At 41.8% G+C, this 72,089-nt stretch overlaps 1 protein-coding gene and 1 long non-coding RNA gene across 15 annotated transcripts; both read right to left on the reverse strand.

The window, feature by feature from the left end:
• Window positions 1-22,489: 22,489 nt before the first annotated feature.
• LOC143412893 (uncharacterized) lies at window positions 22,490-31,518 on the reverse strand. 4 transcript variants are annotated; one of them, XR_013093420.1, is made up of 3 exons: window positions 30,806-31,518; window positions 28,500-28,611; window positions 22,490-26,503 (listed from the first exon to the last, which is right to left on the reverse strand). It is a non-coding gene; the product is annotated as an uncharacterized LOC143412893 (long non-coding RNA). The 4 variants fall into 4 exon arrangements; XR_013093419.1 differs by having other exon boundaries at window positions 28,500-28,614; XR_013093418.1 differs by lacking the exon at window positions 30,806-31,518 and having other exon boundaries at window positions 28,551-30,799.
• A 6,709-nt stretch (window positions 31,519-38,227) lies between these two features.
• LOC112431249 (uncharacterized) lies at window positions 38,228-54,068 on the reverse strand. 11 transcript variants are annotated; one of them, XR_013093414.1, is made up of 11 exons: window positions 53,873-54,064; window positions 52,692-53,327; window positions 52,131-52,262; window positions 51,604-51,672; window positions 51,149-51,229; window positions 48,402-48,505; window positions 40,418-48,244; window positions 39,902-39,970; window positions 39,465-39,684; window positions 39,256-39,346; window positions 38,228-38,883 (listed from the first exon to the last, which is right to left on the reverse strand). XR_013093414.1 is itself a non-coding variant. In XM_076874683.1 (6 exons), exons 2-6 carry the CDS (start codon window positions 52,260-52,262, stop codon window positions 48,217-48,219), a joined length of 414 nt encoding a protein of 137 aa, XP_076730798.1. In that variant the 5' UTR covers window positions 52,263-53,327; window positions 53,873-54,068; the 3' UTR covers window positions 44,735-48,216. The 11 variants fall into 11 exon arrangements, 1 of the variants encoding a protein (XP_076730798.1); XR_013093412.1 differs by having other exon boundaries at window positions 52,615-53,327; XR_013093416.1 differs by having other exon boundaries at window positions 40,418-41,845; window positions 41,948-48,244; window positions 52,131-53,327.
• Window positions 54,069-72,089: the final 18,021 nt, after the last annotated feature.

A 72,089-nucleotide genomic window follows, 5' to 3' on the forward strand; every position in this document is an offset into this window, starting at 1 on the left:
TAGAATGAGATTTTAACCACTACGGTGAAAAGTTTTCAGATACTGCGTTGATAAAGTACAAGAGATACAATCAGTGCTTTGTCAGTGTTTACTCAGCATTCAAGGACAGCAATATTTGCATAGTATTTTTACTGACATATAGTGCACATATGTTTTGGGCAAAAACATTTTTTAATATTAAAATACAAACATTTGTAACAAACAATTGACAAATTAGCCAATTCCAATGTAAAACTTTATCTGCCTATTAAAAAAAAGAAGATAATCTTCTCACAAACTGGTGTTTGATTTTGAAACAGGAAAAAAGTGGGGAAACAACTGAAAAGACTAACATTTGAATAAAACCTGAAAGCAAGTAAATACTTTCTATGCTGCCTTATGGTAAACTTTGGTAATATTGATAAAGAACAACACTGGCTGATGATGAAATACAGTCAGCTGGCATGGTGACACTGCCAGTATTAACCTGCAGGGCTGGACTGGGACAGAAAATCTGGCATTTTGACTAGAGACCGGCCCACCAGGTATTAAAGCCATAAAGACTTTGAATGAAAACAAATGCTGTTGTGATAGTGATGTACACAGTCTTGTTGGTATATGTATGATTTCTATACATTTTACGTCAGATAAAAACTTTGGTTGTAAGATTCAGATAATTATTTAATAAAAGCTAGATATTTTAAATGAGAATAAGAAAGAAAAGTATTTCTTTGTGCCCCACCTTTCCCTGTTAATGCCCTACCTGGCCCCCTGGCAGAACTTTCCTAGATCCACCCCTGCACAGTTACCAGCTGTCAGCTACATAAAAAAGGATCCTGGTGTTATTTGTCTCTCAGAAACAGTTCATAACTTCCTTTCAACTAATTCATGTCACCTAAAAGGTAAACCTGTTTCTCCATCACCTGTTCAGCTCTGATGATTCAGTAAGGACATCTCCTGGTTTCATCTTCATGTTTCCCTCTCACCACATATCCAAACCGACATCATGACCAGCAGCTTTACAGCTGTGGCTCCAGCAAACATCAGCTGATACTAGAAATTAATATTAAATAAATTCTAACAACAGCTGATCAAGCTTAAACGTGCTGCTGTTGTTTAGCGCAACATCTGCTGGTTTCCTCTTTCTGGTGCAAAGTGGGTGATAAACAAACAAGAGAGAAAAGCCGATCAGCTGATCATTGATCAGTTTCATGATTGAAGTAGCAACAGGAGAGGCAGGGGGAGAGAATGAGAGAATAGTTTAATTATTTATATAGCACATTTAATTACAACAGGAGCGTTGACCAAAGTGCTGTACAAGAATACAACATACATAATAAAACAACTTTATTATTACTATTAAAACTATTAAAACAAGAGAAGAAGAGGCAGCTGTGCAGCGTAACGACAGAATAACTCCAGCTTTGTGTCTTTTTTTCATTATAGCGAAAGTCCGGGACAAACTGCATCTCTTCTCAGCTCAATACAAAACGTGTAATATTTTCTCTGAATGACGGACCATTCCATTTTTTTAAGGAGCCGTTGGCAACTCTACTAACTAACCTTATGAGTAAAATTGTCATGATCCTGGGTCCTTTTGATCCAGTGTTTTGTGTTTTCTCTTCGTGATTGTGGTTCTGTTCCTTCTCTGGTTAGTGTTTACTCTGTTCTGCCCGTGTGTTCCTGTATCTAGTCCGCGTTTCTTAGTTTGTCTTTTCTTGTGTAAGTTCCTGTTTTATTGTGAAGGTCTGTGTCTTATGTGAGTGTTTTCAGTTGCCTCCCTAGTCTCGTCATGTTAATCACTCCCAGCTGTGTTCCCACCTGTATGTAATCTCCCTGTGTTCTCTGAGTGTATTTAAGTTGTGTCTTCTGTCATAGTAATTGCTGGTTCGTCTGTGTTGTTTCCCCTTGGTCTCCCTGCGTCTCTCCGTATGTATTTCCCCGGACCTCCCTGCATCTTCGTTTCTGGTTTGTCTTATTAGTTTACCCAGTTTAGGTTTCTAGTTTCATGTTTTGCCACCCTTGCTGTTTGTATTGACCCACTATTATAAATAAACACTCACCTGCACCAGAACTGCCGCCCTTTTGGTCCTTACTACAAATCCACACGGCTTGCCCCGCAAACCGTGACAGAACGAACCAGCCACCATGGACCCAGCGGCAGTAAATCCGTCCGAGGAGCTCCAGGACGACATTGCGTACAATGTGGAGATTCTCCTCGGGCTATGGCTAGAGAACCCTCCAGAGGAGCTTCGTCGTGCCGTGGAAAGTCGGCTACAACGGCTCTTTTCTGGCCTGCCATGGCTTCTGCTGTCGCTTCCTCCGACCATGCAGGCTTTTCTCCGGCTCACACCGCACCTTCTCTCAGCCACTCCTGCCTCGCTGCCCGACTCGCCGGATGTGATCTTGCCCGGCCCGTCGGAGCCGTCTGCGGGGAGGAAACGCCGATCGCGCCGCAAGCGCGCCACCCCACAGCCGGACGTTCGGGCTTCTAAATTGCCGGCTGTGGTGAGTGAGGACTCTTTTTCATTTTCGGACTGTATGACTGTTCATTCAGGGGCGATGTTCTGTGCAGCATATGATATTGTGAACAGCATATCACCTGCTCAGTTAGCTCCCCCGCAGCTACTCCCAGCTCAGTTAGCTCCCCCGCAGCTACTCCCAGCTCAGTTAGCTCCCCCGCAGCCACCCTCAGTTCAGGCCCCCGTAGCTCCAGAGTCACCCTCAGTTCAGCCCCCAGAGTCACCCTCAGTTCAGCCCCGAGAGTCACCCTCAGTTCAGCCCCGAGAGTCACCCTCAGTTCAGCCCCCAGAGTCACCCTCGTCCCTTTCAGTTCAGCCTCCAGTGCCACCCTCGTCCCTTTCAGTTCAGCCTCCAGTGCCACCCTCGTCCCTTTCAGTTCAGCCTCCAGTGCCGCCTGTAGCGCAGGCCCCAGTAGCTCCAGTGCCGCCTGTAGCGCAGGCCCCAGTAGCCCCAGTGCCGCCTGTAGCGCAGGCCCCAGTAGCTCCAGTGCCGCCTGTAGCGCAGGCCCCAGTAGCTCCAGTGCCGCCTGTAGCGCAGGCCCCAGTAGCTCCAGTGCCCCCGCTACCCGTAGCTCTGGCTCCAGTATCACCGGTTTCACTCATTCACTCCATGCAGGGAGAAAGTCTAATTTCACCTCAAGGTGCTTTTCATGGTTCAGCCGCCATTGGCACAGTTTGCCGCTCCAGGGCTTCCCCAGAGGCTAGGTCTCAGTCCCCGGCTGATTCTGGACCCTTGAAGTCTAAGCAGCTACCTGAAAACTGCGCCATGTCAGCATTGCCTGTGCAGAGCCCGTGCTCAGTGCATTGCCAGTTGCCTTCGTGTTTGCCAGAGGACTCCATGACTGCTGGCTTAGTGATGACTTCTGCTGGAGGGTCCGAGGGACCGCTCCGGCCTTCGTCTCCTGTCTCCGCTGGAGGGTCCGAGGGACCGCTCCGGCCTTCGTCTCATGTCTCCGCTGGAGGGTCCGAGGGACCGCTCCGGCCCTTGCTTCCTGCCTCGTCAGCTGGAGGGCCCGAGGAGCCCGTCCAGCTTCCTGCCTCATCAGCTGGGGGGCCCGAGGAGCCCGTCCATCCGCCGGCTGCAGCTTCATCATCATCCTCGCCTGGCCCAGCCTCCGAGTCTTCCGCCTCGCCTGGCCCAGCCTCCGAGTCTTCCGCCTAGCCTGGCCCAGCCTCCGAGTCTTCCGCCTCGCCTGGCCCAGCCTCCGAGTCTTCCGCCTCGTCTGGTCCAGCCTCAGAGCCTGCATCCTCGTCTGGTCCAGCCTCAGAGCCTGCATCCTCGTCTGGTCCAGCCTCCGCCTGTGCTTCGCCTGGTCCAGCTTCATCCGAGTCTTCGTCCTCGTCTGGTCCAGCCTTCGCCTGTGCTTCGCCTGGTCCAGCCACGCCTGGTCCGGCTCCGGCCTGTGCTTCGCCTGGTCCGGCTCCGGCCTGTGCTTAGCCTGGTCCGGCTCCGGCCTGTGCTTCGCCTGGTCCGGCCTCTGCAGCCCCGCCTGGTCTGGCCTCGGCCTCTGCAGCCCCGCCTGGTCCGGCCCCGTCATCGCCTGCCTCGTCTGGTCCTGTGCCCACTGGGCCTCGGCCAGTACGCTTGACACTGGAGCGCCGCCGCTGCCTTCCGCGCGGTCGGCCCCCTGAACTGCTCCGTCGTCTCCTTCGCCTGAGTGGCCGCCGCTGCCTTCCGCACGGCCGGCCCCCGGACCGCCATCGCCTGAGTGGCCACCACTGCCTTCCGCACGGCCGGCCTCCGGACCGCCTTCGCCTGAGTGGCCGCCGCTGCCTTCCGCACGGCCGGTCCCCGGACCGCCTTCGCCTGAGTGGCCGCCGTTGCCTTCCGCACGGCCGGCCCCCGGACCAGCGCTGTCGTCGCCGCCGTTGCCGTCCGCACGGCCGGCCTCCTGAACTGTATCCTTGTCGCTGCCGTTGCCGTCCGCATGATCGGCCCCCTGAACTCTTTTGTCTTGGACTCCTGTGCTGTCGACCCCCTGGCCGGCCCCCTGGACCTTTCTGTTTTAGACTCCATTGTCCTTGGGCTATGGTGTGTTTTGTTTTATTGGTCTTTTTTTTTTTTTTGGTTTTGGTCTCTGTTTTCCTGTGCTTTGGTGTGCTTTTCTTTTGGTCTTTGGCCTCGTGTTTTGTTTTTCTTTTTGTCTTTTGTCCTTCTGGTGCTCCGGTTTTGTTTTGCCCACTATTATAAATAAACACTCACCTGCACCAGAACTGCTGCCCTTTTGGTCCTTACTACAAATCCACACGGCTTGCCCCGCAAACCGTGACAAAAAGAAAGTTCACTATCAGTAACATCAGTAACACCCACCCAGCTGTATAAAAACTCCGTCAAACTGGCTACAACGCAGTGCGAGTTATTGCAACTGACGGTAAAAAGTCAGCACAACAAAAATAAACTCCACCTAAACTTGGTTTATATCTGATCCAGATAGACTGCAGGTCATAACTTCTTACCTGAAGTTCAGTTCACCTGACACTCGGACCGGCGGCTGCCTCGGGGCTCTCCTCCTGCCTTCCCTTCCCTCATCCACCTGCTGGCCTCTGTGGAAGCCCCGCCATAGCCACCACCAAACGAGTTATTTTTACACATCGACCTGCATCTGGCCAATCCACCACCTCTCATTGCTCATGCCATTACAAAAAAAAAAAAAAAAATAAGTCACTGGGCATATGCCCGGTATGCCCGATGGCCAGTCCAGCTATGTTAACCTGCAACCAAATCTGCAGCTCCATACAGCAATGTTACGACTTAGATTATATCTTATAACTCATAACTCTTATGTTAGCTCCCCTCAGTAGCATACTGTCTGAAATATTCGACGGCTGCAATAATTCTTTAAGTGTTATTTTTTCTTTGGTATTCTAATTTCACCGAAGTTTACTAAACTCAACAAACTTAATATTACTTACCGGGACATTTATTCTGTCCTCATTTTCTTTCACCGAAAAATTGTTTCCTGCAGTGCCGTCTTTCGTGCTTGGCTCTCCTACCTTTGCTAACGTGATGCACATAGCGCAGAAGCGATGCTGCATTCACTTACACTCGGATATCTGAGCTTCACCGTGAAAACATAATCGTACATTTGATATTTGATTGAATTTTATTGTTTTGCCTTTGGAGTGGCACCTGGGGTGGCCAGTCTGGTTGGGGGGGTGGCCTGTGCCCCCCAGGCCACCCCGCTGGACACGCCACTGACAAGCAGGGGTGGATCTAAAGAAATTTTCTTAGGGTGGCATGAGGGTGGCAAAGAATTTAAATGGGGTGGCAAAATCAAAGCCTTTTTTTCCCCCGAACACATATGCAGGTGGTTACATATGGTTAAATGATTCAAATGCAGTAAGCATACACGTTTTTCATATAAATATAGTCTAAAACTTAATTATTGTCTGTAGCCCACATAATTACACACTTTAGTTACATAAGACATGTGAGTTTTGATCTTATGTACTGTATAGCCTGTATAATAAATAAATATGTAGCCCAATGAGTATAAAATCCAGAAAGCTACACAACATGGGGCGGTTCATTTACAAACACCAGTCTAACTTAAGTTTCACTGTTTTTTGTTAGAAAACAGTCACATTTTTACAGCTTAAATTACACAAAATGTCAGAAATCTGCACTGTCACGAACAAAAATTTAAACCTAATTTTTCATGATTTGTTGGATTAACCCACTGAGGTCTGAAATACAACCGGCCATTTTTGTCTCCTTTTGAGTTTACGTTTGTATTTCACCCTCAAATTGTTTCATTTTATTTTTCCCCCCTTGCCTTGTTTGGTATCTTTTCAGCTCAACAGCATGTAGTTGTTTTTTCACTGACATACTGCATTAGTATTACTGATCTGAAATCACACAAAGAACTTAAAATCCTAGTAGTATTTTTTACTGTAAAAAAAAACCCCACACACGTTGAGTAAATGTTTAAGATAAGATAAGATAAGATAACCTTTATTAGTCCCACACGTGGGAAATTTGTTTTGTCACAGCAGACTTAGAACTTGAAATGCAAATATAAAATGTACATTTTGTAAACATATACAACTATTCATCTAAAAATGCAGCCAATAAAACCTGCCGGGTTTTTTTTTTTCATTTTGTACAACCATTTAAAAATATTACTAAAACTAAAATGAGAGAACAATCAGGTTTCGCAATAAGATGCCCCACAAATGATGTGTGCCAGTAAAAATAATGTTTGTCCGCCAAAAGACAGAACAGCACAGGGAGAAACCTGCAGGCCTGACAACAGGAGGTGTATCACTTAGTGACAGTGTTTACATTGCAAATGTGCCTTTGTGACATTCATTAGTGCCCTCACTGACACACAAAACAAAACGACGACTACACAACAGAACAACTGCACAAGACAACACAACACACTAAGTATACACTCCACACTAAACGTCACAAATCTCCCACATCTAAAATCTCTCTCTCTCTCACTCGCTCGCTCTCCCAAAACTTTTCCCTCTTCCTAAACAACCAAATCCCACATGCTGACTTTTTTTTTAATTGGTCGACATGGTACATTTTTTCACCGATAGGAAAGAGGTGGATTTTTTTCCCTTTCTTTACTGTTTTCGCGCTTTCCTTAGAAAATGCTAAAAGCACACACACACAAAAACGTGAGGACAGTATTTAGAAAAAAGCATGGCTTATATATATTACAAGGGCGTAGATTTGGCATGGACGGAAGGGACATGTCCCCGCCAATATCCAGCGATTATTGAATTGTCCCCACCAATAATTTGATCTCTTCGAGTAAAGAAAAAAAAAAACGATAGAAATAAAAAAAAACGATCTGTCGACGTCTCATTCACCCAGCGGTGCAGAAAGAGTTAAATTACGTTCTCTACTGGAGTCCTACGTCATGTGACAAATATGGCCAATGTGATTGGCTGTGCCTTTCAGGGAGCTCTGTTTAGTTTTAGCAGCGGCAAACCTGCACTGTGAGGAGGAGAGGAGGATGGCAGCAAAAAGAACCTGGATATAAGAAAGTATTTTTCAAAGAAACCTGTAAGTCACTTAAAGTCAAGTTCACTCATAAAATCTGTCCATCATAATAACGTTACAGGCTATGCAAGGCAATACATGCCAACCCGTTTTTCTCGGACAATCCCGAATTTCAGTGCCCCTCTTATTACTCTTTCTGGGTTGCAAAATAAACTTTTAAAAAATTTTCAGGCGAGAATGTAGCTGTGCAAACTTCAAATATCTGAACCGGGGAGAACAGCACATCGTTTTAGGCTTTGGCCCACATCAGTCTAAAATTGTATGTAACCATGAATAACGGGTTGCCATGTCCACCAGGAGAGACTGGACAGTATAGATGTAAAACAAATATGCCAGCAGTTCGTCTCAGTTAATGAGAGGAGAAGGCATGTGTTTGGCTCCTTCACATAGTGGACATTGAGTTGTTGTGTGGGACACCAGTAGTCCGTGTCTGTTGCTGTAACAGTAGTTCAGGTTTAGAGTAAAACATCCCAGCTGACTGATTTGATCGGGGCAATTGTGCCTAAAATGTTGCATAATTTTGCTGAGAGGTCTTTTACTTTGTGGTAACCCATATAGAAAAGATATACATAAATCTTAAAAAGTTTTTATCTGTCTTGTATGAAACTTGTATGAAAAGCATACAAGAGTGAAAACACATATAAGATCCCTTGAAAAATTATATAATGAAACTTGTATGTTTTGTATACTTACTAAAAAAATATATGAAAGTAATGAGAAAGTGGCCACTTTCATGAGTAAATCATATATGTTTTTACTATTTCTTTTCCATATGGGAATCTTAGATGAGTAGTTTTATGGACAAAAACCACCAGGTCATTCAGTGTTCCATTGGTGCCAAAGTATAACAGATGTTGGTGTAGTATAACTGAAGTAATGTTGTCCTTAAAGTCATATTCTTTTATTGTCATGACTGTATTTTAAGCTATTTTTTATTTTTGTATGGAATATGGTTGAAGTAAACTAAAGTATAAAATACTTAGTCAGTCATTTGTTTAATAGTAACTTAACATTATATAATTCACATATAAAACTATGAATTGTAATTTTAAATGGTTTAAAAGCATGTAGAATAGCATATGTAGGCAAGTATATTTCTCCTTTTTTTTTTTTTATCAAGAAGCAAAGACGAAAAGGGAAAAAAAAGAAACAGGGCAGGGTTCGGTGGTTGAATCATCCGTCCCCACCAATGCCAAAACCAAATCTACGCCCTTGATATATTATCATAACTCTGGATTTACTGGCCTGTAATTAAAATGTAAAAACTTTGAACTTTCAATGTGGGCTCAAACAGAGACTCAGCGTGGCTGCAGCTATGTGTAAGCTGTAAGCTTGTGTAAGCTGCGATGTAAGCTGACACGTGTTGCTATGTCAGCTTACATCAGTCATGTGATTTGGAGGTGCAGCATGTCCGTGGACCACGGAGGGTTAATAACACTCACCTTCCTTCCATTTCCAGAGTGCAACATCCAACCACCTGTGTAAAATCCGAAATTCCCATGGTGTTGTTCAGAATGTGCTCTGGCACAATTATAAGCATCGCTTGCTACTGAAAACAAGAAAAAAGCTGGTCCTGCTATGGGCTGAACCATTTGTTAATGGTGGAGGGGGACACTATGTATTCAGTTTTAGCATTTATATTCACTGTTAACTGTAACTACGCTCAAACTGTTAATGCTATCTTATTTTAATAAACAACACTGTCATATGCAAAACTGGGGTGGCACTTGGGGTGGCAAGAGATCATTTTAGGGTGGCACTTGCCACCCCATGCCACCCTTCTAGATCCGCCCCTGCTCAGTAGGCCATTCTGCAGTAGCCAAAGTATGTAATGGATTGCTTCTCCACACCCATGGCATGTCTGCAGCTGAAACTGTCAGATAAGGAAAGTGTGTTGTCACTGTATGAGACAAAGAAGGCCACAGGCAAAAGAATAGTGCAGGTGGCAAGTGCCATGATGGTCTCTCATAGATGCATGTACAAGTTTACAGCCTGATATGGGCCTGTTGCTGGAGGCTATAGCACAGTTCATATACATCTGGATCACATAGTTTGGTCAGTCGAAAAACACACTCATTTTTACACCGTTCAACATGTTCTTCAGTGAGGCAAAGGAAGTCTCTTGTCCATAGAGCTCAGGTAATGCATTAGATTAGGCCGACCACTGGGGATATTGATATTTTTCGATGGCATGATGGAGTGTGTATTCCAAACCCGTGCAGTGTCATCCAGCTGATCCTGTTAAAAAGAATACAAATTTAACAAATGTGCATACATTCCTGCCTGACAAAATAGTAGCCTAAATTATAGTATTTACACAATTACACAATCATTTCATTTACTCCCTGCTCCTCTCCCTCTCTCGTCTTTCTTCCTGCAAGCCTCTCCATTCCCTCAACCTGGCCCTGCTCTCATCTCTCACTATACTTCATCTACTCCCCCTCTATCACTTCCTACGTTCCCTTTATCTCTCACTCACACATGCATGCATCCACACACACAAGAAAAAATAATTTATTAACATACCTGAATACATCCCATGCAACAAAACTTAAGGAGGTTTTTGTCCAGAAACCCACCCTCAAAGTACTCGTTGTCTCTGATGTCTGCAAATAAGAACAACCAGAACTCCAGACACTGGCTGCGAAGAAAATGCCGCCAGTATTCAATTCTCTGATTGGCAGTACTTGCTTCCTCCAAGTAACTCTCAAGGGTGTCGTTTGGAGCCACGGGCACAAGGAAACGCTGAAAGCCTCTAACGTGGCCATTTTCAGTTTCAAGATCACCCCTCATAACTCTAGGGCAGCCCTTTAAACACTGCACCGCTTCTATGTAATACCCCTCAATCACTTTCGGATTACTATTTGTTGTGTAGACATTAAACCAGATTATTTTTCTTGAGAAACCATCAATACCCCCATTGATAGAGATGCCATATGGCTTCAGTTTATCACACGAGTCCAGGTGCCAGATGAAGTTCGGCCCTTTTGAAAAAAAGTTCCTTCACCTGAGACGTCTTGCTTGTCTCAGTGCCACCCCTCAGGAATCCAGCTCCTTCAACACCAAGCCCACATCCTTTTTCGTCACATGTAGTCCATGTTCCCTGCATCTAGTGTACATTCATTGGTACCTGTGAAGCTGCGCAGAGTACTGCAATTATTTGCCAATGAGTTCAACCAAGACTGCCAGGTCAGAGTACGCTTTGTGACAAGTGTGTCCCCTTGCACAAAGAACTCTCTTCAGATGTCTCTCACTTATACGGTGGGGCAAAAAAGTATTTAGTCAGCCACCGATTGTGCAAGTTCCCCCACTTAAAATGATGACAGAGGTCAGAAATTTGCACCAGAGGTACACTTCAACTGTGAGAGACAGAATGTGAAAAAAAAATCCATGAATTCACATGGTAGGATTTGTAAAGAATTTATTCGTAAATTAGGGTGGAAAATAAGTATTTGGTCACCTCAAACAAGGAAAATCTCTGGCTCTCACAGACCTGTAACGTCTTCTGTAAGAAGCTTTTCTGTCCCCCACTCGTTACCTGTATGAATGGCACCTGTTTGAACTCATCATCTGTATAAAAGACACCTGTCCACAGCCTCAAACAGTCAGACTCCAAACGCCGCCATGGCCAAGACCAAAGAGCTTTTGAAGGACACCAGGAAAAGTATTGTAGACCTGCACCAGACTGGGAGGAGTGAATCTACAATAGGCAAGCAGCTTGGTGTGAAAAAATCAACTGTGGGAGCAATCATCAGAAAATGGAAGACATACAAGACCACTGATAATCTCCCTCGATCTGGGGCTCCACGCAAGATCTCATCCCGTGGGGTCAAAATGATCATGAGAACGGTGAGCAAAGATCCCAGAACCACACGGGGGGACCTGGTGAATGACCTGCAGAGAGCTGGGACCAAAGTAACAAAGGTCACCATCAGTAACACACTACAACGGCAGGGAATCAAATCCCGCAGTGTCAGACGTGTTCCGCTGCTGAAGCCAGTGCATGTCCAGGCCCGTCTGAAGTTTGCCAGAGAGCACATGGATGATACAACAGAGGATTGGGAGAATGTCATGTGGTCAGATGAAACCAAAGTAGAACTTTTTGGTATAAACTCAACTCGTCGTGTTTGGAGGAAGACGGATACTGAGTTGCATCCCAAGAACACCATACCTACTGTGAAGCATGGGGGTGGAAACATCATGCTATGGGGCTGTTTTTCTGCCAAGGGGACAGGACGACTGATCTGTGTTAAGGACAGAATGAATGGGGCCATGTATCGTGAGATTTTGAGCCAAAACCTCCTTCCATCAGTGAGAACTTGATGAAACGAGGCTGGGTCTTCCAAAACACACCGCCCGGGCAACAAAGGAGTGGCTCCGTAAGAAGCACTTGAATGTCCTGGAGTGGCCTAGCCAGTCTCCAGACCTCAACCCCATAGAAAATCTGTGGCGGGAGTTGAAAGTCCATGTTGCTCGGCGACAGCCCCAAAACATCACTGCTCTCGAGAAGATCTGCATGGAGGAATGGGCCAAAATACCAGCTACTGTGTGTGCAAACCTGGTAAAGACCTATAGTAAACGTTTGACCTCTGTTATTGCCAACAAAGGTTATGTTACAAAGTATTGAGTTGTATTTTTGTTATTGACCAAATACTTATTTTCCACCCTGATTTACGAATAAATTCTTTACAAATCCTACCATGTGGATTCATGGATTTTTTTTTTCACATTCTGTCTCTCACAGTTGAAGTGTACCTCTGGTGCAAATTACTGACCTCTGTCATCATTTTAGGTGGGGGAACTTGTACAATCGGTGGCTGACTAAATACTTTTTTGCCCCACCGTATTATAACTGTGTCTACTGCCAAGCACCATGTTAATGTTTTTATAATTTAGTCCAAGCTCAAAATAAAAACCTATGAATCTCTCACATGGGTGTGTGGCCTCCATCGCTGTGGTTGTTTCTAAGTTTTCAATTCTGACCTGGAGGTGCATGAACTCAAAACTTTTGCGGGATCTCGCAAAGTACATCTTCATATTTTTTTCTCCAATGTGCCTTGCAGGGCTCTGTATCTTTGTGGAAATAAAGAATTGTCTCCTTCAAAACTGAACAGAAAAAAGTTTGACTTCTGTTCTGGACTCGTGTGTTCTGGACATGTGCAACAATGCCCGTTGCACAAGTCTTGTGAACCAGTTTACAGTGGTAAGACCACAGCAGTAATACTTCCTTATTCTTCTGAATTTTTAGTTTTACATTGCAGAACTATTACATTGCAGAACATTTTGCACACGGTAGTCAGTGCTGGCTTTATTGTGTAAGAAAGTCAACTAAGAGTGGAGAAAGACACTACAGTTTTTGGCTGCCATTTGTCAGACCTAGGAATAAATTCATTTAAAATCCTTCTTATCCAATCCAGGAGCTTTAGCTTATCCTAGTTGTCATAGTTCAAGAGGCAGGGTACAAAATACTAAATACATTGCAGGCCAAAATCATTTATTATTTTATGTAAATTGTTTTTTATGTTCAACTTGGTTTCTACAGGCCCTATAGAAATGTGGAAATTACTAACTTAAAACCACATACACATAAAAAATGACATAAAACATTTGTTTGTGTGTGTGTGTGTGTGGCACTGGCACTGCAGTATTATAATAGTAATAATAATAAATATTAATATTATTGTCATTCAGTGAGAGGGAAAGAACATATTACTAACAAAAAATGGTCATAGAAATTATGCTATGCAAATACTTCACAGCTACACATGTCACACAAATATATAGCACAGTAGTTTCTTAAATTACAACTTTCTTTTTTTAACCATATTATAAGAGTAAAAGCTGATTTTCACCTTTTTCACTGAGGGTCATGCTCAGTTATGTGTGTGTGTGCGCGAGTCTGTCTGTGGTGCTTGTTGAATTAACCTACTCTTACTTTATTTGCTATAGTCTTTTTAAATTAATTTTCTGAGTTTGCTAATTCAGTTTGTGACACTGTCACTGGTGCTCTAGTGAGGAACTTCTTATTTTGCCCTTTTAGTTTTGGTCTGCAGTAATTTATTGATTTTTATAATCTAAAAGCCATGACCTGCTTGGTGTTATTTGTTGTTCTGGTGTTATTCCTCAGGACTGTGTATCATCTGACCTTTACAAATCTGTTTAATGGAGACGATTTGTCCATTTCTGATGATGAATGAACTGGTACTTGTATTGAAACTTTCTACTCAATTTAAGCATTCACAGTGCTTTCTAGTACTAATCTCTACAAATAAATTAATCACACACATTTTCATACATTGTTTTACTTACACTTCAGCAAAATTATATTTTTATACAAACATGAAAAGCAGTTTGATTTTGTATGACTATCACATGTATATACGGCTTAATTAAGAACATATCAAGTTTGAGTGGTTGCATAGATGCACAAACCACTGAAATATGCAACTTCCTCTGAATTTAAAAGGAGAATAAACTGAAACCAGTGAGACTTTCACACTTCAATCATCCTGTGCTGCAGAGCTGAGCTCTTCAAAACAACCCAAATCCATGTATGCAATGGAGGCAATATATGCAAATGATGAATGCGTTAAACCTGACAACCCAACACCTTCAACAAATTACACAGGTAAAAGGGAAGTGATAGAGCAAGGAGGTTATAACATCTCTTATTACTACTGAACATTTGTTTGGGTAACTTGTTTGTTTGTTTGTTTTTCTTTTTGTCTTCTTTTCAGGTCAGAGGAGCTCTAGGAGAAGTTTCTATTTGGGTGTTATTTTCTCCCTGAGCCTGCTCACTGTTTTATTGCTGGTTGGACTTATCACACTTAGTTTCTTCTGTGAGTTGGATTTTTCATGGATAGTTGTCCTACTGATCATCAGTCACCATGTGAATAAAATTTGGAATTCAATGTGGAATTTTTGATTCTTCCATTTCAAGATCCTCTTGAAATTATCTTGAAGACGACAAGATCACAGCAACAATAACTTGTACAAGCATAAAACTGGTTTACATAATTAATATGTTTCACAAATTACAGTCAGAATTTTAAAAAAAATTTTATTTAGATCTTTTGTGCCTCAGTCAATGAAAGCATCAATGTTATTTCTTTTTATTTCAGACCACAATTCAGCTGAACATGTGTCGGCACAGGCTGAGGAGCGAGACCTTCTGAATAAAAACATCTCTGTGGTCAGTAACCAACTTTCTTCCATGACTGAGGAGCGAGATCTGCTGACTAAAAAGACTGAAGAGCTTAAAAAGCAGAGTGAGTCCTTGTGTGAGCTGTTGTGTCTCTAAAAGGTTTTTCTCAGAAATGTAGTGATTCATTTTCCAAACAAATGATGTAATCATTTTCTTCTGACTTAACACATTTTTAAAATCAAATTTCAGTCATTAGGAAAATATCATATGAACCATTATCCGCATCACTGCTTGTCACTATAAAGCTGCAGTGCAGCAGTGTACCTTATGCTTGTCACAAATTTACATTTACAAATCTGAATGGTACTAAAATAATTTAAGGGCTATATTTCATCGACACATATGTGAAATGTATTTAATGGTGTTTAGTGACTTATAAAATGATTGAATCCACAACAAGTATCCTTAATGTATTTTCATTAAGGAAGTTGAAAAGGAAGCTGATAGCCCTTACACTGACACTACATATTCTTATTTTTATCTCAATATCCTTTAAATCTTTTTTTAACTGTTATTTTACTTGTTTCATCTGTGGTCATGTTTGATTCAGTTGTGATGCATCTTTTCACCGAGACATCACTTTCTGATCTACAGGTTTGTTTAGAGATTCACAAATCACTGAGTCTCTAAACACAACCTTCTATCAGTTTCACCCAGTTATTAGAAGTTAGGAGCAGTTACTGTAGCTGCATTTTGCATATTGCGTAAAACTTAAGTAGATTGCAGTTTTGTGGTTACTTTAATTTTTTTACTTTTACTCTGGAAAAGACAGCAAAAATAGTGAGATGTTAACCTGCAGAAGACTGATAATAACAGACCTTCTTCACAGCCATTCAACAAAACAAAACTTTAAAAGATTTAATTTAATGATATGAATAATAATAATAATAATAATTATTATTATTATTATTATTATTATTATTATTATTATTATTATTATTATTATTATTATAAAATAATAATAATAATAATAATTATTATTATTATTATTATTATTATTATTTTATAATAATAATAATAATAATCTTTTTTCTTTCAAGATATTTGTCTGACATGGAAAACTGTTTTCTTCTGCACACATCAAATTCAATATTTCACCTTCTAATTCTCAGAGAGGCATTTAAAGCACTTTTGGATTGGCCTCACTTTTCAGAGACGTCCCTTCTTTATTTACAGTTTATGGTTGTGCCAAAGTTCTAATTTGGATTTGGAATGATTGATATTGATTGATATTGATATTGACACAGTATAACATTTAACTTTTCAAAATGTGTTTTTTGTGAAACTGTATTTATTGTATTGAGTCATGGGTTGTTGTTGTTTTTGTTTGGTTGCTGTAATACACTGATCACCCAACAAGAGAAATATAATGTAGTGATAGTAAATATAAAGATATATAATAGATCAATGTAATATATAATCAATATAGAAGAAAAGGAAAAAAGTATTTTTTTTATATATTAATACAACTGAATTAATATCTAATTTATTTATATTTGATATTAATCTAAATATGCAAGATAATGCTTGGAAAAAGTTGAAATAAATATTTTCTAGTACACCCCATGTCCCCCCCCCCCCCCTCCCACCTTAGATTCACCCTTAGATTAGTAGGATGATTTAAGCAATCGACCTAACCATCCTATCAGGCTAAGCTAGCAGTTCATCTGCATATTTTAACTTTATTACCTTTATTAGTCGGATGTAGCTTTATTGCAGATTTTCACTGTGTAAACCGAATAAGTCAGATGAGAACAGCTGCAAATAATTTTTTTTCATGGTGGAGTTTGTTGAACAGCTGGCTTCATTAAGGACTCCTGGCAGGTTCCCAGTAAAGTTTTAGCCACAAGTGCTGCTGTTTTGGATGCAACAAACCAAGACCAAACATGCTTTCTTCACTCTGCCTGAGCTCACCCTCTTCATTAAGGTGGGGGGAGGCTAACATAAAACCATGTATTTAGCTAACTCTGACGTGAATAGAAGATGCTTTTGTAACGTCATTTTCAGATTTAAAGTCAAATAATATAAAAAAAACTCTGTTCAATTTTTTTTTCTTTTGTAGGCTAGTAAAAAAAATGCACAAGGCAAATATCAGAACACTGATATGCTCTATTTTCTTCATTGCAGCTCCTCTAAAGGCTTACAACAACACATTTACTAGAAAACTAAAGCACACAGACACAAAAACACGTACACAAAAACACCTCATCCAGGAGATAAAATACTTTTTGCTTGTTGCTTGTTTGTTTTTTGCATCCTAATAATGTTTAAAACCTTGGAATGATTAGTTTAGGCTGTATTATTTCATTGGGCACTAATTTTTGCATCTAAGAATTTTTTTAATATGGCCTGTAAATACATGAAAGAGTTGCAACAGCAATTTCTAAACTATAAACTGATGATGGGTTCATTTTAAAAGACCTGTGATTTTTTTCTTTTGAACATTTATTATTGCCCATTAATAAGAAAAAAAGTACTTTTATCTGATTACTGAATGGAATAACTGATTATTAAAATATTGGTTGCAGTACAAAAACTGTCACCATAGTAAATATACACAGGCAAACAAATATAAAAGTCAGGAGGTGAATAAACTATAGATAAATCTAATTAAACAGATCAAATGAGCATTGTTGTAAGGTTCATTAAATATTTTTCATTAACCTTACTGAAATATTACTTGTTTTTAATTTCTTCTAGTTATACAATGTCCTGCAGGATGGAGTAGTTTCAGCTGTAGCTGCTATCTCCTCTCTGGAAGCTCTGGTCCCTGGGATGCAGCCAGAATGGACTGCAGAGCCAGAGGAGCAGATCTGGTGGTTATTGAGTGCGCTAAAGAACAGGTACAGTTCATATGTATGTGTTTTACTGTGTTTATACATGAATATTCATATTCGTACCCCTCATTCATTACTTTTGAGTGTGATGAAACCTGCATTTTTGGACTTTGTGAGATGTCTAGTTTTAGCGGTGTGGTGGTTGTTGAAATGGTTTTGTGAGCTTCCAGCTAAGATTCTGGCGTTCTGCCGTTCAGACACTGAGCAATGGCTCTGTGCTACATGCATCTCTGCCATTCAAAGACACTTTGTATATAGATTATTTTCATTCAATACTAAATTGTAAATGTTGTTTTCAAGGAAGCAATTTTTTATTCAGTGTCCTCACAAATCCCTTATTTTTATGCATTTGCTACTACAAGATTAAACACACATGAGGTTTAAGGCGTGGACAAGTTTGAAACCTTTTGTCCTTAAAAATGGAAAATTGCTGAAAATAAAAACGGCTATCACTTCAGTCTTTTATTTTAGCTCCTAATTTGATCAATTCTGCTCTCAGCTTTGCGGTCTCCTGTATGCTGCACGTCTCGTTTATGCTCCTTTCTTCACTTTTACTTGACAAGCTCCCATTTAGGCTTTCAGCAGGGCTGAAGATTCAGCTCCCAAATACTGACGGACCTATAATAATTGACATATGAAATTATTTTGCAGCCAGTTATAATTGATTATATAGTAACTTTAATTGTTAACTACAATTTAGCTGTTTTGGCAAATACATCTTCAGATGAGAACTAGAGGGTGGGTCAAAGCAGGAGAAAAACTATAAAAACTGACATTTTACAGCAAAGCAAACAAACATACTATACATATTTTTATGTCCCAGCAATTATTAAACCCTGAAACAGCTGTTACTCCATCTCACTCTGGATACTGTGGAAGAAGTCTAGTGTGTGTGTGTGTAGTATAATGGTATAGCTTACCACAGACATGAGCGAAAAAAGATAAATATGGAGCCATACAGGCTCGGACGTGACCGGATTAACAAGGCCTGCGTCAGGTGTTGAGGTACCAGAACATTCTGATGAGAAGTGGGCTGCTCCCTGAACTTAGATGGATGATATCCATCCAGATATCCATCCAGTACTGTGATTTAACCATCGCAGTGATTATCACAAACCCTGAACACGGTCTAGTAATCATCACAGTGAAGAGTTAGACAGCACCAGACTTCACCATGGCTACACCTACTGGCTGAAGGGGCTGAGTATTCACTGAGTCGATGAGAGACACTCTGAATGGATGACTGAAGGCCGGAGAGTCCTGATCCCCAAATACCCCAAGAAGGGACTGGTCCTAGCCTTGGTACCAAATGGAAGCTTTTGTCAAGCATCGTAGTGGGTAAGCTATGGTTCATTATATGAGTGGGGCATAGAAAGGAAGCTACTGATAGACCGAGCAGTTGTCTGAGACAGCAAGACTAGGCTCAGCAACCTGTGAGCTGCCTGGATAGATGCCCCACACCTGGGTTCCTGGAATGCCTAGAACTATACAAGATCAACAGGACCCTAAGAGCCGTCATCAGGAACTCAATGTGTATGTGGCGTACAACACTAGAGCCCATACATTAGAGGCCAACTTCAAGCCCATAGCACAAGTCACCATCAACTGCAGGTTCTACCAAGGAGATGCACTGTCTCCACTGCTGTTCTGCATAGGCCTGAAACTGCTCAGTGAGTTCACTGACAAGATTGGCTACGGATACTGACTACAGAATGGGCCAATCGTCAGCCACCTCCTCTACGTGGATGACATCAAGCTGTATGCCAAGAGTGAATGTGACATCGATTCACTGATCCACACCACAAGGATACACAGCAATGACATCGGAATGTTGTTTGGACTGGAGAAGTGTAGTTGGATGATAACGAAGGGAGGGAAAGTAGAACTGAAGGGATCAAACTACAAGAAAGCAACATTGACCTTGAGTACCCCAGCTACAAGTACCTGGGGTACTCAAGGGCAAATGGGAACCATAAGGAGACCACTAGGAAAGCTGCAACCACCAAGTACCAGGCAAGTCCCGAGGAGTCAGCTGAAAGGTAAGAATAAGATCCGGGCTGTCAACACCTATGCCCTGCCTGTGATCAGGTACCCTGCAGGGATAATAAGCTGGCCAAAGGAGGAGATGAATGACTCACTAGAGCCGGCCAAAACAGCAAACTCACAGCACATTGTTGTCAAAACCCCCGCGGTCTTTCGCTACTCAGGTTAAACATGATATATAAGTCACTTAGTTAACTTCAAAATGTTATTGTTTGGCTTTTTTCAGTGTTTTGTTTGTGAGTAAATCAGTTTGGCTGAGAAAGTTTTCACACAGCTATAAATAGCTGTAAATAAACGTCAAACAGATAACTGATTAAACAGAAGTGTGAGATGGTAGAGATTTTACTCCAGTGTCCAGTGTTATATTTTAGGGAGCAAAGAGCAGACGGCTGAGTTTATTAAACTCCACCAAGACAATCTGCAAATTTCATTAAAATGTATGTATAAACTAAATAAACTAAATTCCCAAATGGGAATTCATGTTTTTGTTCTTTCTGAACAGGAGTTCCTTACTAGGCTCACCAAAAGACCGACTTGGATTGGTTTACATGATGAAGAAGAAGAAGAGGGAAAATGGAAATGGGTAGACGGAACTCCTGTTAATCTGAAGTAAGCTGTCATTTTTGGCAGATTATATTAATTATATTTATAATACATGCTGCTCACAAATAAAATCACTAATAGACTTAGATGTCAGTCGCTGAAAATCATAAAAATTGACTTATTTTGATAGCCTTATGGTGGTCATACATGATATTAACTAAGCATTTTAGAATGAAGAATGTACTTTTAGCTGCTTCCTTATTTGCCATGGGGTTACCACAGCAGGTGAAAACACAGGGTTTTGATTTAGCACAGATTTTAACCTGGGTAATTGTCTCCTGGAATTAAACTGGGGATATTATTTGTGTAAGTCAAATGTGTTAACCACACAGTTAAAAATGAATAACAGAAATAAAACCACATATAGGAGACACCAGCCAACACTACCATCATCTCCTGACAGGGAAACACAAACAAACAAACAAAAAACACAGAGTAGCTTATTTTTTTCACCAAGTTTTGTTTTGCATTTTGTTGCAATTTGTTCTTAACAGCTACAGAGTTTGTAGATCCATAAATTCAGTGGATTAATCAAGCCAGGAAACTGATTTTATCATCTGTAATCTTTGATGTTATAAAAATCTTTTCATCCTTTTCTTGTTTTTATAAATGTTTCAGATCTAATTATTTTCTCAAAGATAATAATTGTGCTCACTGATCTGTCAGGTACTGGGCAAATCGCCAACCTGATAATGGCGATGGAGACCCACGGTATGGTGAAGAGGACTGTGCTCATATCAGGACATCTGACAGCACTTTGTGGAATGATGCTTCATGCAGGGATTTTCTGCCGTGGGTCTGTGAAAAAATACCATAAAACCCACTCCTGATCCTTTATCATTTATTCTTTTATTTTTGTTTTATTCCTCTCTGAATACCAATTTAGCTAAAGCATTGCAGTGCTGAGTTGTAGCTATAGCTATATACTATATAAGAAAACATAATTTAGCACATGAACTGAGGTCCAACTGCTGACTGCTGATATATCAGTTAATTTTACATTTTAAGAGAACCAGTGGCCAAAGCAGAACTACAGCAGATTCTCTGGCTCACCACATATTAGTCATATGTTTATGGATAATCAGAAGTTGTCACAATATGTTAGTAGTTATACTGATGTCAGGATATTGTCCTCAGTCAATAGGTCCTTTTATGGCAGCAATGAAATGCAGTGGAAATGGGTTTTTTGGGATTAAGTTCATTTTCATGGCAAAGAAGGACTTTTCAATTCATCTGATCACTCTTCTAAACGTTTTGCATTATAAGCAAATTGCTATCATAAAAACTGTGATATTATTCTGTTATTATATGTTACCTTATATATGTAATCAAAGTAGTTGAATTAGAATACTGCTGTAGATCATATTATACCCTTTAAAATAGAGTGTGTGATCTGTATGTAGTTTAGTTCTCATTATACTTTTGAGTTAACAGAACATATTCACATATTAGTTCATTAGATAAATGTGCATCACTCTGTATCCTTGATCTGCTGGGAATGTGTTACACTGTTTTCTTGACATGCTTAATTGTTGAATCATGAAGAGAAGGTTGTAAGCAGGAGACTCTGTGTCTAAAGACAGGGGAGATAGACAGACCACATTCCACACCCCCACCTTACAGAAAGCAGAGAAACAACTGCCGAGGTCATAACTTAGGCGCTGTAACAGAGAAAAAATGTGATGTTTTGGCTTTTACGACTAGCTGGGGGCCACTAGAGACTATAAAAAGCTGAGCAACCCGTCACCATTTTGAGACATGTGCCTGACCCTCTGGTAGCATCTCTCCCGTCCGGACGTTGTAATGCTCTTATTGTTGAATTGTATGGAAATAAATGATTGTTGATTGAGCATTTATACACCGAGTATTGTCCCTCCTTCAGCCCAAAGATTCAAAGAACTGCGTGTTTTCAACAACTTGGTGCCGAAACCCGGGATCTTTGGTGTGCTGAGGAGGTGTAGATTTGACCTTTGGTGAGATCGTGAGGCGAGGTGAACAGAGGACCGGTCCAAAAATAAAAAGGTAAGCACAGCCTGTTGTATTATAAATACCAAATGTGCATATTGGGTGAAGGAAACTGTTTCCAGGGCCTACTCCGTGGATCGGCTTCCTCCGAGGCGTGGACGTCTATCAGCAGAGAATGTACCTTCACCTATCAGCAGAGAATGTCCCTTAGTCTGTAACACAGTCAAATATATTCTCAAGTAATATTCAAGCATGCCATTCAGCGTGTTAGTACGAGCTCGGGAGCAGCTTGGGAGAACAAGAAAACAGAGACTGCTTTAGATTGTCTTCCCAAAGTGACTCAACTTTATTCACAAGTACAACAGTTTATATAGAGGGTAAAATTCATGAGACAGCAGATTATCAGTTTAAACCAGTACAGACCAAGATAAGGCAGCGTCTTCCTGCCCTTGGGTGAAGAAGCATCCTTTGTGTAGTTTATTAGTTCAGCTACAATTGTGATTATCTCAGCGACATATTTTCAAGGCACAAAACGAAGAGTTCTTACATTAGTGAAATCTGAAACAAACCATTTGGCCTTCAACAGGCGTCTAAAAGATTAAGAAACTAATGTAGCTGAGGGAGTGATCTCTGTGGTATTTCAACCTTGTACCAGCCTGTGATTCTCACACATCAATTCTTGGGTCAAAGAGAAAAACACTGAAACAAAGGGGCCTTATTGAATGACAGAGTTTTCCTGCATGATGTCACTATAAAACAATATCCAGTAAATGCTCCCATGGTACTAAAATACCTAACAGTTCCACTCTTTTTTTATTATTATTTTTTAAAAAAATAATAACTCAAATAGAAAGGAAAAATCACAAATGTAATAATATAATATAAAAAGCAAATCATAAAATGTAATAGTTCACAACCTAATGTTCAATATACACATCAGGAACATCATTGGTAACATCTGGCACATCCTCAGGATCAATTTGTGCTAATTGCAAATACATTGAAGTAGCTGTACTAGTAGCTATACGGGTTATCATTGAGCGTACACAGGGTATCACACAACAGGCAATAATCATCAAAAACAAAATAATACATGCTACAACTGTTACAAAGGCTACAATGAGTTCCTTCCATTTTCCAAACGTGTCCTGCATCCACTTGTCTAGCCACTGACCGTGACCTGTATTGGCTCTTAGTTCTATCTGCAATGCTTCAAGTTTATTCATAGCTTGTGTAAATGAACCGTCAGGGGCGGTATTATTGGGAATAAAAGTACAACAAAAATCTTCAAACATAGCACAAACACCTCCTTTCTCAGCTAACAGCATATCTAAGGCCATTCTATTTTGCATGGTCATTAAGGAGGCAGCAGACATCTGTTCTCCTAGGGCTTTAAGGGCCGTATTGGTCAAATTAGTAAGTCTTTGCTGATTGTAATAAACATAATTGATCCAGCCTACATTTTTGTTTACCTGTATCCACGGTAGTATTGAGACAAACCCTGCTGATATTTCTCCTTGTGCCTTTAATTCATTTGGTATCCCGCGTGGAACTCCTATAGCATCTATGTAAACGTTATGTGAATAAGCGGAGCGTTCCGTCCGTCTGCTGGATACAGGCAGATCCGAGGTTTGTTGTATCAGTAGTTCTTGAGCTAAAGTTACTAGACCGCAGGTACCGGTCCAATTAACAGGTAAGGCTAATCTAAGAGTATTATTGCACATCCAATAAGCATGTGGGATTGGTCTGGTCAGGCGCGAAGCTGTAAAGCCTTTTAATATGCCTCCCCAGTACGAGTCGTTTAGTGTGTTGGGCGAATGCAGGATTGTTGAGTTATCTGAATGCGTACTTATATATGCATATATATAAGAAAACATATGTTTATATTGTGTCCTGTCAACACTCGCTGCTAGCCATGTTTCGTTACAGCGTGCTCCTGGAGAGTCAGAAAAGAACGTATAGTTTTGTGTGTCATAATTTATGTTTTCAAGTTTTGGTCGGTGTATGCATGTCATCAAGATATTTGGGTGATGGCGCACCTGTGTTGGGGGCGAAAGAGGTTCAGTGCGGTCTTCGGGGCGCTTCATTTGGTTGCAGGGGTGGGTAGAATCATTAATCATGCTAACATCCTTACTAGAGACTTGTGCTGTGTATATGAATAAACAATCTAAAGGACTTAGTTCTACTCGCAGCGCTTCAATCAGGGTTACCGTTAAGGGCCCCTTTTTATCATTTTTGAATAGCATCTTTGTTAAGGGAAAACCTGAAATTGGATATCCCACTATGACCTGTTCTGGATTACCCTTTGAACAGACATAACAGTTACTGTTTCCTAAGTCACGAGCGGCTGTTCTGGCATTGTCATACCAGGCGTTAGTTCCTGTTCTAGGGGGTGCATAAGATGGTTTATTGGTGGTGTCTGTGTTGCTTTCTACTGATTTTAGAGAACGTGACGAGTGTACTAGGTGGGTGTCTTGCCAAGTGGAGCATGAGGTATTGTCAGCAAAATGTGGCTTGCAGAAACGTGAACAGGGTTGCACTTTACAATACGAAATAGTAAATAAAAATCCTAAGATTAATGCAGTAGATATGATTAATAACCTAAATATATAAAAAAGACAGTTCTTTAGTCGTCTCCTGGCCTGGTCCCAGGTTCGAGAGACACCGTATAAGCGTCGTGTGATGACAATGGGCATTTCATTTTCTCCATTATCAGGATGGAATGAGTCTATCTTTATCAGGTTAGACATTGTGTGGTACTCTAGGCTTTCTGTTCCTGCTGGATGTTCGAGTACCTTGTTGTTGTTCAGGCGGGGGATCAGAGGGCTTTCTGAGTCTTGGCTCTTTCAGGCGTTGTGTGTTAATCAGTGATTGTGTGTGTGTAGGTGGATTGGATCCGGGCGCTGGCTCGCCTGAGTCGTCATCTATAGGTGTATTGAATCCGGGCGCTGGCTCGCCGGAGACGTCATCTACTTGATCCGACGCCTTAGGTGGTTTGGTGGGGCTGGTCTTAACCCTGCTGGCATGAATCCACTGAGGTTGTCCGTCTGTTAGGATGCTGGTTCTCGTCACTGCAAGTACAGTCTGGGGGCTGGAACACGCGGCCTCCCCGAGTGCCCTTGGTTTTAGCGACTGTACCAACACCGCATCTCCTGGTTTCCACGGATGGGTTGGATCTATGGAAGGGAGAGGCTGAGAGAGACAAACTTTCTGATAGTTATTATTCAGTGTTTCTACCAGGTTATGAACATAGTCAGACAATGCAGTGTCTATGTCCCCTTCCAATAGCGGTGCCCCTCTGGAGGCTGACCATGGTGTTGGAAACGGTCTTCCCATGATTATTTCAAATGGAGATAATTTGGTTGCTGCGGATGGAGTCATTCTAATCTCGCAGAGGATTTGAGGAAGTAGTTTGATCCAGGTCATTCCTGTTTCTATCATTGCTTTAGTCAGGCGATTTTTTATGGTCCTATTCATTCTTTCTACAACTCCTGAACTCTGAGGATGGTATGGCACATGATATTTCCAGTCTATTGCTAGAGTTTTAGCACACTTTTGAATTACTTCTGATGTGAATGAAGGTCCTCTATCACTGTTAATTTGGTGAGGTATTCCAAATCTGGGTATTATTTCATTGCACAACTTTTGACAGACTACTTCTGCAGTTTCTTTTGATGTTGGGTAAGCTTCTACCCATTTACTAAATTGGTCCACTATTACCAGTAAGTACTTGATGCTTCCTTGTGCTGGCATGTGTGTAAAATCAATTTGTAATGTATGAAATGGGAAATCTGGTTGTGGTAAATGCTGATGTTTTGCTTTTGGTTTTCCTACATTAGTTCGTGCACATGTTAGACAGGTTGCTAATATGCGTTTTACTGCGTGTGATGTTTTCTTGATTACAAATCTTGATTTTATTGCTCCTATTACCCCTCTTTGTCCGACATGACTCACACCGTGAAAATGGCGGACAAGGATTGGCAGTAGTGAAGATGGGAGGGCAATCAAACCCTCAAGGTTTTTGTATAAGCCGTCTCTGTTATCTAAGGTACAATCATTACTTTCCCAGTAAGTGTAATCTAAGGCAGAGGCTTGCTCTTGTATGAATTTTAGGTCAACATTTGTTTCTAAATAGTCTGGGAGTGTGACAAGTGGCAGCTGTAAAGGCAAAGATAATACTTCCCTTCTGGGTGGTTGCTGTGAGGCAGCAGCTGCTTTCGCGGTTACGTCTGCAAGAGCATTTCCCACTGCTTCGTCTGTGTCAGCCGTGCTGTGCCCCTTCGTTTTAACAACTGCAATTGCCGATGGCAGCTGTATAGCCTGCAAAAGTCTTTGAACAAGGTCAGAATTAGCGATCGATTTTCCATCAGCAGATCTAAATCCTCTTTGTCTCCACAATGTGCCAAAGTCATGCACCACACCGAATGCATAACGGCTATCAGTGTAAATTGTTACCCGCTTATCCACATGTAACTCACAGGCGCGTATTAAAGCCATGAGTTCTGCTTTTTGTGCTGAGTGAAATGGTAATGAGTGAGCCTCTAGTATGATGTCAGGCAATGTCACCACCGAATAGCCACAAAGAAATAAGTTGTCATTTGGTTTTGAACAGGACCCGTCCACATAAACAATGACTGAGTCTGGGATTGGTGTCTGCTCTAAGTCTGGGCGTGGTGCTGTGGATTCCTGTATACGTGTCATACAATCATGAACGTCAGGGTCGTCTGAACCATCCTGTCGGTCAGAGGAACACAGCATACGAATGAGTAAGTGTGCTGGCGAATTGGGTGTGCTGCTTGCTTTTATAGTGAGATTTGCTGTTGAAGTCAGTGTAGCTTCATAACCTGAGTGACGTTGTGCGGTCATGTGTTGTGTAGTTATGTTTGCTAGAATGGTCGTGACCTGGTGATTGGTGTGTAGAATAGTGTCATGTGAGAGTGTGAGCTTCTCGCAGTCCCTTATCATGATAGAGCAAGCTGCTACTGCTCTCAGGCAGGCCGGCATCCCCTGAACTACTGCTGGCAGCACCTTTGAGTAGAAGGCTACTGGACGGTAGCCACAGCCATGCTCTTGGGCCAATACACCTGCACAGGTCGTGCCGTTCTCTGTGACGTACAGGTGGAACGGTAAGTGGTAGTCAGGCAGACCCAAACAAGGGGCGGAGGTCAGCGCTCCCTGTAATGCATTGAAAGAGGCAGTCATTTCTGTGGACCACAGTATTCGAGGAGGCTTGTCTTTTTTGCAGCATTCACGCAGAATGTGGTCATGAAAAGAACAGTCTGGTATCCACTGTCTGCAATAGTTCACCATGCCTAGGAAAGACAGCATTTCTTTCTGTGTAGTGGGCTTAGGGACAGAGGTCACAGCTTTGACCCTGTCTGTAGTCATAGAACGTTGTCCGTGAGACAGTGTAAATCCCAAATATTGAACAGAAGTCTGACAGTACTGCATTTTCTTTGCTGATGCTTTGTGGCCAGTCTGTTGGAGGTGCTGGAGTAGCATGTGTGTGGCAGTTTGACATAGTTTTTCACTATCAGCACAGAGGAGGAGATCATCTACATACTGGATCAGAGTACAGCCCTCTGGAGGAGTGAAGCCGTCCAGGGTAGCACGTACTACCATTGAGAAAGCCGCAGGGCTGTCTACCATGCCTTGGGGTAAGCGAGTCCATGTGTACTGCTTATCTCTATGTGTAAAAGCAAATATCGGCTGTGTGTCTTTATGCACAGGCACTGAGAAAAAGGCGGAGCACAAATCCACCACAGTAAAATGTGTAGCTGTTGCTGGAATAGATGTCAGTATGCTGGGAACATCTGGAACCAGAGGTGGCAGAGGCATGATGACTGCATTAACTTGCCTTAAGTCTTGTGTGAAACGCCATACGCCAGGTTTGTTAGGCTTTGGCACAGGATTGACAGGAGTGTTATATGGAGATACTGTGGGCTTTATTACTCCAGCTGTCAATAAATCTCCTATGATGATGTCTAAGGCTGCGGCTTTTTCAGCGGAAATGGGATATTGCTTGACATATACCGGCTTGTTGTTTTTCAGCTGAGCATGATAAGGTGTACAGTCAATAAATCCTACATCATTCTCACCTCTTGACCATAATGTCATGTTTTGATATTCAGCTGGCAATGTGACAGCAGAGATAGTACAGTGTATGGGGTAGGTTAGATCTAGGTGTTGACATGGTGCAGTGATGTCATAGCCTATGTCTGAGTTATGTGACAAAACCACTGTTTGGCCTTCACTGGTGTGAGCAGTTATCATGTTGTTGAACAGTGTGAGAGAAACAAATATGTGGCTTCCAGGCATGGGGCTACCTGGTAACGGTGTTTGCACATGTCTTTGACACAGAGTGTGACGTGGGGTACCAGTCAGATGGATATTGAGTTCATTCTCCGCTGAGGCGTCCAGCTGACACAGAGGCTGTTCCTTCTCCATGGTGTCGGTGCATAGGGCAGAGAAAACATAGCTGTTATCAGTATCTGCAAACATTTCACCCTTTGTGTTAAATGAAATACACAAGTTCATTTTTGCCATTAAATCTCTGCCTAATAGATTCACAGGCGAGTTTGGAATAATTATGAATGGATGATATGTAATTTCATCTGGTTTTGGGCCCCAGCGTGTTTTTAGAGAATGAGTTTTGGGGCATTGCACTAGAGTTCCGTTTATTCCCATGGTGTTGATGCACACAGAGGAAACAGGCCCACTATAGAATTTTCCAGACAGTGAACTTTTAGTGGCTCCACTGTCAACTAAAAAGGAATAAGTGTTTTCACCTATCTCTATATCTAACATGGGCAAGCTTTCTGTGTTACGGGACAATTGCAGATGCAGCATCGTGTGTAGTGCTTCACACTGTCCCTCATCTTCACCTGGGCCTCCCTATTGTCGGTCCAGTCTTTCGTTATCATATGGGTGGGGATTAAAATGTGGATTATAAGGTTGCTGCCTAAGTGCAAAGGGGCCATTATTTTGATGTGATTCCTGTCTGCGTTGCCAGTTACCTTGTCTGTAAGAGCTCTGCTTACGCCTAGTGGCAGGAGCTGGTCCTGTGTTCTGTGGTTGAGATCTACCTGCTGCTGATTTGCATTCCGTCCTCCAGTGTCCTATTTTTCCACAATAAAAACATACGTCTCCACTCCTATCTCTCCTTCTGAAATCTCCCTGCTGCGCTTGTTGAGGGGGCGGGGCCCCTGCATACATCATTTTTTCACTTTCCTCTGAGCCTTCAACATCAAAGTTCAACAACATCTTAACACTTTTAGCCTTCGTGCTGTTGGGGAAAAGATCTGCACCAGCTTTTGTTTTGACAAGTGTGATAAAGTTCTTTATTTTCATGTCATAGAGATTATCAGTGGCAGTCAGCTTCAATAGTTGTGAACATTCTGGATGAATATTGTTTAAGAATGTTGTTATGAAAATCTGATCATTTCCTCCTTCAGGCATGCATGCCTCATTAGTCCAGCAGTGTGTGAAACGTTTCATAAACACTAGAATGGATTCATCTGGCTTTTGCTTACACATGGTTACTGCATTTAAATCAATTTTATCTCTAGACATTGTGAGCAGAAATCTCTTTAGATTTTGAAAAAAGGCTGTGATTTTGTCATCATTTATCCACAAAAACGAGGTGGTGTTGGCTGCTTGGTCGTTTTTAGGGTCTAGTTCCTCTACTTCTTCAATAAGCTGAGATTCAGTCACACCTGGGATTCGTTGACATAATATATATCTATAGTCAGGCCCACCCAAGTGGTGGTATCTGGTACTTCTCTGTAATGCAGAAACAAAGGCTGTAGGATTTTGTAGAGGATCGGGAAGTTCTTTAATGGTTGCTGCTAACTCTGAAATTTTAGGGGGTTGAATGCAACACATGTCCCCTATTATCATGAACGGGAGGGAGGTGCTGACGTCATTAAATTGTGATCCCTGCTTTTCTTTATAACGGGTGTTTTTGTGGGGGCCCTCTTGAGTTTTTTTCTCTTTTTTCTGCTTTAAGTAGTTCCTTATTAAATTTCTGGTGTTAGTTATTGCTTTTGGCACAGTTAAACCATTCGCTACTCTAGTGTGGCGCTGAACATGATTATCTATGACAGAAACGGCTTCCTGCAGTTCGGCTTCCGTACGTTCAGTTAAAGGATCTTTCATGATTTCCTCACACTCTGTCATTAACTGTTTTGTTTGCTTTTTATGTTCCTGTAACTCTCTTTCTCGTTCAGTGTATTCTCGTTCCTGTCTTTGATCTAGGTTAAACCAGTCATCTTCTTCTGATTTAGGTGTCATTTCAGTGCCTTCCTCACTCTTTTGGGATTCTGCTGTTAAATCAGGATATACGCGCTGATGACGTGCAGCCGCCGCAGCAGCTATTAATTCTGTTTTTTCATCATAAGGCGGCGGAGCCGTAGGTTGAACGGATGGGCATATAAGGCTAGTTTTTTCTGCAGTGGATTTACTAGAGCCTACACTGGCTTGATTTAAAGCATTTACGTCTGGCTCGGGTCCTTTTTTCCATAGTGGTAGCATGCGATTGGTCACATCACGACATTCTATCATATATTTTTTACAGGACTTTTTAATCAGCCTACTTTTCTTATCACAAATAGTATTTAACATTTCTACTGACCTGTTTTCTGGCGATAATCGTTCGGGATAGGGCTCCGGAAATACATTAGGATGCATTAAAGTTATAGTTCTTAAGTTCGAGACGAAATCAGTCACGTAAGCACTTCCGCATGTTCTGGATACGTAATCATGGAAGTCTTCATTGATTCGCGAGCGTGGGTTAAACGTAACCGGAAGTGGGAGTCGTACTGAGCCGCTATTTGTGATTTTATATTTTATTTTTTTCGGTTTTACAGTTAATTTTGAGTTTTTATCGGACCCGTCTAAGGTCTTTGAATTATTCTGACCCATGGTCAGTGATTTCCAGAGGGGTTTAGACGCTTTGAAGGATTTAAGTTAGTATCTATTTTTGCTGTGGCACACCTGAGGTTACTTGATTTTTTGCTAGCAATTTTATGTTTTTAGTGAGCAACTTCTCACTTTTTAACGAGCAACTTCTCGTTTTATGACCCCAGGCAACTTCCTGTGTCCTTTCTGCTGGTGAGCAACTTCTTAGTTTATGACAGCAGGCAACTTCCTGTGTCCTTTCTGCTTTTATTTTACAAAACAACAGGCAACTTCCTGTGTTTCTATGTGGGCCACTAAATAAGGCTCCTCAGTGTATCCCACTTGTTACTATGTGGGCCACTGAAGAAGGCCTCGTCAGCGTATCCCGTTTCTATGTGGATCACTGAGAAAGGCATAACACAGTCTTATTAAAATAAAAAGACAAGTGCCTACCTTCGTCAGGATCCCACTTCTCGACACCAAAATTGAAGGAAACTGTTTCCAGGGCCTACTCCGTGGATCGGCTTCCTCCGAGGCGTGGACGTCTATCAGCAGAGAATGTACCTTCACCTATCAGCAGAGAATGTCCCTTAGTCTGTAACACAGTCAAATATATTCTCAAGTAATATTCAAGCATGCCATTCAGCGTGTTAGTACGAGCTCGGGAGCAGCTTGGGAGAACAAGAAAACAGAGACTGCTTTAGATTGTCTTCCCAAAGTGACTCAACTTTATTCACAAGTACAACAGTTTATATAGAGGGTAAAATTCATGAGACAGCAGATTATCAGTTTAAACCAGTACAGACCAAGATAAGGCAGCGTCTTCCTGCCCTTGGGTGAAGAAGCATCCTTTGTGTAGTTTATTAGTTCAGCTACAATTGTGATTATCTCAGCGACATATTTTCAAGGCACAAAACGAAGAGTTCTTACATTAGTGAAATCTGAAACAAACCATTTGGCCTTCAACAGGCGTCTAAAAGATTAAGAAACTAATGTAGCTGAGGGAGTGATCTCTGTGGTATTTCAACCTTGTACCAGCCTGTGATTCTCACACATCAATTCTTGGGTCAAAGAGAAAAACACTGAAACAAAGGGGCCTTATTGAATGACAGAGTTTTCCTGCATGATGTCACTATAAAACAATATCCAGTAAATGCTCCCATGGTACTAAAATACCTAACATTGGGCTTTCCAAATTAATCTGTTCGCTGAGTCACATGTATTTTCACAGTAAATTTGTCGGTGTCTGGTTTTTGGCGCAAGATACTAACAACATAAGTTGAGGCTGAATTCCAGTGTGTTAAATAAACTGCTTCTACCGAGAAACTAATAAGATACTACGTTGAGCTAGTTGCAGTAATCTGCTTCTACCGAGAAACTAATAAGATACTACGTTGAGCTAGTTGCAGCCACTTTACCTTCCACATTTAATTTTGTCTAATACTGGCTTCTGTAGCAATAATACATTAGAATTTATTCTGAAGACGCGGCCATTAGTTCAGTACATTGAAGTCGAGGTTTGAAGTTTGTTTATGGTGTCGGTTACGTCCTGGCTCTTGCCGGCTATGAAATAGAAGTTGATTTAAGGAAAAGCAGATGCTGGCTTCACGGTGCGGTTGAACACTGGCAACGCGAGAGCGAAACACGTCCGTAGGTTTGGTTTATGATACGGCCGTGTTCCGGTGGTGCGGCCGTGAAGTGCAGTAGTGGTTGGTGCTAATTTTAGTACATTGAACAGAGGTTTGACGGTGGTTTGTGGCGTCAGTCGAGTTTTTTTTTTAAGGGCTGCGGTCATAAAACAAAGTAAAATTTTACTTGCCAAGAAGTACATAGAGCAAAACTTGGTTTATGATGTCTGGTATAACTTCGGGGATGCAAGCATCACTTTTATGATGCGACTTTGCCCCGTTGTGGCGGTCATAAGCGCAGAGAAAGGGGTATTTTGGTCTATGGTGCAGTGTGCTTTAAGAAGATCTAATAGTTGAGCTCAGAGGTTTCTGTGTAAAATTCCCGCTGAGGAAAAGTGTTGTGTGCCTGTCCCCTGACGAGTGTGAAATTAAAATAAAGAGGGAATTTGGAGCCACATAGAGATAGACGGGCATAATTGGGTGTATTATAACAAGGAGAGATAGTAAGAGGTGTGCAGTGGAGAATTATGGAGGAGTAGAGAGAGGAATGTGTTGGGAGCAGAGATGGGCAGTAACGCGTTACTTGTAACGCGTTATTGTAATCTGATTACTTTTTTCGAGTAACGAGTAAAGTAAGGGATTACTATTGCAAAATCGGTAATTAGATTACCGTTACTTTCCCGTAGGAACGCTGCGTTACTGCGTTACTAAAACCGTGATTTTTTGCGAGAATGTCTCACGACAGTGACGTAAGCGAGTGCGCCGTTAGTGACAACAGCTGTGTGCAGATCAACAATGGATCACATATCGCGTGCGGGAGAGAGTATGAGCGTGCAGCGTTTAAAGCGTGGAAGTACTGACCTTACTTTGAGTTTGATTCCATAAAAAGTGACAAAAACATTAGCGTCCATCGTGCGTGGGAAGAAAACTTCTTTTTACAGCGAAAAAAACCCCTAAACTTCCAAGGAAGCACCAAGAGCGCAACGAGGTAATGGGAAACTCACAGAGACACTGCCGTATCCTTCCACTGACCGCTGCACACCTGCACCAGGGTAAACCTCCGCCTACTGCAGTCCTGCTTTACAGGTGAAAATAGAGCAACAGGACCGCTGAGTCTTTGACTTTATTTATGTTCTGCTGTGTTTTACTTGCATCTATTTGAAAGAGTGAGTGTAAACACAAAAAATTATTTTATTTTATGTGCTGGAATGTGCAGAAAATAGGTTTAAATGTTAAACTCATTTATTCAACTCAGAGAATGTTGCATATAATTAAATTTTTGCTTGATGCATAAAGTTAAAAGATTAAAAATGATAAAACAAGTTAAAAAAGACTTTTCCATTTGATTACATTTTGTATGATGGATTATGTAGAAAAAGTAGAATTGGGCTGAAAGATCTATCACTTTATCACCTCTTCAGGTTGTAAATCGTGTTTTTAAAAAGTAACTAAGTAACTAAGTAACTAAGTAATTAATTACTTTTGAAAATAAGTAATCAGTAAAGTAACGGGATTACTTTTTTGGGGAAGTAATCAGTAATTAGTTACTGATTACTTTTTTCAAGTAACTTGACCAACACTGGTTGGGAGACTGACGTACAGTTTACGCTGTCAAGGTAGGCGGGTTGCCTGCTTATCTGTTTAACAGTGATGCAAATGAAATTAAATAAATCTCTTAGTGTGTTAATACAGGAAGCTGCGGACCTGGACCAACTGCCCCCACAAGCACAGCGGCCGAAGCAAATTATAGTAATGGAAACCAAACCCAGCACGAATCAGCAGCTGTGAAAAAGACAGCAGCGAGGAGAGAATTAGAGGAGAAATTAAGAGAAGTTTTAACACATAAAATTGGGGCCAACGGACTTGTGGAGGTTGGGAAGGCGTCCGGAGCATCACAACAAAAAGGTGAAACAAAAACACACACAAGCAGAGAAATCTGAGAGAAAGGCTCCTTTTAAGGTAACGCCTAGTTTGAGAAAAGATAAAATTAACCTGCTTTTATACAAATGCACATACACGCAATGAAGAAACAGCTTACACTCATGAACACGTGAAGATTTTTCAGCAAGGTTAAAGAAAAATTAACATACTTAAATGATGAAGTCTATACATTACTGACAAAGAAACCCTCTGGGTTGCAGGACAACAATTTAACTAAAAAAAACAAACAAAAAAAAGGAACACTGGTCTAACCAACCAGGCAAGACACAAAAAATTTAGTGGTTAAAAGATTCAAATTGTGACATGTTTTCTGTTGATTGATTAATAAAAGTGATTACTGAATGAAAGAAAGTTCCTTTTTTGGGCTTTTAAACATGATCTTAAGAATTTTAACATATACCGGTGTTGTCCTGTCAACTTGGTGGGTTAGGAGTTGATTATATCGGGAGACAAAAAACAAAAAAAAAGGGGGAGAGAAGGCTGACACAGGGCCTGGCCCCATTGTCTCCCCTCTGAATAACACAGCCAACACAACATCATTTTCCTGTTCGTTTGTTTTTGTTTTTTGTTTGTTTTTGTTTTGTTTTGTTTTTGATTTTTCTATACATATTTAATTACAGGCTGCTTTGCCGGCCCTGAAAGCCGAGGCTGACTGGACTCCTGCTCTCCCCCATACGTGACACTGACCAAATGCTGCAACAGCTGGACCCACAACAACGACCTGAGAATGTCAACAGACCTGCAGGAATGTGATCTCATGCAGCCGAGACGGAGAGCACTAAACCTAAGGCCCGTTTCACTACACGGGGGAAAATTCCCAGACTGCGTCAGCTGACAGAGCTGTGACGAGACGCCCGCCAAGCCCGAATGAAAAGTAAGGCCGAGCGAAAGAATGCTGACCTTGATAACTTTGCATTCACACTGTGCAGGACAGTGATGGACCAACACGGATGATCGGGTGGCGAAAAAGGGCGTGACCGAGACAAGAGGAGTAACTGAGGACAGAAGGCACCTCAGAATGGACAAAAACACAGAAGAAGATGCAGGTTTCACCTGCGGTGAACATCGACACTGGAGAAAGGACTGCCCCAATTGGGGTCAGAACCAGGATGGACTGAATTTTGAGCAGCAGCAGCAGCAATGGTCGCAAACAAACTGAAAAGGAGGGGGGGCAGGACCCCAGGGCACGCTTCAGGCCGTGGTTTACCCAGAACACCAGAACAGGAAAGTGATGAACACACACACACACACACACACACACACACACACACACACACACACACACACATGTCTACAAACACACAGATTCAGAATGAAGTGAAATACACACATGAACACGTGCACTCGTTGAGTGAGTGAGAAATGACACACACACACACATATACACACACACACACACACACACACGCTGATGCAATGAAGAATGCTTTGCTTATGCTGATATGCAAAATGCTGCACACAAACATCCCAATGCATAATTTTTATGAGGAGCCATTGATTACTTAGAATGTGTTATATGTCACCCAGAGGGCATTTATGTAGATTTTAGGAATAAGGTCTAAAAAAGTTTGGATATGAAAACAATGTCTGTGCGTGATGTCTGTTTATGGCTCAAGGCCTTGACTGAATTCTTTGCTGTGCTTCACACAGCCCTGATGAGGAACAGTGGCACAGAGTGAAAATGATGAATTAATAGTGTAAGTTTAGGTTGGAGTACGGCATTTTCTGTGATTGAGTTTTAATTCAAGGAGGAACAAAAGGTGTTACGGCACCTGAGGTTCTCATTCCCACACAATATTGTCCCGGCAGGAAGCAAAATGTTCCTGTGAATTTCTGGTTGATTGTTTGGTTTTGTTTAGCGCTAGCTTGATTTTATCAGTGAGCTTTGGCTTGTGTTCTTTCTCGTAAGCGAGAGAGGATAGTTTTATGCTTGGACATGTCTGCAACGGGCCCTAGTTTATGTTATTGTTATTAGTGTTTTGTTGGTTACGTCTGTTTTCGTTTTTGTTACAGTGCACTGGAGAAAAAACATCTGAGAGGTGTGATCCACCGGTGGGGATATGTTGATATTTTGTGAGTTTATGATTTAACAATCAGCTCTTTAAACTAGGCCTGAAAGATTGAAATTTAAAGCGCTATGAAATATTATTACTGTAAACAGTTGCAAAGTGTGCTTCTCCATGATTGTAATTGGCTTGGGAGAAATTCACTTATAGGGAACACTGATCTAAAAGGATTGCACCGAGTCAATCCGGCCCAAAAAACAACAAGGAATTGTTTTCCTTTAAAATGATGACGTCATCTTGCTGGTGATGGAGGCTCGAATAGGTTGCGCGTGAGACTCCATTATCAGCAACATCTGGTATGAATGTGTATGGAGGTATGCATGTGAATGGACTGTGATGGACTGACGACTAAAAGTTTTGACTGACTTGATACTGAGACAATGACTGCACCCACTTTAGGATTAGTAAATGCCAATAAACAATTCACCCAGCCGACAAGAGAAGGGTGGATGCTTCGCTTTGTTTTGTTTTGTTTTTTCAGGAGCAGGAGGATAAGAGAGACTGGAGGAGGAGACTCTAGCTTCACATAAGTATGAACTGCAGACTTAACATTGTACTATTCTTAGTTAGCGTATTGTCTGTCTTGTCTTAATGTTGGTTTAAAATGGAGCACTGTAACAAAAAATAATTTCCCCCAGGGATCAATAAAGTATTCTGATTCTGATTCTGAACACTGTGGTTGCTGATTTTGAGTTACTGATGTTTGCATCAAGAAAACTGTGCTATATTAGCTGTGTTTTGATTAAGGTATCATGTTATATTATTGGGAATGCCAAATGCTACAGTGGAGAAGACTTTTGATGCCACTCATGACTGGAACATGTCATTATTAACCATAGCAGGCCACTGTAAAAAGTCAATTAAATTTTATAGAGGAAAATCGCCAAAATTGAACAATACCTATGAATGACTGGCCACATTCAGAATAGAGATATGCAATAATAAACATTGGTCCACGTGATTTAGGTTCTCACTTGAAATAGTAAGTTATTAAATGTAGAATATAATCGACAGGGACATTTGATAGGATGTGGTACTGCAAAAGAACAAGAGCAAAGTAAACTAGAAAGCGAAAATTTCTGAAGAAATTTTAAGTGTGCCTATGCTACTGCCAATGAGTGTAGTTTGCTTTTAATGTGGTGCAATAAGTGCAGGTTGCCATTTATAACAATAGGGGGGAGCAATATGCAACATGAGCATAGTTTGCTATTTATACCACAAGAGGGAGGGAAATTGAATACAGCTGATTTTCAAGTTAAAGAAAAGTAAGCTGTATTGTGATCTCTGCTATATGCAGTGCAGCATACAGAGATGAGAGAAAGATGCTCCAGTTACACCATTACAAAAGAAGTTAATCGATATAAAATAAATTATGTTTAAGTCTGAGGTGTTCAAGAGAAGTTACAATTTAGATTTTACAGTTTTGAGTCGTTTAAAGTGAACAGTTTAACAGATTGTAAACCAAAGTAAGTTTTCTTGGTAGAAAAAAAAAAGCCCATTAAGCGGTATTCAATTTGTATTTCAAAGGTATTTTAATGTGAAAAGGGGAAATTATGCAAATTATGAAATTTCCCCTTGTGGGACTAATAAAGGTATCTTATTGTATTCAAACTATATTTTGTACAAATACCATTTACAATAATGTATTCCATTTAAACATGATATTTAGATTGTGGTAAACAGCAAAGCAATATAAAATAAGGAAAAAGGAAACCATTCAAGTAACTTTATATTATGAACCGAAGAGTAAGGAAAAGTATAAATGAAAAGCATACAAGCATTAATGTATATAGATAAACCCAACAATCATATGACCCCCTATGAGCAAGCACTTTGGCGACAGTGGGAAGGAAAAACTCCCTTTTGACAGGAAGAAACCTCCGGCAGAACCAGGCTCAGGGAGGGGCAGCCATCTGCCGTGACCGGTTGGGGTGAGATGCAAACAAATCAAAAACTGTCCACAGAGCTACAGGGGGCACACTGGGATCGCAACAGCAGCCATAGAGGGAGACAGATTAGGATGTTCTTTCCAGTACTGAAGTAGGTCGCTTTTCTTATGTGTGCGTTTTTCTCTGAGAGGTAGGTCTCCACTTTAGTTTCTTCTCATGAGGCATTCACGGATACTTCTGGATAAGGGTCATTTGGAAGCAAGAGGTTGGCTGACTTTGCAAAAACAGCTAGAAAACAGATAAAAGCAAAACACAATTTAAAACAAAACAAGAGACATCACAAAGCGCAGGTTTCAGTTAGCGAACTGGCAAGTCATGATGATCTAATAAATATTTGCAAAAATAAATAACTTTAGAACTAAATTACCCAAAACTAAATTAAAAAGGAAGTAAAAGAGAGAAATTTGTTTAATACTGGTGTCTTTTGATTAAGTAAGTTGCCATGTGAGGTAAAACCACACGTGGCTGTAATTTGGTGGCCTGTATATAGTTCCAATCAAAGCGTATAGTTGGCTTAAATGGGTTTAATACTGGTGTCTTTTGATCACTTGACTGTATATAAACCTGTTGAACAAAAGGTGCATTTTAATTTCACTATACCTGCCCATCCTTGTAGCTGGTTTCTAGAAGAGTGGCACAGTTTCAACATCAGTGTAGAGCTTCTCCACTGCCTTCACTGGACAGAACACATCTGAGGAGTTATGAATGAATGGATGACTTAATGAATGGATGAGATTATAGTTTGTTTCAAACACTATCAATACCAAATGTTACAATATAAAGAAAGAAACAAAAAAAATACAAATGACCTGTTATGGCAGGGATCCCATCAGGTGCAGTTCCAGTCTTTCTGTTCACATTTCTGGTCAGCTCTTCAATGGATGACAGCACATCAGCAGTCTTATCTATGAGCTCCCACTGGTGAGCTGTCAGTGTTGCTGGTAGAGCGTGCTCAGTCGCAAAGACATGAAGATCACGTTTTTGTTGCAGTAGGCTTCGCACCACGTAGAGGCTGGTGTTCTGTTGTGTCTGCGTATAAGAGAACATGATTGACTTTATTTTTCAACAAATTCGGTTCAGAGTGTATAGGAATTAATAAAATAGAAGTACATTAAAGAACAAAGGGGATACAACAAAATTCTTGCTTTCATAATGCTAACATGTAACCATATGTCTTTAACATTTAATGGTAATGTAACTGTCCACTATAAATCCTTAATGGAGGAAGACGTTTTTTAAAATTTACCTTGCTGCCTGGAGGACATAAGGAGGTGGGTCTATTCTCCGTTACCAAGGACAACCTGGCTGGTGCTGTCTGCCAACCCAGGAAAAACAGTATATAATGTTAAGACATTAAGTGACCTGACACATTAATTTCACTCTAAAATGCAATGCATGGCATGAACTGGTATGCCAGTTGGGTAACAGATCGTTTTTCTAGTGGACGTGTGTCTGAAATCTGATGACAGTTAGTCAAAATTATAAAACCTACTAACAGATTTGAAACAGAATGGAATATTTGATACTGAACAGTAGTGGTTACTAAACTTACAGAGCAATAAAAAAGAAAATCCCTATAGAAGACATTAAGTGACCTGACACATTCATTTCATTTAAATGCTCTGCATACCATGCACTGTTATGCCAGTTGTGTGACAATATAACAAACAATCCTAAACTGTATGGGTAGGTGTTCTTAACTGTCTCAAACGTGTTTCGAAAACTGTTCAACTGTCTGTGATCACTACTATATCTTCTTTACCTGGTCAGATGGAAAACTACTGACTGCCTCATCTTGGTTGTGGCCAGTGAGCATTGGGACAGCAGGATCGACCAGGTCAAGTGGTTTCCAGCGCTTCTTTTGTGCCTGGGATCTTTTATTTTTTCTCGGCATCTGGTAGAATGTCAGCAGAAAAACAGAATATTAATTGTTGGCATTTCAAGCATGTGATCAGACCCAGCTTTCATTTTAAGTCAAGCATAATAACCAGGTAGCTGCATTGGTAGCCAAAAGACTTTACAATGCAGTAAATCGACAAACAGTAAATGAATCAAAAATTCTGATGTATACCAGCAATTTTTTATTTTAACCCTCTGATACACAAGATAACTACAAGAACCAAAAAATAATAATAAATCTCTCTTTTCTTTAAATAGACATTGATAGTGTCACTGCCCGGTCTTAAGGCTTTGTTAAGTAAAGTTCCATAACAGTTTGTATATTGTAATTGGGAAAGTGATTACCTTGAAAGTTGGGAGGCAGATTTGTTGACCACGACAACTACTCCATTTTGGTGTACAGTAATTGGGAAAGTAATTACCTTGCAAAGCTGGGAGGCAGTGTTGTTGCTGGGGCGCTGGTAGAATGCCAGCAGCAAGCAAACCCAGATGTTCACAGCTCCTACTTAACACCTTAAACTTTCCAAACAAATCTTACAAGAACATTTGGCAAAGTGATTGGCTTGCACACCTAGGAGACAGTCTTGTTGCCCACAACAGTTTTGTTATAGAGTAATTGGAAAATTGGGTACCTTGCAAGGCTTACAGGCAGTCTCGTAGCTGGGAGGCGGTCTTGTTGCTGGGGCTCTGGCAAAATGCCAGCAGCAAGCAGACCCAGATGGTCACAGCTCCTACTTAACACCTTAAACTTTGCAAACAAATCTCACAAGAACAATAGAAGTACATTAAAGAATGTTACAAGAGGACTCACCTGTACTTCTTGTTGTAGATGCTGATATCCATATTTAGGTCCATCTGTATGACTTTTAGGCGAGAGTAGGCCAATAGGGAGTGACACTTGGCAAGTCCATATCCCTCATACCCTTGCAGTCATTTTGTGTTAGTGAATAACACAATAAATGGGGTTATGATAACTGTGATATGTATTCAGAACACCTGATTGGAGGCAGGCGTATGGCTGTGATATGTAAATGTGATCAATCAATGTGTGTTTTTCGGTAGTTGCAGCAGTAATCAGTTGTGCATATCCTCTTGACTGCAACAGTTCTTGGATGGGTTTTTTTCCTCTGCTCATAAGGTCCTCATTGAAGTCTCCACAAACAATAATTGGTTGGTGATTCATCATTTCCAACGAGTCCAAAAGACATTGCATTTGTGGTAAAAACCTCACATGGCTGTAATTTGGTGGCCTGTATACAGTTGCTATCAAAGCTGTGACTGGCGATTCAACCTTGACAACAACAAATTCAAGGTCAGTCACATTTTGCAGGTATTTTCGGGACTCTGCTGTAAGAATTGTGTTGTAGTAAATTGCAACTCCACCGCCATTTACCTTTGCCATGTCTGTATGATTTGTGTAAGAGACGTGTCTGTTGCGTGTGGCCATGTTGTATTGTTCCAGCTGGAAGCGGGGAGAAACCGATGATCCAGACAAGTGTGTTTCTGTTATACATAAAACATCAGCAAGGCTGAGTTCATGGTGGCATCTCATGTCCTCCATGTGAGTTGGGAGACCTTGTGCATTATGATGGATAATTGTCAACGTGGGGACTGTGGGATCTACTGATTTTAAGAATTGCAACAGTGGTCTTGCATTCTCAAATGATGCATGTCTCATATTTTTGAGTGCATCTGTGATGGCAGGATCAGCATAGATTTTCTTTTCATCAAAGTCTGTGATGTACAGTCCTTTAAGTGAGGTTGTGCGGCTGAGTGCAACATAGGCCATTCCAGGTTCAAAAACACGCTTCAAGCATACTACTGCTGATTCCATTGTCATGCCTTGTACTTTGTGAGCTGTACATGCAAAGGCCAACTTCATTGGAAATTGCCTGCGAACCACTCCTTTTTTACTTGTGCATTCTTCACATTTCTCAATATACACAAGATTGTCTGAGGATCCTTGTATTTTTCTGCGAAATTTTTGCCCAGAATTTTCATTGTCCAGCGTGAGTCCAATGAGATTCACAGTTTTTGGTCCATCCTGTGTGGCTGTCACAATGTTCGTGATTGTTCCAAATGTCCCATTAACAAGCCCATCTTCAACATCCAAATTTCTGATAATCATAACACGCACTCCAGGTGCAGCTTGTATGTTATCAGGTAAATCTCCTTTGTTGCCTTTCATCATTTCTGCCAGGAGGACCATGTCACCCGTTCGTGGGTCTTTTCTGTAGTCTTCTGCCTGAATATTTATGATATCAGAATGAAGAGCAGTTACAGTTGCTGAATTGTGTTTGTCGACCTCTTTGTTTGTAGCATAAATGTGTAATACATTAGATGGACAGTCTTTTATGTCATGGATAGCCTGTGTGAGCAAGGCTTTGTCATCGGCTTCAAGAGAATCTGTTTTTTGCTTCACTCTTATCCTGTTCAGAACTTCAGCAAAAGAATGATCATCTTTCTGTCGCATGATTTCTGTCAGGTTGACCATGTGGAAATAGTCTTTCCAGAGATCAAGGACATTGTCCTCATACACACAGAGTGGTTTGGCTTTTCCAAGGGGTGGCAGCTGGTAAAAGTCTCCTACTGCAAGGATAGACATCCCACCAAAAGGTTTCTTGTTTCCTTTGATCTGCTGAAGTCTCCAGTGGATGTAGGCAAAAAGGTCTTTAGAAACCATAGATATCTCATCAATGATCAGAATCTCTGCATTTGAAAGTGAAGCTCTCACTTCATCCAGTGCATTCCCCAGTCCCTGATAAGGCGGTTTTAAAGATCTTGGCAGCTTTAGCAGAGAGTGCAGTGTTTTCCCAGATATGTTAAAAGCTGCAGTGCCAGTAAATGCAGTCAGCAGTACTGCAGGGTAGGACATGTCTGCTTGGTCTCGGAATCTGGGGAGTTGGTGCAAAATCTTTGTTGCCTCCTCATATATGCACTTGATAACATGTGATTTTCCACAGCCAGCTCCTCCAGAGACAAAATAAAAGAACTGCTCAGGACAGTGACCCCACACAAGTTTGAAACACCACTCACGCACTGCGTAGAATATGGATGCTTGGGTTTCATTCAGACTTTGGTACATTTTTCTGACAAAGTCTGGGCTCAGCTTTGGTGCTATGATTGCTGGCATGGTTCCACTGCTGCTACCACTGACTTGGTAGTCAGGAACAATGTCCATTTCATTTTCGCCAGTGTCATGTCTGGATTGTCGTTGGGCCACACACTCTAAACGATCTACTTCAACCTCAGGTGCAAAGGTGTTCCATGCATTGATAAGTGGGCCTTGTTGTTCAATCTGTTCCAGTGCCCTTTCCATTGTTTTGCCATGGCCTTCATATCGCTTTTTGTTAAAGGTAACAATTGGCCGTACTGCATAACCATGTTTTCGTCCACTTTTGTAGAACTGCTCGGATGTGGGGTATTCTGTGTTTTTAAGGTCATCATTTGATCGATGTGGATAATAAAGTTTTAGCAGTCTGCTATAAAACTTTTCTGGTTGTTTCTTTTCTGAGAACCGAGGATATCTGATTATTGCAGGTTTCCCTTTTGTTCTTTTTTGAATATAACCCATGTTATTCAAAAGACGGATGGCATTTTTGGACTCTGTTTGACGGCCGTAGAGAATCCTGTACTCTGAAGCAAATTCACCCAAACACATTCTTTCAAAGTCAGGTGTTCTGGGTCTGTTTGCATATTTTTCTGGCAATCCGGACATCCACACATTTTCATCATCTGGTGCCATGCTCTGCAACCTGCTCATCGGGAGACTCATTTTCAGGGCATCATCATCAGTCTGTATGAAGACCACACTGCGTGAACACTTTTTTAGTGGCAGGCTGCATGTCCTTGCCACGGATTCTTGGGCACTGACTTCTCTGTGTTTAGCATATGCCTGCATTATCTGTTTCATTTCATCTCTTTCATTGACACTGGACTTTTTTACTTCCTGGATGACTCCATTAAGAAATTGTGTCATCTCAAATTCGGGTTTAGAGACATAAGACATCATGTACATCAGGCAGCTGTAGTCATCAATGACATATTGGATGTCCATGTTGGCATTCCAGGCCCTCAGCAGATCTGCATTGTATGCATTCACCCAGCAGTCATTAGGTTCACGCTTTAAGAGGATGACATGACTATTGGTTAAATTGAAGACACAATCCAAGTATTGTTCATAAGTTAATTTGCATTTGTGAAGCAGCTCAGACAAGTCTTCAAACGAGGAATTTGGGTCGCAGAGCAAATCTCTCAATGGCTGGAGTTTTTCTTTGGCCTCTTTCATTTTTTTTGCGAGAGCCATTCGTCTGTTCTTTTGCTTTTCATTTGTGCCTTTCTCCTTACTTGTGCTATGCTGCTTATCATTGTGATCATCATCATCATCTGGGCTTGGGAAAGTGATCATTGTTTGATCTACGGGTAGTTTGGGGAAGCCAAACCTACATGACACATTACCTTTTTTACAGGATCTGGAGTGATTTCTGCTGTGGACTTGAACCTCAGACACAATTTTGTGAAGTTCAGGATCGGCATTTTGGTCAGGCATCTTACATGTTATGTACTTGTCAATAAATTTGTACACGTGGTCTTCAAGGTCGCTTCCAAATTCAGGTGCATCTTTGACCCAAACCAGTAAATGGATATGAGGGCTACCTCTGGCCTGAAACTCCACTCGATAAAAGTAATCTTCTACTTCACCGATGGGCTGTGCTGGGGACAGGATCAGTGTTGTCATTAGTGCATCGACTCTTTTTTCAAACAATCGCATCACAGTCACAGGGTTGCTTCGGAGAATTTCACACTTTGTGTTCCAGTCAAGTTGTGAAAAATCCACCTGTTCACCTTGTTGAGTTTTTATGACCTCAACAACCTCAGGCCATCTCATTTCAGCAGCTGAAAATGTCAGGAAAAAAGTTGGCTTTCCTAACTGTCTGACCATAGCATGTAGGTCTTTCAGTGCCTTCTCCCAATAGGCTGGAGTACCTCTCAGAGGTTTCATGAAGCGTGTTGCGTCTTTGTTATTTATCAGTTTCTCCACTTCGTCTTTATTTTGAAGCATTCTGTTAGAAATTTTACGCCCATCCTTGGTGATTGCCTTTCCTTTGCGCAATTGGATGGACATGCTGTTTGTAGCCATGTGTGTTTCTGTTACAAACTGTGCAAAGAATAGGTAGCTTTGGTCAGTTGCAAACCGTGTGTCTGCAGAGAACAGCCGTGTATTAAAATACATGCTTGGGTAAAGTTTCACTTGTCTGGCTTCATCTAATGTGTTCTGTCCAGTTGGGAACTGGACAGGAAAGGCCATGGCTTCAAGTTTAGGAACAGAGAAGAAGCCAACAGGTCTATTTCCTTGCGCGGGTGCAATGCTAAATATTCCTTCACCATATGATAAAATGTCCTGTGCTATATCTGGTGGTTGCATACAGGTGTCTAGAACAAGACCAGGTCGAAGTTCTTCCTTTTCTTTCTCCATATCTTGTAAGGGCTGTTCATTTGACTGTTCAGGCTCCATTAGTTGGTTTACATCATGACATGGCTCAAGCAGTCCAGCTGTTGTATCCTCAGTGGTTCTTCTTTCTGGTACAATTTGCTGGTCGAAGTTTCTGGGCAGTGCATCTTGAATATCTGCATCAGCAGTGTCATGTTCCGTCTCGATTATCTGATTACTTGTGGGATCAGCAAAAGTAGCTTCATCATCAATAGATACATCTTTGTATTCTGAATGCATCTCTTTTAGCTTTGATAATCCTGCTAACACGTTCTTCATGTTTACAGTGTAGAAGTGTTGGTAACCTTTGAATCTGATGTGTCTCTTCAGCTGTACCTGCAGGAGCTGGGCTTCACTGTTAGGTCTGGGAAGACAGTTTACTGTGGTTTCCACATCCGATGGTACACAAACAACAGCCCCATGTACGGCTCTTTGCTGTCCTTTTGGTAATGCAATGATTTTTGCAAACGGGAGAATTTTAGCAGTCAGTTGTCGTTCTAGTACATTTAATCGACTCAGTTCAATTGGAATGGTTGCTAGTGCTAAATTGTTTGCTACTGCGACGGATGGCATCTTGCCTCTTTGTAGGTGGTTGTCACAGTTGTAGCAAATCCACTCTTCCATTCTTTGTTTTGGGAAAGTACAATTAGCTGAGCATTCCCTGTCACAAACATGGACAAATTTTCCTGTCAAGCAAGTGGCAACAATGTTACTATTAGTAACATACTTTGATCTTTTGCAATGTTTAACTTGATTAGGAAACAGAGTTCTGTGGCACACTGTACAGACATGGGTGGGTCCTAACTGAATGGCTTCACGGAAAGCTAATGTGGCTGCTTGCATCACACTGTTCACTACAAGCTGGGGCTGTGCTTCAGACTGTGGACCCTGCTGGAACTGTGTTACTAGTCGTCTGTATTTCTTCTTTATTCTCTGTGCACACAACTTTTTATAAATGGCAAAAGATGCAGTGGTAGCCATTTTGTGTCTCTGGTACTGGGCACAGCGCTGTATATGGTGCAGTCTGAATTGTGAGTCATTGTGATACCTGGCATAAATTGATTTTTTCTGTTTGTGCCTGTAGTTTGGATCAGATGCATATTTTGTTCTTATGTATTGCTTCTGTCTGGTTTTAAAGCTGGTATCCGTGTTGTACTTCTGAACCACATATTTTTTCTGTCTGATTTGAAAGTCGGGATCCGTAGTATATCTTCTGATAATGTAGTCTCTCATTTTTTGTTGAAAATGACGATCACTTTGGTATCTCTTCACCTGGCAGGCTTTTACTTTTTCTTGAATATGAGGATTTGCGTAATATTTTTTGGCTGATAACAGTCTTTGTTTACGGTAATGATAGTTTTCAGCATATTGAGTTTTCATAGCCTGTAATTTTTTCATTCGAAATTCACGACAGGAGGCATATCGTTCTCTTTCGTGTCTTCTTTTGTTTGTCTTCTTTGCCACTTCTTCAGTTGAAGATTTGTCTTTAGCTTTTACATACTCCCTCTGAGCTTGACGAATAGCTTTCTTACGTTGTCGTTTATTTAATTTGCTCACATTTCTTGCTGTTCGGGGGGTTTTAGCCATTTTGTCATCTGGTGAGTTTAAAGTATTGTCTAACATAGTCATGTGGGTTTTGGCTGATTCTGGTTCAGGCATTTGCGCAGTGGGATTCGTGATTTGTGGTTCATCATTTTGTGTTGATGATGTAGCTGTAGCTCCTGGTGTTGCCTGAGTTGACTGTCCAGGGGGTTCCGTGTGAGTGCTGACTGTTTTGAAAGAAACAGGCACAAACTCATATCGTGCATGCTTGCCTTGATTTTGAAAAAGGTTATGCAGGTGGGTGATCAGGTCATTCACATGAGTGAAAGTGAGCATGACTGCTGTTCCATTTGGCTGACGTAAACCCGCTGCACTTCTTGAATGTGAATCAAATAATCCATACCTCCCAGATTTGTCACGGAAAACCGCAATGCACTCAGGTGAGACCATGAGCAAAGCAAAGTTCACATCTGTTGACAGACATTCAAGGCGAATAGCAAGAGGCAACCACCACTCTGTTCTTTGAGGACTGTTCTCTGCTGCTTCCAGAAATCCATAACTTATGTCATCCATTTTCACACTGTAGACATTTGTGTCAGTATGAAGTTCTTTGGGCAGGTCCTCCATGGTCAGATGATCCTGTGTATAACGCTTCTCCTGCAGAAGATTTGTTTTAATCCAACAGTAGAGTGCATCTCCCTGTTCAAGGACCTTATCAAGCATGGCTATGTTGAACTGGTATTCCTCATTAAGGTAGGCCAGGAATGTGAGGGCATTACATGTGCACTGATGATTTCGAGAGAATTCTGTGTACCTCTCATCACTCTGACAATGAGTTGCACTGACACTCCAAAACGGCTGAACTGTGTTGCTCTGTAGCTCCTCCGTCAGTAGGTCTTCATTTGTGTCATGGAAAGGCTGATCAAGAAATGCAAAGGTGACACATATTATTGTTAAACATTTTATGATATGTGTTTCAAGGTTGAGCAATAAAATACATTTAAGTGTTGCTGCAATAATGTAGAAAAATGTGTTTTTATTTTTTTAAGTGTCAACGACTGAACATAGTGTAAAGCGCTTTGGGAGCCTTGGAGACTAAGTAAAGCGCTATACAAATACAGGCCATTTACCATTTTTAATTATGTTAAAATAATTAAGCAATGTGCAGGCAAATTAATCCAAATTATATCACTCGTCAATCATAGTATAGCATAATCTGAAGATAAACAGCATGAGATATGCCAGAAAGAGAAAGGCAGAAAGACAGTGACAGGAACAGTGAGAGTGAGTGAGAGAGAGCAGAGGTGGAAAGTAAAAATGACAAATATTTCAGATATCTGTAATTTGCTTGAGTGCTGTTTTTTTTAACGAAGGTCATATCTGTACCTTCTGCTCCTCATATTTTCAAAGCAGTTAATTTCTTTCAGTATAACACATTATTTTAGGTTGCTGCGGGCCTTCAAACATCAACTAAATTGCAGCCTAAATATAAATATATGAAAGGAAATCCTGTTTACGTATTATTCGTAAGAGGATCTCAGATGCTCTTAAATTAGATGTAATTCGTTCACTGATTTCAGATTAAACCAGATGGTTCTGTACATGTGCCATAAAAACACGTTTCATAGTTGTGTTACATTTTGTAAAGAAATGACACAAAATTCAGTTAGAGGTTAAATGTGATTGAAACAGAATACAGTGACATCCATCTTGATAAAAGATGAGTGTCACAAAGCCATGTTTGTATTTATTTGCATTGCTTTTCACTGTGGATGTCAATTTATGAGAAGCTTTAAGTATTAAATGGTATAAACTTTTTTCTGAACACACACACACATATACATACATACATACATACATGTATGTATGTATGTATGTATGTATGTATGTATGTATGTATGTATGTATGTATGTACATATATATATACACATACATGTATGTATGTATGTACATATATATATACACATACATGTATGTATGTATGTACATATATACATGTATGTATGTATGTACATATACACACACACATGTATATATATATATATATATATATATATATATATATATATATATATATATATATATATACATACATACATACATACACACACACATACACGTATGTATGTATATATACACATATATATATACACGTATGTATGTATATATACATATATATATACACGTATGTATGTATATATACATATATATATATACACACATATATATACACACATATACACATATATACACACATATACACATATACACATATATATACACACACATATATACATGTGTGTGTGGTATAGCTAAATAGACAGAAATAGCTGTTGAGATGTCTACATTTTAGGAATCTGAAGAAAGACATTTACAAATTTAGTAAATTTGTACATGTTTTTAAAAAGTACATATTTAGTCTAACATTTTAGTATATTTAGTACGAGTTAGCAAGCATACTTAAGGTGAAAGACTAAATATCAACTGGGCTGCCACGATTTGTCGACTAGTCACGATTACGTCGACTAACAAAATCGTCGACGACTGATTTAATAGTCGACGCGTCGTTTGAAGCTGGAATAAATAGCAGGATTTAAGAGTGTAATAACGGACTGAAACAGAAGATGGCAGCATTGCATGTACAAGGATGTCAGCTGCCGTTAAACCCCGAAGAAGAAGAAGGAGAAGGAGGAGGAGGAGCTGTGTCCCAGAATTCATAGCGCGGCCCAGCGCAGTTTCCAACAATGGCGGCAGCTAGTTAGTTTTAATATTACTCTTATTATTCTTTCTGGGTCACAAAATAAACGTTTAACATATTTTCAGGCGCGAATGTAGCTGTGTAAACCTCAAATATCTGCTCAGTTTATCAGGACACCACATATTTTCAAAAGCGCTCCGACGTTTTCGGAGATGTCTGTTACCCACTAGCTCGATAGCGAGCCGGGGGCTAGGCTCACTAGCGCAGTGAGAACACCGGACTCCCGGCAAATCGTTTTCAAACCCACCGCCGTCTTTCGCTACTCAGGTTAAATATATGAGTCACTTAGATAACTTAAAATGTTATTGTTTGGCTTTTTTTTAGTATTTTATTTGTTCCTGAGTAAATCGGTTTGGCTGAGATTAAAGTTATAGTTTTTACACAGCTGAATAAACATCAAGCAGACAGCTGATTATCAGAAGTGTGAGATGCTGGCGAATTTACTCCGGTGTCCCGTTATATTTTAGATAGCAAGGAGTTTATTAAACTTCACCGAAACAATCTGCAAATTTCATTAAAATTTAATAAACTATCATCTTGTCTTTATTTTTAGTTAGCAGAGACCTGAAACACTTAAAGCTGTAAGCTAATGATAGTTATATAAGAGCAGATGCTGCTGGTGCAATAAGCTGTAGTTTTACGTCCAATGGATGATGATCTGATTAGTCGACTAATCGCAAAAATAATCGGTGACTAGTCGACTATCAAAATAATCGTTTGTGGCAGCCCTAATATCAACCCCGGTGATTATACAGCAAAGATTGCATGTATACTAATTTGTTATAGACATTTGTGGACATACCTTTTTAGGTGGAGAATTTGATGCCGTGTGGAAATCATCAGTTGCCCAGACTCGTTTTGCTGGTGGACGAGTGTCTGAAATCTGATAATGGGTTACATACAGTTAATCAAAATTATAAAAACCTACTAACAGAGTTGAAACAGAGTGTAACACTGGATACTTTAAAGAAAACATGAAACAGTAGTGATTACTAAACTTACAATAAAAAATAAAAAAGCAATAAAAAAAAATCCCAGCTGTTTGCATCATAACTACTAAGAGATTTGAAAGTGAGTGTAACTTTAGAAACTTTAACAAAAATATGGAACAGTAGTGGTTACATAACTAACAAAGGGGATACAACAAAATTCTTGCTTTCATAATGCTAACATGTAACCATATGTCTTTAACATTTAATGGTAATGTAACTGTCCACTATAAATCCTTAATGGAGGAAGACGTTTTTTAAAATTTACCTTGCTGCCTGGAGGACATAAGGAGGTGGGTCTATTCTCCGTTACCAAGGACAACCTGGCTGGTGCTGTCTGCCAACCCAGGAAAAACAGTATATAATGTTAAGACATTAAGTGACCTGACACATTAATTTCACTCTAAAATGCAATGCATGGCATGAACTGGTATGCCAGTTGGGTAACAGATCGTTTTTCTAGTGGACGTGTGTCTGAAATCTGATGAGAGGTTATGTACAGTTAGTCAAAATTATAAAACCTACTAACAGATTTGAAACAGAATGGAATATTTGATACTGAACAGTAGTGGTTACTAAACTTACAGAGCAATAAAAAAGAAAATCCCTATAGAAGACATTAAGTGACCTGACACATTCATTTCATTTAAATGCTCTGCATACCATGCACTGTTATGCCAGTTGTGTGACATTATAACAAACAATCCTAAACTGTATGGGTAGGTGTTCTTAACTGTCTCAAACGTGTTTCGAAAACTGTTCAACTGTCTGTGATCACTACTATATCTTCTTTACCTGGTCAGATGGAAAACTACTGACTGCCTCATCTTGGTTGTGGCCAGTGAGCATTGGGACAGCAGGATCGACCAGGTCAAGTGGTTTCCAGCGCTTCTTTTGTGCCTGGGATCTTTTATTTTTTCTCGGCATCTGGTAGAATGTCAGCAGAAAAACAGAATATTAATTGTTGGCATTTCAAGCATGTGATCAGACCCAGCTTTCATTTTAAGTCAAGCATAATAACCAGGTAGCTGCATTGGTAGCCAAAAGACTTTACAATGCAGTAAATCGACAAACAGTAAATGAATCAAAAATTCTGATGTATACCAGCAATTTTTTATTTTAACCCTCTGATACACAAGATAACTACAAGAACCAAAAAATAATAATAAATCTCTCTTTTCTTTAAATAGACATATTGATAGTGTCACTGCCCGGTCTTAAGGCTTTGTTAAGTAAAGTTCCATAACAGTTTGTATATTGTAATTGGGAAAGTGATTACCTTGAAAGTTGGGAGGCAGATTTGTTGACCACGACAACTACTCCATTTTGGTGTACAGTAATTGGGAAAGTAATTACCTTGCAAAGCTGGGAGGCAGTGTTGTTGCTGGGGCGCTGGTAGAATGCCAGCAGCAAGCAAACCCAGATGTTCACAGCTCCTACTTAACACCTTAAACTTTCCAAACAAATCTTACAAGAACATTTGGCAAAGTGATTGGCTTGCACACCTAGGAGACAGTCTTGTTGCCCACAACAGTTTTGTTATAGAGTAATTGGAAAATTGGGTACCTTGCAAGGCTTACAGGCAGTCTCGTAGCTGGGAGGCGGTCTTGTTGCTGGGGCTCTGGCAAAGTGCCAGCAGCAAGCAGACCCAGATGGTCACAGCTCCTATTTAACACCTTAAACTTTGCAAACAAATCTCACAAGAACAATTAGCAAACTGATTGGCTTGTAAAGCTGAAATGTAGCCTTGTACTGTATGGTTGAAATGTCCCACTGAGAGACAAAGAGGAACTTTACTCCCTTCCAAACAGTAAAGTTCCTCTTTGTCTCTTTGTTTTAATTACAAACAACGGCTCTGGAATAAAATGGCATCCAGCGCTAAACACACCAATTTTCTAGATATCAGCTGAACACACACATAGAAAATATAAGGGGGGCACTTACCTTGGCTGAAGCAAGAGTTGAGGTGTTAAAGGCTGCTGTAGTTAACGCCTTATAAAAACAGAAAAAGAGGTGTGAAACGCGGCTACAACGAAGCTATTGTTTTGGACGCGGCGACAGTCGCCACTTAAAAGTTTTAATTACAAACGATACCTCTGGAATAAAGTGACATCCAAGTGCTAACCACACCATCATTTTGTAGATATCAGCGTCCAGACACAGAAAATCACTTTCAAAGTCATTTTCAAGCCGGAGAGGCTTACCTATGCTCAATATCCGCTAGCTAGCCACCACCGAGACAAAGGGCGTGAAATGCGATCGCCAAGATACACATACAAAAAAAAAAATCACTTCGCTTCTTAAAAGTTTTAATTACAAACGATACCTCTGGAATAAAGTGACATCCAAGTGCTAACCACACCATCATTTTGTAGATACCTCATTTGTAGATACCATCATTTTGTAGACCTCGGCTGAATACCCGCTAACTAGCTTTAGCATGTGCCGAACATGACCACGACAAAGAATCACCCAGACACATTAAAAAATCACTTTCAAAGCTAAATTTTAAACCGGAGAGAGAGAGATACACTTACCTTGTCAAACCTTACACTGTTGTTCCGAATACTTCAGAAAATGACGTTCAAATGTCAACTTCAAAACGGAGGAGAGGTGGACAGATGCATGCGGGTCCAGCATACGCTACGGTGTCTTCTAAGGTCAATTTCAAACTGGAGGAGGGGCGGACTGACGCGCGCCGTTGATAGTGTCATCATTACGTTAATCCGAATAGGCCGCACCACTCCCGGCATACCATTAGAATAAAGGAATTATCGGCCCATATTAACGAAAAATAAGTCCAGTGTGAAACAGTCGCTTGGCGAGCGATCGGGTGGTTTAGCGAGTGTCAGCCTCTTAAGTTTAAGACAAGCCCGGCTGCTTTTTAAGCGACGCGGCGCTAGCTACCCAGCTAGCGTCAGTACACAGGAACTACTTCCGGTAGTTATACAAAATAAAAGCGTCCCCCATTATAATCCGCTATAATGCTCTTATTGTGAAGGGCAAGCGGGACGCCATACTTCCGCTGTGCGCGCCGTTGATATATACCTTGGCTTTACATTAATTGTGAGAAAACAAAACAAACAAATAACTCACAGTTGAGTCGATTGTGAGGTAGTGTAAAGACGAATGAATCGGCTGGGTTATTGCACGCTGTCAACTGGTCTGTAGTGTAGGATTTGTCGATATCTGACAAGTAGGCCAACCACAGGGACACAGCGGCCGCCTCGCATTACTCCCGACATACCACTAGAGTGAGCCAGCACACCACAAATGAAGTTTTCTTGTTCTCCATTCATTTCAATGGGAAAAAACTTGCATTAAAATATTCATATTTAAAAAACTATAGAAGTAATAAACACCAAAAGTCATAGCAACTCATTCCAGCTCCAGCCGCACACAATGATATATCATATGTGAACCTTGTCTCAAAACTGTGGGGCGAGTTAAGGTCCAAAATTTCAGGCGGAAAAAGAATAATAATAATAATAAATCCGAGCAATAGTAATAAGTGTGCCTTCGCATAGGCACACTTAATAAAGAAAATATTGTGTTTAGTTTGGATAAATTCAAATTAAAATGTACCATTACACTCAGAGGATCAATATGGAATAAAACATATGCAAAATTTGTAGGAAGTACATGACTGATAACTGTTCTGTCCTGAGCGTTTGTTTCTAGAGCACCCACTTGACCACACCAACAGTTTCTCGCCACCGAGGAGGGGTACTTGCAAAAAGAATAAAATAAAAATCTGAGTTTAACAAAACATTTTAAATGTAAATATCAAGCTTACCTTTCTTTTTCCATGAAATGTGCTTGTGGGCACGCCAGCCATTTTGAAAAGGTGGGCAAAGCAATTGGCAAGGCCACACCCCCACACGTGTGATATAATTTTAAAGGTACTGTTGCCCTCTCTAAGAAACATCAGGACTTAGAGGAGTGGCAAGTAGAGTATGCGAGCTACAAGCAAAAACTAAAATGTGTACTACAGTGTGCAAAAATGAAATACTGGGTCATCAGGGGGTCATGAGGGACATTTATAAAACTAAAAGTCCCACAAACCTTAAAGTGCACTTGAAAAGCTCACACAAGAAGGTTAACCTAGCTTACCTAGAAGACCTCATCAGGGGGAGCACACTCCCCCTCCTTGAAGAGCTCACCCACTCAACCCGCATCCCCAGAAAACAGCTAACCCCAGATAAGGCAGCGTGATGTATCCCGAGACAACAGGACTGGGACATCTAAATAAAGGTGTGAAACAATCGCCTTCAAAAGGTTATCAATTCACTTGAACCAAAATTAGGACCACACGGTGCGGCAAGAGTTAATAGTTATTAGTCTCAACACCCAAGGATAACCAGAAGAGCATGACTGATATGATGGAACTGGGATTTTGTTACACTTAATTTTTGCAAAACACAAATAAAACTAAATTGAAACTAAGGATTTTCAGAAAATAAAAACTAAACTAAACTAGCAAACAATTGGTAAAAACTGATTAAAACTGATGAAAATTGCAAAACTATTACAACCCTGGTCCAGACTAAGATGGTGTTGGACATCTTCGGGGCAGAAAGGGTTTGGTGTGACCAAGGTGTGGTTTGGCTTGTTGTATGTACATTTCAAAATGTTACAGCTCTGGATGGACCAGTTACCAGGGCATGGAAGGATGACGGACTTTATTACATGAGGAGAAGGGACATTTTCGGGATCGAAGATCCTCAGGGATGACAAGGCTGGAGCAACGCTCCAATGAATTGACACATGGGAGTGTGTCAAAAAGGGGGAAGTTGAGTCCGAACATCAAACAATGGTGATATGAAAATTTCTATGAGTTTATTTTTGTGTTTAATAAATTAGTTATGGTAAAACTTAAGCTTATAATGTGTTAGACTTAGAAAGGGTTCACTAATTTTTGATTTCTTTTACACACACATAGATTATGATTAGAATAGGTCCTGAACATAATATTTTAAACCAAATTTGAATCATTAGAACAACAATGGATAACAATATTAGATTATCAAGGCTAGGGAGAGAGGTGTTTTGGTTTTCTGTCTCTTGCAGAGAAAGGAACAGACACCAGACGGGGACCCGGAGATGTGAGGACCCTTCACAGCAGGGACAGATGTAGGGACTGCCGAGACAGCAACTGGGGTCAAGTGTCATGACGTTTGGGCTCCTGGAGAAGATGGATCCCACAAACACAGCAATAACCATGAAGGGGTTGGCGAAAACCAGGAACACCAGACCAACGAGGTTCAAGAGGCTCTTGGCAAAAAGGGGGACACGCCGGTGACCCCAAAATACACAGATCTTTGTTTGAAATCGGGGCAGAATAATCCCCAGAACTGTGCAATGACTAAAGGGTGGTCTAACCCCGGAGGTCGAAGAAAGAAGCTGAGAATCACCCAACTGGAAGACACTGGTAGCTGCAGCAATAAAAATAAAGGTTAAAAGCTCCTTAGACAGAGGTTCTAGTCTAAGTACATTTGAAAGGTATAAGGTGGCATTAAAATGGGAGTGGAAAACTGGAGCACCAAAATAAAGCTGTGGGAAAATGGGGAGTGATGGGAGTGTCATCTGTAACTGCTGTTATGGTTGTAAATCTAACTTTGCTTGCATCTGAACTGCGTGAACACAGAGGTCATCCCCCATATGGTCCACCCGTTAAAGGGGGACAGAGGGCCTCAGGATCAAGAAAACCTGGACCTTGCAACGCTGAAGTGCTTGTTATTAGTGATCTCTTTAATGAGAGATCAAAAGAGGGTATTGTGATATTATTCTGTTATTATATGTTACCTTATATATGTAATCAAAGTAGTTGAATTAGAATACTGCTGTAGATCATATTATACCCTTTAAAATAGAGTGTGTGATCTGTATGTAGTTTAGTTCTCATTATACTTTTGAGTTAACAGAACATATTCACATATTAGTTCATTAGATAAATGTGCATCACTCTGTATCCTTGATCTGCTGGGAATGTGTTACACTGTTTTCTTGACATGCTTAATTGTTGAATCATGAAGAGAAGGTTGTAAGCAGGAGACTCTGTGTCTAAAGACAGGGGAGATAGACAGACCACATTCCACACCCCCACCTTACAGAAAGCAGAGAAACAACTGCCGAGGTCATAACTTAGGCGCTGTAACAGAGAAAAAATGTGATGTTTTGGCTTTTACGACTAGCTGGGGGCCACTAGAGACTATAAAAAGCTGAGCAACCCGTCACCATTTTGAGACATGTGCCTGACCCTCTGGTAGCATCTCTCCCGTCCGGACGTTGTAATGCTCTTATTGTTGAATTGTATGGAAATAAATGATTGTTGATTGAGCATTTATACACCGAGTATTGTCCCTCCTTCAGCCCAAAGATTCAAAGAACTGCGTGTTTTCAACAAAACAAAAAGCAGCAAACTTTGTGAAAACCAATATTTGTGTCATTCTCAAAACTTTTTGCTACAACTGTACCATGTGACTTGCTGCAATGCAGGGATATTGCGTTTTTGTTTTGTGTGGGGTTTTTTTTTTCTGGCTTGTTGTTGCAAGCAGTAAAGCTGGGCTGATTGTTTATGATTAATAAATGATTAAGCACAAGTCTGTAAATCACATCTTATGTGCACTTTGGTTTAATTAATTAAGTTTGTTCTTTCCACCATGAAAAGAGGAAGAGTGGGCCACCAGGATAGTCTGACAAAGGTTGTATCAAAGTGTTTTTCCTTAAGAAGTAAAAAGAGTGAATTTTGCATATACACTGCAGCTCCTCACCATGTGTGATGTGATAGCTCTAACTTTGGGTAATAAGAAAGTTACTGCTGTATAGCTAGTTTCCCCATAATGTGCCATGAGTCTAACAGCAAACAGGCCAGTTTGGATGAATTCACTTCGGTGAAAAGTTAACATATGGGTCATTATGATACAAAAAGGAAGTCAAGTGATCTAACTGGACCTATCAATGAACAACATATACTGTAGTGGCGAATTTCTGTCCCAAGCTTCGAAAAAATAATTCTTCCACTTCTTAATGTGAGCTGTTCAGATTTATTTCTGACTCGTACATACAAACAAAATATGTCACGGTCAAAAAACTATTTGCTGCTACAGCGCACATTTCCATTGCCGTCCTGGCTCACTCTAACCTGCTACCACACATGCGCTGTAATGTTTTCTTACCCGACACAAATTAAACGCGCAGCATTTATTCTCTAACAACATATTATACAAAATTAAACATGTAACATAATAACTGAAACAGTATCAAAAATATTTCTCTATAGATTGGCTCTAACATATACTGTTCAAATGAACTCATGATTCCCCCCATGTGGTAATATTTGTGCAGTAACAGGCATCTCCAAGTTTTCTTTGCAGAATTTATTCAACAACAACAACAACAACAATCTTTATTTATAGAGCACATTAAAAGCCAGGGGCATGCCAAAGTGCTTTACATAAAACAATAAAACAATAAAATGATTTAGACTAAAACATCGGAGTCATATAAGTGTGGGATTATGTTCACAGGTAAAAACCACTAATAGGAATAATCTATAGCACACAGCTATAGCAAAGTAGAACTGTACCATCATACACAGTGATAGAGAACATAGACAACGCAACAATAAAATAATAAAATAATTAGCACTATAACGTCAGAGTCATATAAGTGTGAGATTATGTTCACAGGTAAAGACCACTAATATAAATAAACTATAGCACACAGCTATAGCAGAGTAAAGCTGTACCATCAAACACAGTGATAGAAAACATTGACAGCGCAGGACAACGCAAAACAACCAGACACATTAATAGAATAACTCACTAGAAGCGAGGCGAGAATTTAACTAGTAGAAAAAGCAAGTTCAAACAAATATGTTTTAAGCCGTGATTTAAAAGATTGAATAGAATCAGATGCCCGGATGCCAATCGGGAGATTGTTCCACAGCTCAGGTGCAGCTAGAGCAAACGCTCGATCACCTCTAGACTTCAAGCGAGATCTGGGCTGAACCAACAATGACTGTGAGGAAGATCTTAAGGCCCTCGTAGGAAGATATGAATTTAAGAGTTCCTTAAGATAACTTGGCCCTGTGTTATTAGTAATTTTAAAAGTAAACAACAGAATTTTAAATTGAATACGAAATTTCACAGGCAACCAGTGCAGATCAGCAAGGATGGGAGTGATGTGAGCAAACTTCTTAGTTTTAGTTAGAATGCGTGCAGCGGCATTCTGGACTGTCTGTAATCTATGTAAAAGGGTAGAGTGGAGACCATAATAAAGTGAATTACAATAATCTAGTCTTGACGTTACAAAGGCATGGATAAGCTTTTCCAAGTCATTGTGCGGGATGTAGTGTTTGGCCTTGGAAATAAGGCGAAGTTGGTAGAAACTAGATCTGACGACAGCAGATACTTGTTTATCAAGTTTAAATGAGCTGTCAAGTAGCACACCCAAATTCCTAACAGTGTCAGGGAAAGAACTAGTGAGAAAACCAAAAGCATCATGAAGTTTGGCACGAAGAGCGTCACTGCCAAAGATCATAATTTCAGTTTTCTTATCGTTAAGGATAAGAGAATTTGCCAGAAGCCATTGCTTGACCTCACACATGCACTCTCGAAAGTTACTCACGGACATAGCCAGATCATCATTCAGCTCAAAATAGATCTGGATGTCATCGGCATAATAGTGAAAGGCAATGTGGTATTTCTCAAAAATGACACTTAAAGGAAGCATATACAGTGAGAACAGGGTAGGGCCTAACACAGATCCCTGGGGGACACCACAGCAAACAGGTACAGCGGAGGAGGAGGAGGTGGCCAAGTGAACCGAAGAGAGCCGATCGGAGAGGTAAGATTTAAACCAATCCAAGGCAGCGCCCTTGATGCCTACAGTGTGCTCTAGTCTCGCCAATAGTATGTTATGGTCAACCATGTCAAATGCAGATGAAAGATCCAATAGCACTAGGACAGAGGGGCGTCCATTGTCAGCCATTAGTAAAAGGTCATTAAAAACTCTGAGCAGTGCTGATTCAGTGCTGTGGTGTTGTTTAAAGGCCGATTGATATTTATCATTAATGTTATTCTCATCCAGGTAGGTCTGAAGTTGAAGCAGAACTACCTTCTCAAGAATTTTAGCCACGAAGGGAAGTTTGGAAATCGGCCTATAATTAGCATAATCATTTTGATCGAGGTTACTTTTTTTAAGAACAGGTTGGATTATAGCATGTTTAAGAGCTGATGGTACATAGCCGGACAGCAAGGAGGAGTTCAATATGGACAATAGACAAGGTCCAATTGCACTAAAACAATCCTTGACTATACGGGATGGAAGTACATCATGTACAAGATTAGTATTGTTCAGTTTCTCAATTAGATGCTTCAGAGTAGAGAGAGAAACAGGTTCAAATTGACAAAAAGTAGTAGAACAATCAGGGGTGGGCATACGGTCAGTCACCAAAGGAAGGGTAGATTTAAGAGATGCGACTTTATCCAAAAAATAACTTGAAAATTTTTCACAAAGGCCCGGGGAGCACAGCAGAGGCATAGAGGGGCAGGGGTTGACCACAGAATTAAAAATTTTGAATAAAATTCGAGGGTTGTTTCCATTGGTGGTGATAATTTTAGATAGGAAAGCTGCTTTAGCCGTTCTGGCAGCTGATTGAAACTTCGAGCGGCTAATGCATAAAATGTCATATGATGACTGGAGATTATCTTTCCTCCACCTCCTCTCATCCTGTCGACACATACGTCGTAAGGCGCGAACAGAATCATTTAATCAACATTGTGAGTAGGTTCTGGGGCGTTTCATTTTGATCGGTGCTACAATGTCAAGGATAGAGGAACATGTAGTTAATAGAGTATTGGCGAAATTCTCAAGCGTATGTGGGGTAAGACAATCTGACGTAGTAAATGAAAAGTTCACAAAAGAATTAGAAAATTTCAACAGAGTATCAGCATTCACAGTACGCATAGGGCAAAGAGGAGCCTCAAAGCGTGATCCGGTGTTGCCAAGGTCAAGATCGAAAATAACCGGAGAATGGTCGGAAAGTCCAGTGTTTCTAATTTCCTTAATACATATATCCACATCGTATGTAAAAACCAAATCAAGGGTGTGGCCCTTAACATGGGTAGGCTCATTCACCCACTGGGTAAGATTAAAAGAAGCAGTTAGTGCTAGAAAATCGTTAGCCAATTGGTCATCCATACAACAGACATGAATGTTAAAATCACCAGAAATAATAACAGAGCCATATTTAAAAAGAATGGATCCCAAGAAGTCAGCAAATTCAGAAATAAACATCTTGTGGTATTTAGGCGGACGATAAACCACAACACACAGAGTAGTCCGAGGGCCAGTCAATTCCAATAACTGAGCTTCAAAGCTAGAATAGGTTGGGGAGGGTAGCAGCCGTGCTTCATGTTTGTTTTTAAAAACCGAGGCTAGGCCACCACCTCTACCAGTGAGCCTTGGTGAGCTAAAGAAGGCACAGTCAGGAGGGAGAAGCTCAGAAAAGGGGATAAACTCACCCGGAGAAGTCCATGTCTCCGTCAGAAATAGAACATCCAGTCCCGTGGTGAGAAAAAAGTCATTTAAGAGAAAGGCCTTATTTGAAAGAGACCTAACATTAAATAAAGCCATTCGACTCCGAGGAGCTAGGTCATTAGCGGTAGCCCGTCGCAGGGTGTTGAGATTGCTGTGTTGAACACCGCGGCCAGGCGGTGTAATCCAAGACCGAGCAGAGTGATAAGCCACTGGGCAGGTAGGATAGGTTTGAGGGCCAACAGGGCATATCCAACGATGACTTAACAATTTAGCCGCAAAGCAGCTCCTGGAGTAGAAGATAAATCGTGACAGCTCACGACTTGTAGAGGGGTAATCCATAGCCATAGCTCTAATATAAGCCTTGACGCGAACGCGGGCACCACTCCTTCTACCCCGTTTCCTGAAGCGTTTCCTACGCAGAAAGGGAAAAGGTAAGTAGGTCGTTTTGGTGGAAGAGACGGGCGGCAGGGGAGTGGCACCACCCATGGTCCCATAACTGTCCAGTCGTTGAGGACAGGAGAACCAGTCAGTTGTTAAATATTTATTGACAGGTTTGTCAGCTAATTACTTGAATCACACACTACACAAGGAGATATTCTGGATTTTGGCAATAAAATCTTAATAAAGCTTCAGATAAGTCACTTGTCAGCATATGCAACTGGACCATCGTACAATCTGGCAATCAATGCCTTTTTCATTGTACTCATGTTGGCATCTCTGTCTTTCTATATTTGCATGTTTCTATAATGACTCGGGGCGGTGGCCCTTCAGGTAATAGACCCATGAGTAGGGCTTCCTGTGGCCCTCAGAGCTCTGACTGGAGATGGTCAAGGTGCCAAACCACAGTCCTGGAGAGCCATCTGGAGGAGCCTCAAAGGACACCTGGATGTTCTTGTCACGCTCCTGAGTCTGTGGACTCAGTGTTTTTCTGTTTGTATTAGTTATCTTTGTTTTCATGATGTGTTTTGATTCTCTTGGGTTTGATTTCTGTCACTGTATCCCCTAGTTTAGTCCACGTCTGTTCAGTTTCCTGTTTTACTTTGAAAGTCTGTGTACTATGTCAATGTGTTGAGTTTTGCCTCCCCTTGTCTTGTCATGTCTGATGAGTCCCAGCTGTGCTCTCCTCCTGTTTCACATTCCCTAATCACCTCAGTATGTATTTAAGCCCTGTGTTTTTCCCTGCCAGTTGTTGCGTCCTCCACGTTTGTTGTGTGTATCCATGGTCGTCTTCCTTCAGCATCTCCTGTCTAGTTAGTTTAAGTTGTTGTTTATGTATCGTCCAAAGGTGACTCTCCAGCAAATAAAGCCGTCGTTTAAGTTAATGTTTTGTCTCCGAGTCCTGCACGTGGGTCCAGCCACTGACAGCCACACAACTCATCGTGACAGAAGGACGCAACCATAACATGGACCCAGCGGACTCAGCTCACCTCGAGAGAGAGGTGGACCTTGCTCGCATCCTCGGACTGATGACTCGCATTAGCCACGCCTCAGATTTGCAGACGTTCTCAGTCAGGCTGAATGCAATACAAACCATATTTGACAGAAATCCTCAACTGCGCAAGCTGTCTATTGCCTCGGAGTTCAGCCGTTCGCTGACCCAGGCTAAGGAGGCAGTCAAAGCCCGGGAGCTGGCCCAATTCACCCTCATCTCCTCATCCACACCGCCTCAGTCACAGCGAGCAAGCCTTCTCATGCCGCCGCAGCGGGTGGGGATGGTGGGCGCCCGGTCGTTGCCTGTGCCTGTTCTGGTTCCCTGGGTGGGGGCAACTGAGACCCCGCTGACTCCTGCACCCGTTTCAGCTCCTCGGGTGGGAGCAGCAGCGGTCCAGCTAGCTGCTGCACCCACACCGGCCCCCAGGGGTACGGCAGCCAGAACACAGCTCTTCCCTGGCCCTGTATCTGTTCTTCAGGTGGCGGTGGCTGAGGTTCGACCAGGCCCAGTACCCGTCCCTGTTCCCCGGAGAGGAGTTGCTGAGAGTCGGTTACCCGCTCTGTTGCATGTTCAACAACCATCACTACACCCAGCACGACCATCATCGCGACCACCACTACAACTTCTGTTTCAGTCAACCGTCCAGTCTCACGTCATGTTAGCTGGGGGTTCAGGTGAACCCAACCAGCGTCCTGCCTCGTCTGCTGGGGGTTTAGGAGAACCCAGCCAGCCTCAAGTGTCGGCTGCTGGAGGGCCCGTGGAGCCCGTCCAGCCTCATGCCACGTCTGCTGGAGGGCCCGAGGAGCCCGTCCGGCCTCATGCCACGTCTGCTGGAGGGCCCGAGCAGCCCGTCCAGCCCCATGCCTCGTTAGCTGAGGGTCCTGGAGGACCCAGTCAGCACATCCTCACATCTGCTGGTGGTCCTGGAGGACCCAGCCAGCACATCTCCACATCACCTCCTGCAGCCGTCCCGCTGCCGTCAGGTTCCGCAGCCGTCCCGCTGCCGTCATCCACACCTGGTCCGGCCTCCGTGTCCTCATCATCTTCGCCTGGTCCGGCCTCCGCGTCCTCATCATCTTCGCCTGGTCCGGCCTCCGCGTCCTCATCATCTTCGCCTGGTCTGGCCTCGTCTGGTCCTGCCTCGTCTGGTCCTGCCTCGTCTGGTCCTGCCTCGTCTGGTCCTGCGGTTGCCACGCCGCCGTCGGTGCCAGCTCGACCTGTTCCGCCTCGCCTCTGCCAGCTGTTTTCCAGGCCGCTAAGTTGGCATCATGGCCTTCGGGGACGGCCTCCGGAAGGAGTTCGTCGCCACCACTGGCATCGCGGCCGCCCTCCGGACCACTGCCTTCCGAGTGGTACGGGACCGGATGCTGCAGAACCTCCTTCCCGAGGGAAGTAGTCTGAACAGTTTATGGCTGGGGTGACTAGAGTCCTTGATGATCCTCCCCGCTTTCCTCAGGCACTGCTTCCTGTAGATGAGGGAAGCTCACCTCCAATTATCCGTTCAGAGCACCGCACTACTCTCTGGAGAGCTTTGCGGTTGTAAGCGGTGCTGTTGCCGTACCAGGTGGTGATGCATCCAGTGAGGATGCTCTCAATGGCACTGCGATAGAAGGTCCTGAGGATGCGGGGTTCATGCCGAATCTTTTCAATCTCCTGAGAAAGAAGAGGCACTGCTGCGCCTTCTTCACTGTTTTGTTTGTGTGTACTGACCACGTAAGATCCTCAGCCAGATGTTCCCTGTCAGAGGTAAACAGTTATCAAACACTCAGGCGAAGAGATGACACTCAGACACTTCAGCAGTTTAACGTGCACGGGTGAGAGCTCAGGGGAGAGACCCACACCCTGCAGCAGCTCTCTGCCTTTATTTATACACAGCATGAAGCATACAAAAAAGGAAATAACATGATTATCTAGTCGAGCAGGCAGGTGTAACTTCTCAAAACGTTGTGTTCTCTACAAGGTCGTTTCTTATTCTTGGGTGGCGGTTTCCTGTTGCTAACAGATAATGAGACAGCAAACAGTTTCCATTATGGAGCAAAGAGCCAACGGTTAATTGTGCAGCTGGTTGAGAACAAACAGAAATATAAACACACTCTTACCTGATTATTATATGAATAATAAAACCTTTAAAAGCAAAATTCCTCTGACATTCCCCAAGGAACCGGAAGCTGCTCACTCTCTCCACAGCAGCGCCGTTGATGGTGATGGGGGTGTGTACTTCTCTGCACCTCCGGAAGTCCACTATCAACTCCTTTGTCTTTGCGACGTTGAGGGTGAGATGGTTGTCTTGACACCAGTGGGTCAGGGCGCTGACCTCCTCCCTGTAAGCTGTCTCATCACTGTTGGTGATAAGACCCACCACTGTAGTGTCGTCCGCAAACTTCACAATGATGTTGGAGTTGTTTAGTGGCTGTGCAGTCGTAGGTGTAGAGTGAGTACAGGAGAGGGCTCAGTACACACCCCTGTGGAGCACCAGTGTTAAGTGTGATGGGGGATGAGGTGATGCTGCCCAGTCTGACCACTTGGCGTCTGTCAGACAGGAAGCTAAGGATCCAGCTGCAGAGGGAGCTGCTCAGTCCTAGATCCTGCAGTTTCCTGTCCAGCTTCGAGGGAACGATGGTATTGAATGCTGAGCTGTAATCTACAAACAGCATTCTCACATACGTGTCTCTTTTCTCCAGGTGTGACAGGGCAGTGTGTAGTGTCAGGGCTATGGGATCATCAGTGGACCTGTTGTGGCGGTATGCAAACTGTAGAGGGTCCAGTGAGTCGGGTAGTGCAGAGCGGATGAAGTCCCTGACCAGCTTCTCGAAGCATTTGCTTACAATGGGGGTCAGGGCTACAGGTCGCCAGTCGTTCAATGAGGAGATGGTGGAGGATTTGGGTACAGGGACGACGGTGGCCATTTTGAAGCAGGCTGGGACTACAGACAGAGAGAGGGAAAGGTTGAAGATGTGCGTGAACACTCCAGCCAGCTGAGCCGCGCATGACTTGAGGACGCGGCCAGGAATCCCGTCCGGACCAGTAGCTTTGCGTGCGTTCACCTTCCTCAAGCACTTCCGCACATCCTCCTCAGACACAGTGTGCGCTCTGACGTCATCTGCGGTGCGCACACTGTCCGGTCTCATGGTGTTCGCTGTGTCGAATCTAGCGTAGAATACGTTTAGATCCTCACACAGAGAGGCCGTGGTCTGCGGTGTGCTGGTTTTCCCTCTAAAGTCTGCGATCATGTTTAGTCCCTGCCACATACTCTGAGGGTTGTCAAACTGTTGCTCCACCCTATCCCTGTACTCACGTATGGCTGCTTTGATCATCTTTCGGAGTTGGTAATGTGCGTGTTTGTAGTCCGATGTGTTCGCGGAGGTAAAGGCGGTGCTTCGTGCCGCCAGTGCCGTGCGAACATCTCCGTTAATCCAGGGTTTTTGATTTGGGAAGGATTTGACTGTTCTGGATGGGACGACATCTTCCACGCATTTCCTGATAAATCCGCAGACTGAGTCTGTGTACTCGTCAATGTCCCTAGCAGCCACGTGAAACATTTCCCAGTCCGCGTGATCAAAACAGTCCCGCAGCGTAGACTCCGATTGGTCCGTCCAACAGTGCACCGCCCTCCGGGTTGGAGCTTCCTGTTTCAGCTTCTGCCTATAGGCAGGCAGGAGCAGGATGGAGCGGTGATCTGATTGGCCGAATGGGGCGCGGGGGAGGGCTTTGTACGCATGCCGGAAAGAGGTGTAGCAGTGGTCAGGTAGCCGGTCTCCACGAGTGTTGAAATGGATGTGTTGGTGGAGTTTTGGTGAGACTTTCTTCAGGTTTCCCTTATTAAAGTCTCCGGCTGTGTAAAACACCGCCTCTGGGTGTGCGGTCTCCTCGCTGCTGATTGCGCTGTACAGTTCCCTGAGTGCTCGGTCAGTGTCGGCTTGTGGGGAAATGTAAACAGCCGTAATAATCACTGCTGTAAATTCCCTCGGTAGCCAGAATGGCCGGCACTTAATCATCAGGTACTCCAGGTCCGGTGAGCAGAAGGATTTGACCGGGTGCACGTTCGCATAATCACACCAGCTGTTGTTGATCATGAAACATACACCACCGCCTCTGCTTTTCCCAGTAAGATCCTGTGACCTGTCCGCGCGGTGCACGGAGAACCCCGGTAGTTGTATTGCGGAGTCCGGTATCTTGTCCGATAGCCAGGTTTCTGTGAGGCAGATCACGCAGCAGTCCCGCATCTCTCGCTGGAATGAGATCCGTGCCAGAAGCACGCACAGCTTGTTCTCCAGAGACTGCACATTAGCCAGTAATAAACTGGGTAACGGTGGTCTGTTAGTGCGCCGTCTCAGTCGAACCCGAACGCCAGATCTTCTCCCTCTGCGTCGGCATTTGCGGCCTCCAGGGACAGAGGACCAAGGCGTCTCAGGTGAGATGCGGAGACCGTCTTTTATGTCCAGTAAGGTTTGTCGGTCATACACAAGGAGACATGTGCTACTCGTGAAAAAATAAAGGAAAAGTAAAATTAAACACAGAAAACAGCTGTTGCTTGGGGGAGCTTGCGACGAGGCTGCCATACTCGGCGCCATCAGTTTTACCATATCTAAATGATCAAAACCCCCAAAAGTTATAACATAATCCTAAAACCCATTTCAAATTAAACCTTAAATTCCCCTTTTTTGACACATCTCATGTGTCAAACTAAAAATGCTTCATCCAAGCTTAGGAAGTTAAAAAAAAAGGTTAGTCATATCATTTCACACCTCAGCAATCCTCCTCTCAGGTAAGCTAATTGAAGCCAAGTAATATTTTTTAAAAACTCTTATATATGTTTCACATTGCCTGATGTTGACCTCTAACCATTCCTACAATCTGAAACACTCACAGTTATCTTTGCTATTGTGCCATCATCTGGTTTCAAATTTATTGAATTTATTGACTGGTTACTGGAAACACTGTCCCATGTGAGTGACCAGATTTGTATTAGAAACCTGAAACTATGCCATGCCATGTGGTTATTTAAAATAATTAAATGGAAACAGAAATGCATCGTTAGTTTACTGAATACATACAGCACTGCTGCTCTGCATGTGAATACTGAAAGGTAAGATTAAAGCAGGGGCGATTTTAGCCCATTTTTTGGGGTGCTTCAGCATCCCCAAAATGAATCAAAGCACCCCCAAAGATTTCTTACTTTTTTGACAATATTTGTTGTTTGTGTGACACACTGCTAAAAATATAAAAAGCATACAGTACTTGGTTGAGACGTAACATTTTAACAACAAAAGTATAGATAACCCCCCCCTTCACAAGATGGTTTGTTCCAGCTCGCCTCTCCCCTACTCTGGCTCTAGCGCCCTTTCTGCCAGAGCGATGGTGGCTGAGACGCAGCAGAGCGGAGGTGTTAGTGCCTGGCTTAAAACAGGACATATTAAATGGTAAATGGCCTGTATTTATATAGCGCTTTACTAGTCCCTAAGGACCCCAAAGCACTTTACATATCCAGTCATCCACCCATTCACACACACATTCACACACTGGTGATGGCAAGCTACATTGTAGCCACAGCCACCCTGGGGCACACTGACAGAGGCGAGGCTGCCGGACACTGGCGCCACCGGGCCCTCTGACCACCACCAGTAGGCAACGGGTGAAGTATCTTGCCCAAGGACACAACGACCGAGACTGTCCAAGCCGGGGCTCGAACCGGCAACCTTCCGATTATAAGGCGAACTCCTAACTCTTGAGCCACGATCGCCCCATTAGCTGCATTTAACCTTCAGTTACTCTTTATATAGTTAGGTAGAAGTCAGGCCATGTTTCTTTTTAGCTGAAAAACATTACCCCCAGGTAACCTGGGTGTAAAAAAACTTGTTTTCCGGCGATGTTTGCTACCCTACACTGTAGTACAATCAGCAACATTTGACCGTCCTGATGCTCCCATTGAAATGTATACAGCCTATTTAAAACCTAAAACTTAAAATTGTCTGTAGCCTTCTGTTGTTACCACTGTCCTGTTTTAAATGGATACTAACTAGCTAACTGGCCAAATGCCCATTAACCTTATAACTCCTGTTGTGTGTGTGTGTGTGTGTGTGTGTGTGTGTGTGTGTGTGTGTGTGTGTGTGTGTGTGTGTGTGAGTGCGTCTATGTGGTATGGATTGACATTTGACCTGGCGCTGTACCTGGGCTCCGGGGACATTTCGACTTTTTGCTGTGTATTCATGTGTCCCCCTAAAACATGACTTGTAAATGCATTTTTAAGTGTCTAAATAATAATTTTTTCTACTTCTAATGAGGTCATTATTTATCTTTTGACCTGTATTTGCTTAAACTGTAGTGTAAATTCATTTATTAAACTATAATTAAAAGATTTTCTGATTTTCTTAAAAGTCCACCTATACCCCTCACCTGATTTTTGTGTATTCCAGTGTATTGCACAGCGACGTTTCAAGTTAGCGTGGATGTGTGTAGGTACTGCAATTTAATACACATTTTCAATACACACGGCCGGAAGTCATTGTGATTGGTAGGCTATATATATAGGCGGTACCTACAGGAAACGGCGCCACAACTTTCGCGCGCGCGCCCTTTAACAAGTGTATGTCGACGGCAATACGAAGACGGATTAAAAACACAAAGGTAAGCCTTTTTTAATGTAAAATGCACCATGACTTTAATACTATATGAAATTATAGGTGCACAGGCCTATAATAATAAACTGGTTTAATTTATGCTTTATGGACTGTTAGTGAGTCTTTGAAGAAGTAAAACGGCCCCAGCGTTTGTCATTGAGTAAATAAAATAGGGCTGAGGACTAACCGCATCAACGCGATAAAGCGGGCTAACCAGTGTTAGGATTTACTCGGTGTTAAAGCATTATTGTGGCTTAAACGTGTTAATGCCGACATCGCGACTAACGCGATTAACAATTAAACCTGCGCAGTCTGAGTCAAAATCCCTGATGTCGCTGTTAGCTAATTTCGGGCAGTTTGTCCAATGTCTGTCCATTCTGCTGACAGCCCTAAAATAAAAGCAAGGGGTATAAGTGTATTTAGTTGTGTATTTATTTATATGCCTGAAGAAAAAACTTCTTACAGTTTTGATGCCTAAGCTTTCTCAGCACTTGTATCACTCTCTGCAGTCGCCATTACAGAAATGTCACATGTCGCCATTTTGAGTACTAGACCTTTAACATTTTAAAAGAAGGCATAAATTAGGACTATGAATAAGTCAGCTGTGTTTATGCTGTAAACTACACTACTGCTAGTTCTGCTACTACTGATGATGATGACAATGATGACGATAATCGTAATACTTTATATGCTTTGGTAATACAGGCAATCAAAACGTACAGGAGAACATGCGAAGGAGGCGCATTCCTCCACGGGAGGATGCAGTCTGTCATGTTTCTGCTGGAAGGGACAAACTGGGACTTGATATCCACTACATAAATGCCTTCAAAGGTAAGTTGGTCTTTAGTTTGGATTAGATTTGGAGTTTGTCACTTTGTCTTTTGTCACTCACTTGGTATGCCTCTGCAATTCAGGTCGGGGCATTTTCACGACTGTTCCATTCCAAAAAGGAGACTTCCTTTTGGAATACAGAGGTAAACTCATAACAAAAGAAGAATGTGAGCGGAGACGCAGAGTTTATCATGACAGCCTGAAGGTGTTGATGTTTGAATTCAAGTTTGATGGAAAACTCTGGTGGTGCGTATTATATCAGTGTAGTTTGATTAAGATTAAATTACACATTGCTTTTGATTTATGAAAAAAAAGCTTCCTAACTAACTAGTTAAGCTAATACTTTTTTGCCTAACCCCACAGTGTGGATGCATCTCAAGAAGCTGGGTCATTAGGCAGACTTATCAACGACAACCACATCAGTCCAAGTGCTAAGATGAAAATATTAAATATCAATGGAAAGCCCCATCTATGCTTATTTGCAAGCAGAGACATAAGTCCAGGCGAAGAAATAGACTATAATTATGGTGACTCGGATTGGCCCTGGAGATGCAAGGTATTTCTACAATTGTACTTTTTGGAACTGATAAATTGCATACCGTAAGCCATTTTTACATTTGTACCTACTCAAATTGGCTTAACGGGACTTAGGGCATCTAGTTTTCCACTGAAATTGAGTATCACCTACTGTGCCTGGGGTCACTATAGCAATGCAGCCGAGCATCCAGTGATATAAATGCCACAGCAAGCATGGACGTCAAGGTGACAAAATGCCTGCTGCTCAGTCTATACTTTAGTGTTCAATTCAGGGATCACGCTGTTAATTTTGGTTGCCATTTCAAACATTTCAGAGTTTCAAAAATGATGGCTTGGATTTTCACGAAGGAGGCGCACTCATAACTTATCGAGTGACACCATTGACCAGCCACCTGGTAGCATTCAGTCTGTCTATGTCAAATTTTCTTATCACTTTGGATAACTTGGAATCTTGGTGCAGTACACAGCAAATCCAGCATGTCCAAATTAACACTGTCAGATTTGATTTCAACACTATTAAAGTGTCTATATGGGTCCACACCAGAGAGTGTTAATTTAACTCTTTTTGGAGAGTTGGTACGTTAACTCTGATTTAGTGTTAAACACCAAATCTGTCTGGAGTTGATAATTTAACACTTGGTGTTAAGAGTTTATATATTAACTCTCAAAGAGTATTTTAGTTTAACTACGTAAGAGTTATCTTCTAATTCATTCTAAAAAGCGAGAATTTTACTGTTCTGAACTTCTAGAAATTTCTTTTGGAAATAAACATTTACTAAAAAGACGCACAGG

Source organism: Maylandia zebra, linkage group LG16 (genome assembly GCF_041146795.1).
Source record: "Maylandia zebra isolate NMK-2024a linkage group LG16, Mzebra_GT3a, whole genome shotgun sequence".
Lineage (NCBI taxonomy): Eukaryota > Metazoa > Chordata > Actinopteri > Cichliformes > Cichlidae > Maylandia > Maylandia zebra.

Bases quoted from the DNA above. Each gene is read 5' to 3' on its own strand.
- LOC112431249 (XM_076874683.1), bottom strand. From the start codon at position 52,262: ATGCCGAGAAAAAATAAAAGATCCCAGGCACAAAAGAAGCGCTGGAAA. The intron at 51,673-52,130 runs GTAAAGAAGATA...CTGGGTTGGCAG, and splicing joins GTAGTTTTCCATCTGACCAG to ACAGCACCAGCCAGGTTGTC. The intron at 48,506-51,148 runs GTATGTCCACAA...TTTCTTGATCAG, and splicing joins CAAATTCTCCACCTAAAAAG to CCTTTCCATGACACAAATGA.